Source organism: Podarcis filfolensis, assembly GCF_964270895.1.
Source record: "Podarcis filfolensis genome assembly, chromosome: 11".
Classification (NCBI taxonomy): domain Eukaryota; kingdom Metazoa; phylum Chordata; class Lepidosauria; order Squamata; family Lacertidae; genus Podarcis; species Podarcis filfolensis.
In genome coordinates this window covers 22,634,786-22,706,874 of record NC_139613.1, presented here as the reverse complement: position 1 = coordinate 22,706,874, position 72,089 = coordinate 22,634,786, and the positions used below count along the sequence as shown (strand labels likewise).

At 43.5% G+C, this 72,089-nt stretch overlaps 1 long non-coding RNA gene across 1 annotated transcript; it reads right to left on the bottom strand.

The window, feature by feature from the left end:
- Window positions 1-47,850: 47,850 nt before the first annotated feature.
- Window positions 47,851-49,616, bottom strand: LOC310745282. The gene is made up of 2 exons (XR_014540061.1): window positions 49,537-49,616; window positions 47,851-48,119 (listed from the first exon to the last, which is right to left on the bottom strand). It is a non-coding gene; the product is annotated as an uncharacterized lncRNA (long non-coding RNA).
- Window positions 49,617-72,089: the final 22,473 nt, after the last annotated feature.

Genomic DNA, 72,089 nt, shown 5'->3' with positions numbered 1-72,089 from the left:
AGGCCCTTTGGTTTACCATATAAAAGATACAACACAAAAGGAGCATAAGAATAATAGAACTGTAGAGTTGGAAGGGACCACAAAGGCCATCTAGTCCAACCCCCTGCAATGCAGGAATCTTTTGACCAACATGGAGCTCAAACACACAACCCTGAGATTAAGAGTCTCGTGCTCTACCAACTGAGCTGGGTTCGCACTCATGCTCCACATATCCTGGAACAATGCAAAGTTAAAGGATCACATACAACAGGGTTTAGTTTCGCTTTGTATCATAGAAGAGGCTTATTATTTGCAGGTATACACACTGAGCATGGAGCAAATAGATGCCCAGATAAACAGCAGTGATCTGTAGAGGAGCAGCAGTCCTCTGGAAAGCAATCTTCATCCACTGGGAGCCCCTTCAGGCCCCTCCTTCCAGCCAGCTGCAAATGTTACTTTAACCTATTTCTTCCTTGCCAGCTACTTCGCAATTTAGATGTCACACACACACACACACACACACACACACACACACACACCAGAAGTCTGGTTTCGGATCCACCCTGGGGGATAGGTGTGGCATGGCTGTTAGTAGCCTCCAAAGTTAATGGGCCATTACACATTCCAGACATTATTGTGCATTAAAGAAAGATCAACGGATCTTTAGCGAGCAATCCAGTATGTACAAAAGATAGTAATCTGGCAATCACTGCAATACTGGTACAAACAATTGAAATCACAGGGAGCGTGGACAATGTGAGCTTTGTGGGAAGAAGTGGGAAACCATATCTGAACTCAGGTGTTAACTTTTGTCCCTTCTGGGCAACCTGTTTATGGAGCAGACACCACAAAGTTTGCAACTAGAATATGGCCACATTCACACCATACTTTTAAAGCACATTTAAAGCAGGAATTGATGCCAGAGCTACAGTTTAACAATCATTCCCTCTTCACATGGAACTTTGGAAAGTGTATTTCTTTGGTAAGTTAATACAGCATTCTTGATTTAATTAACAGATTCGCCAGCGACCTGTGAACCATGTCACACCACCCAGGCCCACGAACATGTGGGAAGAAGAGCATGGTTTGCCTGAACTTAAAATGACCCTGTGGTAGGCATCATATATTGCTCTGTTACTAAAAAGCAGAGTGGAATGTTCTGCAAAATAATAATAATAATAAATTATAAGCATGGCAGCAGGCAAAAATAACATTTCATGTCTCGGTGTTCTTTCAGCTTAAGGGCGGAATGCCCTTGGAAGTACGCCAACAGGTCATCAAGGCCCAAGATCCTAAAAACACAGCTCAGTTGCTGCTTTCACCTGCGTATTTGCTGCCAATGAATGCTGGACAATAAACAGCCTTCTGAATTTTCAAGTTAGCCTGCTCAGAAAACTCATGGACTGGGTGCATTTACACAGACAGTCATCCAGTCTTCGTGCTCTGCAAATTAGTTTGGCTTATCCATTTCTTCAATTTATATCCCACTCCTCCTCCAGAAGGAACCCAAGGTCGCAAACACATATTGGCATCTGTCTGTCTTGAGAGACAATGGAGTGCGCATCTGGGGGTGAAGTCAAGCTGCTGCGTTAGCAGCACCGAAGTGAACTTCCTGGGGTACAAGCCTGGGCAATGTGTATGGGCTGCCCAGACAACAACACTGACCTCTTCACCTCGCCGATGTCATCAAAAGGAAATCAGAGCAATACATTTGGCACCAGCTTGGCTGCAGGAGTTGCCAGAAGGAGATGTACAAGGTGCCATCCAACTGTCTTAGGGACTCTACTCTGAATTTGTGTGTAGATTACTCCTAAGCCTTTTCTTCTCCTGAAGATATCCCGCAAGGCAGCAGAGAATTAGGGTCAGAGCATTCCTTCTCCTAGATGGGCTACCTACCCAGGTAGACGAGCCTCACCTGCCCCTCATTTCCCTGTACTAAGTGTGTAGCGACTGCCTTCTTGACCATTGGATCCATTATTGGTCTTGTCCACTCAATCCACTGGAGCCTAAAATTGCATGCAAGGGAAGTCCCTAACTCAGAGAGGGTTTTAGATTGAGGTAGGTAGCCGTGTTGGTCTGACACAGTCAAAATAAATTAAAAAATTGCCCAGTAGCACCTTAGAGACCAACTAAGTTTGTTTTGGGTATAAGCTTTCATGTGCATGCACACTTCTTCAGATACACACTTCTTCATAGAGGGTTTGAGACCCATCGGCTACCCTCACCTGGTTTAGCTGGCCAGTCAAAGTCGTTTCTCTGGGTGTGACTGCTGTTCCATGCTAACAGCTTCTAGGAGCCACAGATGAGAGCTGAGTGCAAGGTGGGAACCAAAAGCAGACAAACGATGCCAGAAGGATCACAATGTGTCCTCCCCCAGAGGCTCCACCCCTTCCCTAACACCCCACATCAATAATAGAAAAACTTTATTCAAAAGAATTCTAAGAACAAATAACAGTTAAACATTCTTTAAAACAGTTAAAACATTCTCTCAAACAGTGATATCAGGGTTGTCAGGAAAAGTGTTTTCCAACCATCAAATTCCTGGGCAAAGAGGAACATTTTCAAATACCTCCTGTAAGTGAATAATGCTGTGCACTTCACCAGGGAGAGCATTCCACAAATGAGGAGCTATCACTGAAAAGACCCTGCCATGGAACAATGGCAACCAGGCAGCCCCCAGTAGCATCACCAACAACAAAGCCTCCCTCTCCATTATTGAGTTTTTGTTTGTTTTTACAGCCACTTTAAATGAGATGTACACATCCAGTGTGGTCCTGTCAATGATCTGCCACATGCTCCCATTTTTTTAGAGGAATTGACTTCTGTAGTCAAACACAGGTTGACACAAGATCTGGTTCAAGGCAGCCAAAATCAAACAACAATCAGATATTACACATGATATCATCGGCATACATGTATCAATATTCCAGTCAGGATAGATTGGAATATAGGCAAGTTTCCCCCAAACACTGAGAAAACTTGTACGTATCAAGCTGCAGGAAATTTGCTCATTACTCTACATTTTATCCCAGGGGGAGCAATGCATGCATTCCTTCTCTTCCTCCTCGGAAGTTCAACTCACTTCTTTTAATATTTCCCAGTAAATTGCAAAGTCATCTTAGTCTCCTGACAAATTTGCTGAGTCAGGTTCACATAACATGGGACAATCTTATATAAAAATCAGTTGCTCTCAAAAGGTGAAAACAGATACCAAATGTGAGTAACAACTTTCTATGTTGCCTTGGAGCAGAAAAGCAGGTGATGCATTTTAAAACAAAGATTATTTTTTAAAAAGGTTGTTGGATAATGGGATTTATTGGACCTGTCTCAATTGGCCCAACAGATGTGGCTGACAACCAGTAACAGACACAGGGCCGTCTTTACCCAGGGGTGAAAGGGGTGCGGTTCACCTGGGCGCTGAATTCTGGGGGGCGCCAGCCACTGAAGCTGCCGAAGCTCTTAACCACGACCCCCAGGTGATTGCGGTCGATGGGTCATTTCCGTTCTCTTTTGCCGAAGAGCTGCAGAATCAACGTATCCGGCGCCATACCCTAGTGGTATCTTTCATTTTCGCATGATCGCAAAGACGGAGTTATCGCTGTCGCTTTTTTTTTCATGTTAGCGGTTTTCGCTGTTCCCCTCCTTAAAAGTTCAAAAACCTTGACCTGCCTCCCCCCCAAAATTGGGGGCACTGGGTGGGTTTTTGCACCCTGGCGCTGCATATGCTAAAGACATCCCTGAGCAGACAGCAGGGTCAGTCGGTCAGTTGTCCCCGCTGCGTATCAGGATGTAAAAGGGGAGGAGTGAATGGCAAGATTGACATGGTCTTCGCACCACACCAACTTTCCTGCCCCCTCTCCGCTTCTTCTCCTATAAAATACCTACACCGAGCAATCAACAATGAATAGACTTTGACTGGACTTAACCGTCAAGGGGTCCTTTACTTTTTACCTTACTTTGCAAATGCCTGAGAGAACGCCTCTTCCCTCATCAAACTGTCTTGTCTGTAGAATCAGCTAACGAGCTTCTCCTGGTGGTCCCTGTCAGGGATGAGGTCAGCAATGAGGGGACTTGAAGTTGGGCTTTCTCAGTGGCTGGTCCAAAAATCTCCCCACTCAGATCTTGTCATATCTCAGCCTTATGCTCTTTTAAAGGAAATCGAAGACCTACCATCAGGCTTCTAGAGGTCAAATTTGTGGAGTTCAGTTTGTATTGTACTGCTATCATAGGCTATTTTTGTTGTTGTTCTATTTGTGCTGAGTTTATTTTGTATTGATGTTTTAATTGGTTTTAGAAATATGCACAGATGTGTTTTAATCTGCTGTACACTGCCCTGTGACCATGCAATGAAGGGAAATATAGGGATATCTAAATGAATATTTGAAGGCACTTTTCCATCCATAAGTCCTGATGTAGAGAAGGGAGGGTTTATTTAAAAAATTACATTGTCTCCCGTTTTTTTTGATGCCTGATTTTTTGTGTCATCTTTGCTAATTCTATTTCTATAAATTCAAATAACTTGGTTATTTGAAAAACGTAAAATTTATTAATGATTGGAATAAATTCATAACATACATAGAAACAAATTTAGGAAACAATAAAATTACAGTAGGTGTAACATAAAACCTGCGATGTATAGATAGAGGTTGTAAAAAAGATACCGCAGAAAGATATTGTGGTGATATAGCCCAAAACTGAGATGGAGGGAAGTCAATCAATGTTATGTTATAATTTGATGTTTGGCTTGTTTTGTGTTGGCTTTTTTTTTTCATGGGATGTAATGTCTTTTTCTTTTCGTTTATAAGCTTTTGTTCCTTTACTTTGTATGTTTTTGGCTATGTTGCTTTCCGTTTAAAAAAAAAAAGAACTCAATAAAAAGAAATTAAAAAAAAAATTACATTGTCTCCCAAGTTACAGTCACCATCTTCCACAGTGTTTATGTTTCTAAAAATGCATGAGGTACATATCTTTGAGATGCATACTGACATGCATTCTTACGGAAATTCCTGACGTGTTCCTCTCCCTCCCCTCCTGAAAAAGCATTGTAGGAACAAACAAACAAAAGCCCACCAGCTTCCCAGATTGCATTAGGAACCAGCTTCTTGAGTTGAAAGAGCAATTCTGGAAACCTCAGATGTCATCATGGGGTCAGTTCAACTTAGCAACTCTATCCCTCTGTGGAGCATGGAGCTGCTTTGAATATCTGAAATAACCTTCACATGATTATTCACATGACCATTTTTAGGGGATGCGTGATGTTCACCGAGGGGAGGTGGCTTGAGTTTCCTTTGGCTGGGTGCATTGGAAAGAGGCCATGTGACTCCTTCATCAAGAGTCCACACATTCTGATTCATGATCTCACCGCACAACTCTAAAGTGGGTTTGAACAGTTGAATGGCAACAGAGGAATTAGTGCTGGGGCAGGGAAGGGGAACCCAACATGGAATCTGGACTCTGAAGTCTCTGCTGCTCCTTTGCTAATGTTCAGATGCCTTCAAACATCATTATACTCGTTTAACAAGTTCCATGTTAAGCAAGAAGAAGCAAACGTGTGTATGGGCAGACCGAACATTGTACATTTAAAGCACATTCAATGCATGTTTACAGTACACAACTCCCCTCCCCCCAAAAATCACATGAACTATAGGTTTATTTAGGTTGCTGGAAACTGAAGTTCTGTGAGGGGGAAACAGGATTCTTTGGGGAAGTAATGTGCTTCAAATATGTGTTAAATGTGCCTTCAGTGTTTGGTGTAGATCTGACCCACATTTTCTTTTGCATTTGAGAGCTGTTTCTCCTTAAAGCAGACTTGAACTGGACAGGCCTTTAGAGAGAAGATTGTCCTCTGTAAAGTGACATACTTGCAAAGCAGGGCAACCTGGCAACCTTAATATCTGTGAGAAAATAATATGAGAGAAATTGTGGGGAAAGGGGTGGGAATCTTTATTTATTTTTATTTATTAAGAATATGATAAGTTGAAGGAAAAGAATACATAAAACATTTTCAAGGCAGAGGAAAACAACAATAACAATAAGACAATAAAATATATTTAAGATTACAGAACTGTGTAACGAACCTACTGCTTTCCTTAAATATACATTGTTTCATGGGCAACTATAGCATCAGTAAATACATTCATTAAATTTGTCCAAACACAATCTTTGTCTGAAACCGATCCGTTCATGGGTTCATGTCATTTCTTCATTGATCGAAAGAGGCCATATTTTTTGTCCTTCCAATGTATCAATATCCATCTTTTTGCAAATGTAAGGGCACAGAGAATCCATTTACATTAACCGATTGTCAAGCCCCATATATTAGGTATATCTAGGGGTGGGAATCTTGATGGTGTGGCTGTTTCCTGGTCTACACATTAGGAGGCTGGAGAGCAAAAGCTAGGGAGGGAGAAGAATGTGCCGCAGTCTAGCAGGGTCTCTGCTGATGTCGTGCCCTCCAACACATGCGAACACCTTATCGAGTCCAGCCGGCTCTCCTTTCAAGGCAGCTGCCACCCACGATGGCTCCTTGCTTATGTGCTGTAGCATTCCAAACACTCGCACCTCACTTAATACAGTAACAAAGCCAGCTTGGCTGCCTCACAGACCAGAATGTGCTGTTACAGCTGTGAAATAGCTAACTTTGGCAGCCATATATCATTAAGGCTTTGTTTAAGAAACTCTCAGAATAGCTTTTTTTTGGGCCATGAGGCCATTTAGCCTCCATGCTCGCAGAGTGGCGACAGCAAGCAGAATATCCTGGCAAAGGTTCAATATATAACACTGCAATTTAAAAACCAGACTGAGGGTGGGGAATAGGACAGCTCCAAGGATTACTGGGCGAAGGTACCGTATTTTTCGCTCTATAAGACGCACCAGACCACAAGACGCACCTAGTTTTTGGAGGAGGAAAACAAGGAAAAAAATATTCTGAATCTCAGAAGCCAGAACAGCAAGAGGGATCGCTGTGCAGTGAAAGCAGCAATCCCTCTTGCTGTTCTGGCTTCTGTGATAGCTGCGCAGCCTGCATTCGCTCCATAAGACGCACACACATTTCCCCTTACTTTTTAGGAGGGAAAAAGTGAGTCTTATAGAGCAAAAAATACGGTACTTCGTTCATCTGGGGGCAATTGGATATTTAGCCAGGCTCGAACCTAGTCAGCCTGAAAACGATAGATGGCAAAAAGAAGGGAATGAGACGGGCCTTTTAATGTTCAATTTGTAAATGAGGAACTGGGCAAAAGCAGAATAACTTGTAGTCTCCGCACTATTGAAAATGACTAGGCTGAAGGGGAAACGTTAGGAAACAGGCGAAAGGCACTGCATGCTGAAAGCTGGCCTCCCCATCTACGCTTGGAAAGTTGCATTCCTCTGGGGGCATAAAAGAAAATTGAAGGAAAAGTGGGCAAGGAGTGGGTGGAAGATATTGGCAGAAAAAGGTGTTTTTTTAAGCTGAGCAAGCTGCTGTTTGCAGGGGACACCCTCTGCGCCATGACAATGACTGGCTTCCTTGCCAGTGTTTCCTGCGGTAGATTTGTTTCACGTGGCTATGCCATGTCAACAGGAGCAAAGGAGGCTTTCTTCATGGGGATCTCTTTCTTACATAATGCATCAGGGACTCTGAAGCTGCTCCTCAGAGGATAGCACCTGCCTGGCAGAGTTAGAAAACATGCAGGTCACAGTTCTCCCACAACAGCGAGATAGATTCATCATTTCTAAATCTGCATCTGTGCAAATGCGTAAGCATATGCAGATCTGTGTCTTCTTTATGTGACGCCTTTTCTCTCTCTCTCTCTCTCTCTCTCTCTCTCTCTCTCTCTCTCTCTCTCTCTCTTTGACAAGTTACAGATAGGTAGCCGTGTTGGTCTGCCATAGTCAAAACAACAACAACAAAAAAATTTCCTTCCAGTAGCACCTTAGCATCTTAGTTGGTCTTTAAGGTGCTACTGGAAGGGGGGAAAAATTTTTTTTTCTCTTTGACAAGTGTGAGTGGCCACACAAACAACACAGATCCCTTTTGCCCCTCCCATCCTACAATCTGGTTTTTATTTCAGGTGTGCAAACAAACTTTCCCCAGAGAGAGTGGAGTTTACAAGAGTCGTCGGGCAGTGAAGTGGGTAGGAGTCGCCATCAATAAACTCTGCTTTGTAACATGAGGCAGGTCGTTGGAGCTGAGACGTTTATGCATTCAAATACGTTGATATTTCTCTCTCTCTAGGTGAAGTGAATTGACCTAGCTGAGAACACAAATCCCCTATTTGCTCTAATCCACCAATCTTTTGTAATCTTTTGGGCTTGGCAGGAGGTAATCCACTTGAAGTAATAAGGTTTTCTTTTCTTTTTTCCTTTCTTGAAAATGAGGTGCTCACTACCTCCTGTTACTGGTATGTGGTAGGGAGACATGCTATGTACAGTGGTACCTCTGGTTGCAAACGGGATCCGTTCCAGAGGCCTGTTCACAACATGAAAGGAATGCAACCTGCAGCAGCGCATCTGCGCACACGCAGGTTGCGATTCACCACTTCTGCACATGCACGTGACATCATTTTGGCGTCTGCGCATGCGCGAGTGCTGAAACCCGTAAGTAAACCTTTCCAGTACTTCTGGGTCGCCGCGGGACACAACCTGAAAAAAACGTAACATGAAGCAAACATAACATGAGGTATGACTGTATTGGGGGGTGGGGAGCAGATGTTTATATCGTAAACACAGAATCCATCCTTGATGCTTCTTCAGTCTGTCATGCCAACTTACCCTTCAACATTCCACATGAAAATAGGGACATTCAATTTACAGTGTGGTATGTGCATTGAAACTAATGGACCTAACTTAGTCATGTTCACTAATTTCAGTGGGTCTACTATAAGTAAAACTTAGTTGAATACTACCTATAGACTGATTTGCATGTTCCTGTAGTGCTAAGGTCTGATCTGCACTATATGAACTTCAATGGCATTATTATTGGCACTTTCTCATTAGCTGGAAAACAACCACAGTACAAAGCATCATAATGAATTGTAGGGATGAGTAAACTCCCCTGAGCTGGACTTAGCTTGGAGGGCTCTCAGAAACCAGCTTCCTGTTTTTCCTGAGAATTCCCTTTTGGCTCACTAATGGCACTACATTCATGGACCTTATTATACAGGCCTTGTGTAAATTGCAGTGCTCAAGTGCCCCTGCCCATCTCTAACCACCATGTTAGGAAAAATAATAGGGACACGTTTTTCTCCCTCATAATCCTAGAGCCTGGGACCATTAAATGAAACTGAACTTTAGAAGATTCTGTGCAGATGGTAGGAAGTACTTCTTGAAGGAGCACACAGTTAAACTATGGAGTCACTCCTACATTAACTTCTACCCTGAGCAATTTATCTCATCTAAAAAGTTGCTCGCTTCTCTGCAATATTTTCCAAAGATTCCCAGAAATCAGGGGGTAGATTTAAGGGGGTGTGTATCATATTTGTGTGTGTGTGTGTGTGTGTGTGTGTAGAAAGCCTTCATCTAGTTAAGGGAAGAATGTCAGCAAACTCATCCATCTTTTGAAGGTTGGCAGCTTAATTAACTTTGCTTTAAAGTATTTTATGTTGGTGTTTGAATTATAATAAGTGTGACAGGGCAAAGACCAGTTGGATGGAACAGGGGTGGGGTGGGAGTCTGGTAAGGAAAATTAGGCTGGTTCACTTGGGCTAAAGTTAATGTTTATAGAGTTCCTTTGTTTCTTAAAACATGATTACTCTTACGACCAAGAAGCAACTGGTTGTGTTTTGCCAAAATTTAAAAACTTGATGTGAAGTAACCAGGAGTTTCCCAATGTCACTAGAAACATTTTCATCGTCTTTTTCTCCCATCCTACTGTGGGTGGTGGTATATTCCGCTCCATAGCCCAGCCTTCTCCACACTGGTGTTGTTGGACTACCAGTCCCATCATCCCTGACCATTGGCCATGCTGGCTGGGGCTGATGAGAATCCAACATCCAGAGAATGCCCAGTTGGGGAGTGTTATTATAGCCCAGAACACTTGATCTGTTCCATCAAGGACTCAGGTCAACCAGAGGTCAGCAGAGTGTCCAAACCCATTTTTCAGTGCAAGGTTTCAGCTCAGCATCATTTGAGGCCATCAGAACATAGAGAATTCCTTTGTATATATACTGTGTTCCGTCCTATTTGGCCTTTCTTCGCGTATTCAAGCTCATCTTCCTCTTCATTCTTAAAACTGTGCGGTGGGGTGGGGCTGGAGGAGGAGTTTTAAAGGGAGAGATTTTGCATGGGTGAGTTGCAGAGAGCAAGAGAGAGTGTTTGCATGGGCCTGGTCCTTCTGGTGGAGAGGGAGATTTTTTTTGTGTGGGCAGAGGTGGGGGGGTGTCAAAGAGCAAGAGAGGGGAGGTTTACACTTTGCACAGGCCTGGTCCATCCAGTCTGGCCTGGTCTGGTTGAAAGTTTGCATGGGCAGTGAGGACGAAGGGCAGACAGGCAAAGAGCGAGATCAGCAGATAAAGAAATCACTGGTTACAGCATAGCAGCTAAAATGTGAAGGCACTTGCCCTGAAAAGCCCTTCCTTGCAGAGGTGGTAGTGAGTCGGCTCAAATTCTTGCTCTCTGATTGTATTTATGATATCTGTTTTGGAAAATGAGATTTGTGTAGGGTGTAATAGTTTCATTTCCAAGATGGCGGTGCTTTTAAATATCCAGTGGTACCTCGGGTTACAAACACCTCGGATTACAAACACTTCGGGTTACAAACTCCACTAACCCAGAAGTAGTACCTCGGATTACAAACTTTGCCCCAGGATGAGAATGAAAATCATGTGGCGGCAGCAGTGGGAGGCCCCATTAGCGAAAGCGTGCCTCAGGTTAAGAACGGTTTCGGGTTAAAAACGGACCTCTGGAATGAATTAAGTTTGTAACCCGAGGTACCACTGTACTCTCAGAGCATGCCTAGCCCGCTTTTTCTTTCTTATACTGTAAACCATGTGTGCCATTGTAATGGATTACTTTGAAGTCATTTATGCACTGGGTAAAGCAATTTTTAGCCCCCCAATTCCTTCCCCAACCTTTCCTTTATTTTGCCCAACCAAAGGTGGCAACCCCACTTGACACTCAAGTGAGCATTACTGTGCCAGCCAGAGCAGGCACCTTTAATAGTTGTGTAGAAGGTAGAATTTCAGTAGCGTGGATGCTCCATGCTATGCAAGCTAAGCCAGCTCAAATCCCCTCTTCTTCATGACTACTACAGTTGCAGAAGTCCTGTCCTCTTTGGCCATCTTAGTGCTGCCAAGCTATATACCAGAATTGTTCTAATTATTATTAGAGAGACTGTAATAAGCTCCCATTGGTGTTCTGGATTTAAACAAAACTCAGAGATTTAATCTGGATGAGTTTCAGCATTCTTGATACAGAATCAGGATGGTTTCCCCAAACCCCGTAGTTTAATAGGTTTTGCTCCAAAACTGTGACTGACAAGGAGAATTAGGTACCCAAAATGTGCCAGCTTTGAGAGAACAGTTGCATGTCTGTTTTTCAGGCAGTGCCGCACCCTGTCTGCCTCCGAGCTTTTGCGTAACTTTTGCCATTTGCTTCTATACTTCAAGGTCAGTTCTGCAGTTAGAGAGTAACTAGCCCGGAGGGAAACAGATAACCACACTGGTTCGATACCAGAAATGAGAGCTGGGCAAATAATATAGAACAACTGTGTCTTTGTTTGCCCAGGAACGGTTGGTGAATAGATAGCACTTCTAGTGCCTGAAATCCATTGAATAACTTTTGCAAACAATTATTAATCCATTGTGTGTGTTTTCAGAGCATTTTAGTAAGATCACAGGATGCTCAGCCTTTTACAGTCTAGTTATTTTTTAAAGCTAGAAATCATATATGCAATTTTGTTCTTCACTGGGCTGCATGGGAGATCATTAATGAGATCTCAACAAAATCTTATTAAACAAAAATAATAATATTTTAATGAGATATTGATATAAGCTCCTATAGTTGTAATTAGAGTTGAAATGCCTGATTAGGGTGTGTTTGCATCAGCAGTATTTTCTACAGCTTATTTTCAGCCTTCGCTGAATAGGCACACTTCATAACATATCACCCTATCATAATTTGCACTTCCATCCTGATTTATGCATACAGTATCAAGTCTCTTTGTTTTCTAAGTCCCTCCTGTCCAGCTAGCAAGAGTAGACAACACAAGGCTGAGAAGATGACTCTGAGGAGGTTGGAGGAAGCTGGAATCTAATGACACAAAATCCCTATTCAGGGTTAATGTGGAAATTGCACATGTATGTGTATGGGAACAGGCATACTAGTTCTGCCATGCTATCACCTCCTCCAGCTGAAACAGTGTGTTGGGAGTCTGCACACTTCAAAGTTGCCCTTCGAGTCACAGAGGGGTATGTTCATCCCACCACCCCTTAGTCCTAAATAGATGGGAACACACATTCCCCACTTCCACCCTCCATGGTCTCTCAGTACAATTGGGGGCCCTATATTTCTGAACAGGACAAGGCTACCAATAGTTATCAGCCATGATGGTTAAGTTCTGCTTCCACTATCAGAGGCAATACACCTCTGGGAATCACAGCTGGACAGAGTGCTCAGACCCTGCTTGCAGACTTCCCTCAGGTATTTGGCTGGCCACTATGAGAACAGGATGCTGGGCTTGAGGGGCCATTGGCCTGATCCAGCAGGCTCTTCTTATGTTCTTGTGTATGATTCTGGTTAGGACCATAGTCCTCCCTAATCCATGAAGATTGTTCTCATATCAATAGGTGGGAGGCAGGAGCTCCTCACCCCAGCCTAAACAACTGAGAGGGACATTTTTACCATAGCAATGATTTTGGATTGGTATTGGCTAAGCTAAGCAGAGAGCTGATTGGCCAGAGAAGAGGAGATTGACAGAAATGCCTCCACAAGCCTCTGTAAATGAATGGAAGAAAATTGGGGGGGGGGGAGGCAGAAAAGATCGCTTGACTTTGAGATTTTTTGGGAGGAGGCGCAATTGTTTGACATTCTCATAGGGTGGCTGAGCCAGCAGACCATAGCTGTCAACTTTCAGCTTTGAAAATAAGGGATCAGCAGCCTCACCTGTCCCGGGGACAGTCTACGGGATATCTAACAATCCAGGATAGCAGCGGGAAGCAGCGGGAAACGGCGCTGGAATAACGGAATTTCCCGCAAAAAAAGAGAAGGTTGACAGCTATGCAGCAGACCCAGGGGAATAGCTTCCACCCTACCAACCTGTTATGTACTGAGGTTCTCACCCTGGCCAACAGGGGTATTGTGTATATAGTTTTCACTCAGGTCCACGTCAGTTAATTTAGGTGGGAAACCCTGGGCTGTTGTTGTTACAATGTTGACAGCCGGCTGCCTATAAAAGCAGGCCAGCTGAGCTGTTCAATTCAGTTCAGTTCCAGTTTACTTATAAAAAACTACTTGGAAAAATCTCTGTGTCGTCTGCTATGTCCACCCACTACATAATACTGGTGACGAGGATGGGATCGGATGGACATCAGACCTCAGATCAGACGTGGACCTGAGTGAAAACTATACAGTGGTACCTTGGGTTAAGTACTTAATTTGATCCGGAGGTCCGTTCTTAACCTGAAACTGTTCTTAACCTGAAGCACCACTTTAGCTAATGGGGCCTCCTGCTGCTGCCGTGCCGCCGGAGCCCGATTTCTGTTCTTATCCTGAAGCAAAGTATTTAACCTGAAGCAGTATTTCTGGGTTAGCGGAGTCTGCAGCCTGAAGCGTAAGTAACCTGAGGCGTATGTAACCCGAGGTACCACTGTATACACAATACCCCTGGTCGCCAGGGTGAGAACTTCAATACATAGCACCCCTCCCCACCGAGATAAGGCATTAGTTACAATCATATTGCTTCCATTACATACAGCAAAATCAGAAATGCCTCCACAAGCCTCTGTAAATGAATGGAAGAAAATTGGGGGGTGGGGGAGGCAGAAAAGATTGCTTGGCTTTGAGATTTTTTTGGGAGGAGGCACAACTGTTTGACATTCTCATAGGGTGGCTGAGCCAGCAGACCCAGAGGAATAGCTTCCACCCTACCAACCGATGTCTATCTCTTAACGTACGCATCCGAAACTGAACAAATCGATTTGGAAAATAGTCCAGGGGCTGCCAATCTATTTACATTTCAACTACTACTACTTCTAAATTAATTAGCATTGCCTCCAGCTAATTAAATAGGTCCCCTGTGTGTTTATAATACATTGCTTACAACTAAAATGAAGCAGATTATTCAACGGGTTTGTGTAAGCTATGCTTGACATACTGCCTAAGCATGTACATATAGCAGTGTGAGGGGTAGAGGACAAGTTCATCAAAAATGGTTAAAGACTAGTAAACAAGTACACACCCTCTTCTGCCTGACTATACACATGGTGGTTCCCAAGTGATTCTGTTAAAGGTGTAAAGCAGGGATGGAGACCCTTTTTCAGCCTGAGGACCATATTCTGGGGCCACAGGCAAATGTGGGCAAAGCAACAAATGGAAATGGCTACTAGCAATGATGTCTATGCTCTGCCCTCCATGATCTGAGGCAGTATGTTTCTGAATACCAGTTGCTGGAAAATGCAGGAGGGGAGCGTGCTCTTGCACTCAAGTCCTGTCTGTGGGTTTCCCACAGGCATCTGGCTTGCCACTGTGAGAACATGATGCTGAACTAGATGGACCACTGGCTTGATACAGCTGGCTGTTCTTATGGCTGTGCTCAACGGAAATAGGATGCAGGCATCTACTTAAAAAAAAAAAATGCAAACGGATGTGGAACTGTGCAGAACTGAAGTGGACAAACGAGAGACTGGGAGAAAACAAAATTGACATATTTGCTTATATTTGCATTGTTTTTACCATCCCTTCTCCTGCAGAAGCATTCCCCAGCACGTGGAACCCCATGTCAGGAAAAAAAATTCTCCCCTAAGATTTCCGTAAGTTTTTAGAGTCACATAGGAGGAGAGAAAGAAATGAACAGCTTTAGTGTTGAGGCTGGTTTAAACCAAAATGGCCTAGAGAAGGCAATTAAGGAAAGGTCAGACCCGTCTGGAACCAGCCAGGTGAGAACCCAAGAGACAGAGAGTAATGAGTGAGATTAAAAAGAGAAAGAAAGCAAAGAATACCATCAAGCCAAAAGGTAAACAATGGTTGAATTGTTCTTCCTGGTTTCAGCGGAGGCTTCCTATGTGATCCAAGTCAAGCCGGACTGTTTCTTCATAGTCTTGATTCCAGTTCTTATCCCTTGCATGTGACTTGCTTTGATTAGCTGACCACAACCAGCACACAGTCTCTGCAGGAGGCTGTGCCTACTCAGCATGTTAGATGTTCAGGAGCTGGTGGCTTATTTTATCTATGCATTTCATAAAATTTACACACCACTTGGTTGTAAAACAAAAGCTAAAACCCTCAAAGGGGTTTCCTAAAAGATAAAACCATAAAATTGAGAAATAATACAATGCATTTGAAATACTGAAACAGACAAAAATTCACATCAGCATTTCTAAGCATTGGGGTAAAAAAAAGGTAAAGGACCCCTGACAGTTAAGTCCAGTCGTGAACGACTCTGGGGTTGTGGCACTCATCTCACTTTACTGGCTGAGGGAGCCGACGTTTGTCCGCAGACAGTTTTTCCAGGTTATGTGGCCAGCATGACTAAGCCGCTTCTGGCGAACCAGAGCAGTGCACGGAAACGCCGTTTACCTTCCCACCGGAGCAGTACCTATTTATCTACTTGCACTTTGATGTGCTTTTGAACTGCTAGATTGGCAGGAACAGGGACCAAGCAATGGGAGCTCACCCTGTCTTGGGGATTCGAACTGCCGACCTTCTGATCAGCAAGCCCTAGGCTCAGTGGTTTAGACTACAGCGCCACCCAAGTCCCATCTTGGACTGCATCTGGGTAGCCTGGCCTAAACAGGAACATTTTTAGCAGGCATGCTGCGATATGGGGTGGGGAACCATTTTTAGCCTGAGTGCTGCATTGCCTTCACGGTGACCTTCTGAAGGTCACGTGTCAGTGGTGGGTGGGGCCAGATGCAGAAGTGGGCAGAGCAAAGTAATGTTACCTTGGTATAGTTTTCTACACACTTGCATGCATCCCTCTGCAAGAAGAGTTATCAGAGTTCAAGGACATATTCCTGCCAGGCAGAAGCACTTGGGGCTGTGGTCTGGGGAGGTCTCCAAGGGCTAAATACAGACGCCTGGAGGGCCATGTTCATTCCCGTCTCAACACACCTCAAGTCTTCCACTCCTCCTGTGAAATGAGTCCCCTTCGTTCCTCTTACCTCCTCCCCTGCTCAACTTGGCTTCTTGGACGCTGTTGCTGGGCTTGGATTTCTGACACACCAAAACAACTGACTCTCAAGTCAAACAGGAACTGGATCTAGGGACTCTGAGCCAAATTACACATAGAGAAATACAAGCTGGGACAAAACTTCTAAGACTGCATAATTTCAGAACACAGGTCGAGGATTCTATATTTGAATGCCCCTGTGTTTTTTGTGATTTTTTAAAAAAACTCCCATCTTTAAAAGCAATAGAATATCTATAAAAATTACAATCAAACTAGCATAATACTGTTAAAACCAGGTATAATACCATTTCAACAGCACTTCATGTCAATAGGGCCATTTCTTTTGGGGGGAAAGCTACTCAAAATAGGTAGGGCTTGAAGGCCAGCTTGAAGGCCGCACCACAAATAGAATTCCACAGCTATCAGGCCACCACCCAAAAGGCCCTGCTCCTCATGTCTGATTGACCCCACTGGCATGCATATGAGAAGGGCCTCTGAAGCTGATCTTAAAACAGGGAGGGGCAGGTTTCTGTGGGTGCAGATAATCCTTCACAAACTCTTTGACATACCAGAAGGATAGGAAGGAGGAGTGATGCCACCAGGATAAGATTCCCCTACCAATTTTTCACTTAGCATGATTGGACACCAAAGTCTGATGCAACTGTGAGCTGTAATATTATTGAGGAGGGTAAACACAGAAGCAGCTGGTTATGATTTAGATGCAAGGGGTAAAACACAAATTATCCTCTGCCAGAGTGAGGGGCAGTGCAACTACAGTTGATGAGAGATGCCCATGTAAAGCAGTCTTTAATTATGAGGGAAACTGAATGCCTTCTGGAAGCAGGAGCTATTGCCATAACTAAATAAAAACAGTGAAGGAGTATCCCAGTGGAGTTGTTTCAAGCTTAAAGTAGCTTCTCCCATCTTTCAAAGCATGCATGTGTCCTTAGTTAATGCGCCTCTCCATCAAACAGGGAGATGTCAGAGGGGTGACATTTTTTTGCCGTCCTAGACTAGCCAAGGTCGCATTCTTCCGCAGACTGATTGCCTTCCACTGCATGCCATTCCTCGGGGCAGACAAATAATGAGTTAATGTTTACAAACTGTGCGAGTGCAGCAGAGTATAACCTAAAATAGTCTCCATTTTTTTTTGTTATTATTCTTTTGCATTGATTTCATGAAAATGACCGTCAAGGGAAAGAAAAATGCCTGTTTGCATTTTCCACAGCAGCTGTGTGCAACTTAAGCAAGATTCAAATTGTGACCCTTCAATGTAATTGGCTTTTGCTTTTGGAATCCATGCAACTTCTTCCCATGGAAGCTCTAGAAATAAGAGGTTGTGCAACATTAACACTGGAGACAGATACAACCTTTGCAGAGATTTTTATGCTGCTGCTCACTCCTCCTATATTAGTCTACAATAAATAGGCTTGGTGGGATTTTGTTCCTGTTTAAAAAAACAAAAAGAAAATATGGGGGGGACAAAAAGAAAATGCCCCCCCCAAAAAACATGGCAACCCTAAATCAGGGGACCCCAGGGATGAGGTTGGGGTGCTTTAAAAGGAAGGCTACACCCGGAGGACCCTTCTTACGGTTTTTTCTCGGTAAACTGGGCTTGGACCAGACAGTCCTTCAAATAGAAAAGTCCTGCAAACAGAGGACTGTCCTCCGATATCCTTTCAAATAGAGGAGTGTCTTCTGAAATGCAGGATGTACAGCTGCCCTAATTAGACCTGGATGTGTTTAGCCACAGGTAAGGGAAAACTTGTTCATTGTTAAGAGGCATTATTACTCCGCATGTTTGAGGGATTGCCTGCAAATATAAATAGATGCTGCACCTGATCCTTGATACTGGGGGTTTGTTGTTGAGGCCACCCAGATCTCAGACCTTTCCATCCTTCACCCAAACCTGGATCAGGCAATATTAATCATACAGTTTTGTATCTCACTAATTCGATTTTTAAAAAGGATATGGCTCTGTCCTTTGTGGGATTCCGCCCCTCTCAGTTTTTGATCTCTAGTTGTTTATGTCAGTTTATTTTTCTTAAGCAAAATTAAAATTCAGGCAAATCTCCACCCCCTGCCAATAAAATAAAATAAAAATGGGTTAATTAGCCGAGTGCTCAGAGTGGTTTGCCAAGGCTTGCAACAATCAGGAGTGTATGAAAAGGGACAAGTTGCAACTCATACACTAACTGCCACCGCTGGTATGTGCAGAGCAGTTAACCTTTCCATGGCATCCCTCCAGGAGGAAATATTTTGCAAAGCAGCCTCTGTTCTTCTTAATGGGAATGTACCAAGTCCAGCAATGCATACTTTTTAATCCACTTTAGAAGTTCATGGCTTTTGTACACAAGGGATTTCATGGCATTCCTCTTTTTCCATCCACCCTAAAAATCTCAAGGGTATGATATGAGGGCAAATATAAACACTTTTAAGCCTCCTTGATGTCCATGGAAAGCTGCATTGTGAGTCTGACAGTTCAATCATATATATATACTGTACACACACACACATTCAGAAGAAAGTCTCACTGTTTTCGATGTGGCTTACTCATCCATAGGAGTAAATAGGGTTGCAGCCTTAATATCTCCAGTAGAAATCAACAGGATTTAATACTTGGAGGTTTCAAATCAGAGATTGGATAGCCCTCTCTCATGGGTGCCTTAGTTGGGATTTGTGCATTACAGAGGGGTTGGAATAGATGCAGCGGCAGAGCAAGCCGATCAGGCGCCTGGGGCGGCGCGCATTCCCTGCGCCCAGAGGAGGTGCCAGCCACCCATGGGGGCGGGGCCAGCTGGGGCAGGATGCTCTGTGGGGCCTCCGAGGAGTCTGCCTGCCTCCTCCCACTCAGCTGCCCTACAGCTGAGAGGGAGGCAGCGGGCAGACTGTTTGGGGCAGCACAGAGCCTGCGGGCACCCAAGCCATCTACTCCCAGGAGAGATGTGTGGCTCGGGCGTGCTGAAGGCCCCGCCATGAGTGCCACCTGGCATTTTGTCACCCCCCTCAGAGGTGACACCCAGGGCGACCCGCCCCACCATACACCCCTTCCTCTGCCCCATACTAGATGACCCTTTTGGTACCTTCCAACTCTACCGTTCTATGATTCTATGGCTGGATATACCTGTTGCCGGATGGCGGCCAAAATAAAAGAAACTGCTACCTGGTACATCACGCAAAGCCAAACCATGGTTTAGTGTGAACATGTGAGTGTGTAAGCTACTGGAGAGAAGATCATGGCTGCTTCACTCCTTCCTGGCTGTTTTGCTGCTGCGCCACACTACAATGAGCTAATCCATCATGTCATCCCACAAACTAGAAAGTGAGCATCAGCCACAAAAGCATAGGTAAGCAACAGAACATGGAAAGCACATTCACTGCAGGCAGCGTGACTCCAACTGTGCAAATAAAAGCTGAAAAGTCTGGCAGGAAAGACATTGCTTTGCACAATTAATGAATAATTTTTTACTTTGGCAGCACAAAATTCTTGATGGAGCCAGGAAGAAGCCTTAATTATAGAAGAGGTTTGACAAACTTGAGTTTCGCACAAGGAAAAGGCGAAAAGAAGGCACGGCTCGATAAGAGTACCATGAAAATGATTTACTCGTATAGTATCAGAGAATGGCAATTTCTATAGAGCAGCCATAGAAAGATTCTCTCTGAGTGGAATGCAAGAACCTTCACAAGTCATTGATTACAATGAATACATAGTTGACATTACTGGAGACAGTGAAATGGAACAGAAAAGTTAGAAGAGCACAACGAGGTCTTTTTAACAATGCACAAGGAAAAAGAGACAATGAAAATAGGACATGCCTGGTGAATTCATGCCAGAAATGAAGCACGACTTGTATTTCAGTAAAGCGGGGGTGTCTCTGTTTTCTAAGCTTTACTATAAAGCAGGAAAATGGGTAAAAGATAATAATATGTTGACAATAGCACAATCCTACTCTTCATTCATGTGCCTTGCAACTGACCTTCTGATAAACATTTCAAAGTTAAATACTGGTTACTTTCAACTTTAAAGTGTGGTAGCAAGTATCCTCTTACAAGAGGTATTCTTTGCCATGTGAGAGAAAATGTGGAATGCCTCCTTAGTCACTTTCAGGCAACTTGTTTATTGAGAAATCATTCTGATTTGTGTGGGAAGATTAGGCATCAAAAGCCATGCGCTGAGCATTCACTCTGATTCGTTTGTGGGGAAGTTAGACAATGTTGTGCCAAGCAAGGGTTGTCTTGCACATTTCCAGTGCATTATCCTGTCACATTCTTTATAACCAAAAGTCCAGTCTTATAGGGAAGACCAGTTTTGTTGGGCAAGATCTCCAAGTCAACTTTAATTGTGCCATCTGAATTTCCTGGGATGTGACCGAATCCCACCTGAAAACAGTGATGTTCTAGAAGCGCCCTTTGAGGTTGGTGCTTGCAATTGGCTGTCCCCTCCCCCTAAATTACAGCCACCTCTATAATTCAATGTGGATGGTATTGGTTACCAGTTGGTTACTTGTAATGTGGAATGGTAGTTTCAGATGTACGATAACCACAGTTGCCTCGACTCCATGTGTCTATTCCAGTAATAATAATAATAATAATAATAATAATAATAATAATAATAATAAAAAATTTATAACCCACCCAACTGGCTGGGTTTCCCCAGCCACTCTGGGTGGCTCCCAACAGAATATTAAAAACATGATAAATCCACTGGAGCCTGACTTCACATGCAGGGGATAGACAAGTCCCTAACTCACCAAGGGTTTAAGACCCATCTGCTACCCTCACCTGGTTTTGCTGGCCAGTTGGAGCACTTACCTGGGGTGTGGCCACTGTTGCATGCTGACAGCTTCTAGGAGAAACAGGTGAATGCCGAGTGCAGGGTGAGGACCAAAGGTGGACAAACTACCCAGAAGGAACATGACATGTCACCCATCTGATATACTGTCCCTCCCCTAACACTCCATACACCCCACATGTTGAGTGAACACAACATGTTAAACTGAAATGGTTTTTGTTGTTGTTGATTATGATGAGTTTTTATATATGTGTGTGCTGCTCACTGACTCAAGAAGACACCTTTCTACTTCCTCGCCATTTGATGAATCACACTGCAGCTCTTATTCAAATAATAAACCTTTGTGAGTCATGCGATTGGGGAATATGAACCACCTAGCACCAGACTGCCAACCTGCTTTTAAAGCCACTGAAGGATTAGAACTATAAACATACCTTCTGTCTAAAAATCAGGAAACCTTTGTCAGACTGCAAACACTCTGTAGTCTGTATGTGTCCAGGTGAGCAAGCAATCAATCTCTCGAAGGTATTTGCTTTTCTGTCTTGCTGGGAAGAAGGAGAAGAAGAAGGGGGAAAGCTACTGGGAAAGTAGCCACCAAGTTCCTATTGTCTATATACGCCATTGTGAAAAAGTACACACCATCTTTATTTTTAATCCACACACATTTCCTGTGAAAATTGGGTGCAAGAGCCAATATGGCATAATGGGAAGAGCAGCAGGTTTGGATGATGACAGAGACTAAGGTTCAAATGCCTGTGTGATGGGGCAGGTGAAACCTTTATTTACAGGTGTGAAACGGAGCTGCCTTTCTAAACATTCGGTGGATACATGCCAGAGAAATGTGGCCAGTTTTTGTTTCCTCCAGTTTGTCTAGGAAGGTCACCTTGAAGTGATGGCGAAGGTCACATCCACACCATGCTTTTAAAGTACATTTAATGCATATGGCTCCCCCCGCAAGCTACAGTTCCAAACACCCTTAACAAACTACAGCTCCTGGGATTCTTTGAGGGAAGCCTGGTGCTTTAAATGTGCTTTAATGGCCGCTCACCCAATCCATTGGTTGCCGACATTTGTGACCCAGTGTGGGGTTCCTCCATCCTCCCAAAGCCACACCATTTTCTTTGGCCGTTGCTTCATTCCCGAGGCTGATGCAGTGGCTTCTGGGTTCCCACTAAACCCAGATTCAAACCACCCTATCTGCAGCGGCCTGGGGGGTGGAGCAACAGGGTCAGACCGTGTTTAGGGGATTCTCCACTCCATTCCTAGAGTTCAAAAGGGGGCTGAAACAGCCGACAGAAGTGCAGTCAGACCCGGAACTAAGTTAGTGTCTCTAACCTAATTTTGGGTTATTGTCAGGCAGACACTATGTTCCTATCACTAGCTTAAAGCACAGCTATGTCGTTCTTTTTCTGAATTTGGATTGAAACTGGTTTTTTGGGGGGCGGGGGACACATACAGTATTTTATGAAAAGTGTTAGATATAGGACAGATATGGATTGTGGCTAATGTTGCGTGTACACCGCTTCCAAAGCCAGTGGAGGGAGCACACTGTATGCAGTGTAAATGGGAGTTGTGTTGACGTGGGATTTTGTTGTCAGGGAGGCCGGAGTCATACACACAAGATTATGACCTGACCAGAAAACTGGTGAGGACAAGTTTTTGAGTAATTAACAGCTGACTGCTACAGTGGAAAAGCAACTCCAGATAAGGTACAAGGAGGGTTCTACCACATACAGTTTCCGAGGACTGTTGTTGGATGAGAGGTGGTGAGGTGATGGGATGGCAGAAGGGGGTGTTAAAACTTCAAACATGATTCTAAAAGTGCTGCCAACATTGGGTACAGGGAGTGTGTTAGTTGCAATGAGCACTATCTAGTTGGTTGGTTGGCATCCATCTGTCTCAGAAAACAATGGAAGAGTGTACCTTTCAGGGATGAAGTCAAACCATTGCAGAGTTACAGCACCTGCTGTGGCTGTAGAGATTGATATGGGAGAGACATGTTTTGTTGCAGCTGGGGCAGATGAAGTGTTTCTTTTTTCTGTCTCCTTCCAGTGGTCATTCCTCTCCTGGTCACTGCTGTGGATGCACAACCTTACTGTCTGCTTCCAGGCACTGTGGTCATCTGCAAGGGATTCCCACATGGCAGGGTTGAGGTGGCCAGCCTTTATGTCACATTTGCAGACATCTTTGTGGCACAGAGTTGGTCTGCCAGTGGGCCTGGTGTCTGAAGTCAGCTCCCTGTAGAGCACATCCTTGGGGACCCTGCCATCTTCCATTCTGTAGACATGACCAAACTAGCTTAGATTTTGCCAACACCACTAGCCAATACTGTGACCCCCCCCTCTACATCTTTGAAAAGCTATGGCCTATACACAGCCTAAAGATTTTACAGTGCCGGATGACTCACATGACTGAATATTTCTGTGGAAACAAATAACAGGTTCCGTGGAAACAAAGAACTGGTTTCCCGCCCACCCCCCAAATACTATCCACCCACGACACGCCTGCAGGCAAAATTCACCCAGAGCAACATCACCTGATTGTTGTGTTTTAACAACAAGCCACTTGCTCAATAACAGGCTATAATAAAATTTGGCTAATTTGTAAAACCTGTGTTCACTAAAAGGTGATTTGCCCTGGAATGAGAACCAACCATGGAATTATTTCACATCCTGTTTCTCTCTCCTGTAGTGCATTTGGCTGGGAAATGGATAGCCAGGATTTATGAACTGTAAACATTTGTGTGGGAGGTCAACACACAAGTTTATGTTTCTATATTATAGGTGACCTTTTGTACTGCCCCCTTCCTTGAGCCAAATGCTTCACTGGATGCCCCTCAAGGAGAAGTGACACAGAGGGACTTGTAGTTGTTTCACATTACAGAGTTGACATGGGCAGCTTCAGCCTAAATCAACCCAACAAATACTGATTCGCAGGACTATTCCTAAGCTGTGCGTCCACTGTGCTTGGGGCAAACATGTCAAGAGAGGAACTGGGTTGTATGTTAATGTATGGAGTTGTTTCAGATTTTGGAAGCGCTATCACCATCCAATAGGGATAGACAAATCCGTCAGTTTTGGTTTCTCTTGGGTTCGCATTCTCCGGATCTTAAACCCAGCTCACCACATTTCCGCATGAATTTGTGTATTTTGTTTTAAAGGGCAAATTTCTCGTACCATGCAGTTTTGCCTGATCTAGGCGTTATTGCAAGCAGTTTTGCCTATTCTTTGTTTCTTTGTTTATATACCAGCTTGATAGCCAAAATGACAAATGCACTTTTGTATTTTTTCCCCTAAAAATATGCATTTTGATGCACACTTTCCCCCAATATACCTGTGTATGCACACTTTTGTTGTTGCTGTTGTTGAACATTTGAAAATTCAGAGAAGTGTGAATTTCAAAAAAAGACAGCTGTGTTTCACTTTGCGTGTTGCTCGTTTAGGTAGATGCACATGAAAATGTTACCCCTACCATCCAGACCACTTCCTGACTATCATGCTGATACTTGTTTAGAATAATAGTGTGGAAGTGACCTCCTAGATAAAGAAAGGACCGTGAGACAGGTGAAGACATCTACTTTTCACATTCACTTCCCTGGGGCATATTAGCATCCTGCGGTGACTAATAGCTACCATCCTTAGGGGGAAATTGAGCAGTTTTATTAGGGAAAGCACCTCAAGATAGCCTTGAGAACCTTAATAGAGTGGGCTAAGTGGAGATGGTGACAGCAGCCACGAAATTAAAAGACGCCTACTTCTTGGGAGAAAAGCAATGACAAACCCTAGACAGCATTTTAAAAAGTAGAGACATCACCTTGCCAACAAAGGTCCGTATAGTAAAAGCAATGTTTTTCCCAGTAGTGATGTATGGAAGTGAGAGCTGGACCATAAAGAAGGCTGATCACTGAAGAATTGATGCTTTTGAATTATGGTGCTGGAGGAGACTTGACCAAACTGCGGGAGGCAGTGGTAGACAGGAGTGCCTGGCGTGCTCTGGTCCATGGGGTCACGAAGAGTTGGACACGACTAAACGACTAAACGACTAAACAACAAACAACAAAAAGTGGACTTTAAACCCTGGGTTTAAATCTTTGCTAGGCTATAAAGGACATGAGACAGTTGGGACAAAATCACAATCAGCGGGCCACATTTATTTGTTGAAAACCAAAGATCACAATAATACCATATATGTCCAATATACAAAGCAGACAAGAACTGGGTAATCTGAAAGCAACAACAACAGGGACATATTTAGATTAAACTGAAGTGATATCAAGAGTTGCTGTTCTATTAAATGGTCTATGTAGGAGGGAACATCAACCAGCTGTACACATTTTATGGGACAAAGATAAGGTATAATATATTGATGTGAGTTTGCGGGGAGCAGCCTGCAGGGTGCCTTCCAATTCTTAGGGTCCTGTACCCAGTAAGGATTAAAAGCTGATGGAGCATTCGATTGCTAGCTACACAATCTTAATATAATGGCCTTAGCTTGCCACTTCAGTACTTTCATTAGTATAACCACAGAAGTTCCTCCAGAGGGCAAATGGGTGCATCTTCTGCTGGCAGTTAGAAGGAAAATAGCCAGGGAGTTGTATGAAAGCTGAGCTAGAAAGCAGACGGAAGTTAGAGTGGCAGAGACATATTCTCTCTGTGCTGGATTTAGTGGCTCTCCTGGGCACCTAATGGTGAAGCAAAATATATTAGGGTGTTAATCCTGTGAAACCCCTCCACCTTTGGCTCAGGTTTAATAGATGCGTAAATAAACCATATATCCCAAGGACACCACAGTCGCATACCCTTCAATATCTGGCTGAACCAAATCTGGAGCCAGCTGACTTGTGCCAGCATTCTGGACCAAAAACCAAGACATTCTGGGATCCAATCAGAAGCTGGGGTGGCTTCTGTAATTCCAGGATGTCCCACTTAAATTGGGATGGTTGAGCAGTATGCAATCTCCACTGACTCTCATTCTAAGGAAACCCCTGGGATTTTTCACTGCCCAGATATTGGGGTAGCACGTAACAGCAATTATCCAAACAATGGAGTTAAAGACAAATTCTATATGCCTTCCTCAATCTGGAGTAACTATCAAGGACATACAGTGGTACCTCAGGTTACATACGCTTCAGGTTACAGACTCTGTTAACCCAGAAATAGTGCTTCAGGTTAAGAACTTTGCTTCAGGATGAGAACAGAAATCCTGCTCCGGCGGCGCAGCAGCAGCAGGAGGCCCCATTAGCTAAAATGCTTCAGGTTAAGAACAGTTTCAGGTTAAGAACGGACCTCTGGAACGAATTAAGTACTTAACCCGAGGTACCACTGTATTTTAAATACCTGGCTCCAAGATCAGCATATAGAATTCAATATATAGTATAAATGATTTTTATGGTTATTGCTGTTTTTCCTTTTGTTATTTTTCTGAATGATGCCATGGCCTATGGCTAGGGCAATAAAAGTTGATGATGATGGTGATGATGATCTATAGTATAAGCATCTTCGCTTTTCCCTGGATATAAATACTCAATCTGTTATAGCTTTTATGGAAGCTTATCTATCTGTCTGTCGGGCACAGATGGCACCTGCTAGTGTGAAGGTGGGGAGATGACTAAGTTCTGAATCAGCCACTCAGGTTAAACATCTTCTGGCCATGCATGTGGTGTGTCTGGCAGAACCTCCTACCCAAACACGTTAGCTGGAAAATTAGTCCCATGGGTGTCAATAGAACCTATTTCCAGGCACGGGTGCTTGGGGTGTTTCATCGGCTGCACCATTGTGTCTGAATCTCAGTTTCAAGCTCCACTAAGGAAAGACCTTAGTGAATCAGTAATTCTTCAAAGGGCAGCCTAAGCAGCTGTATGTTCAGCGGGCTCTTTGTGTAGTTAATGTTTTTCTTTTAATCTGCCTCATGAATGTGTATTGCTGAAAGAAGAGATTACCACATGTAGCACAACTTGAAACTAGTTGGCATAAATATTTAAAAGAATTAACAAAATGAGCACCACTGCAGCAAAATTACCATATAAAATGGCACATTGTGTCCTTTGAACTAAATTTAGTTGTTGCCAAGAGTATTTGCACAATGTGCAAGCAATGAAAGGAGTAGTGGCTTAATTTTCCCTTGATGCCAATTCTGCCCTTTTATAGTAATGACTAACTAATACCAAACCTGACTGGCTGCTTCCTCACCTGGATCCTTGTTTGGTGACTCATACCCAAAGCCTTATTCAGGCTGTTCAGGTTGTTTGATTCTGTGCCACAGGACAAGCTCGTCTCAACCAAGAGATATGCTGCAAACCGTTGACAAACCATCAATTAATTGCTCTTTTTTATTGGCTTTATTTACATAAACTCCAAAACTACTTTAGCAACACTAAAAACATGCTTGCCCAGAGGGGAAGAGAGAGAGAGAAGTGAATGCTTTATGGCTCCATCTGCACTATATGGCTATGAGTTGGGGGGGGTGTCAGTTTAGATCAGCAGTTCTCAACCTGTGGGTCCCCAGATGTTGTTGGACTACAACTCCCATCATCCCTGAGCTCTGGCCTTGGTAGCTAGGGATGATGGGAGTTGTAGTCCAACAACATCTGGGGACCCACAGGTTGAGAACCTCTGGTCTAGATGATGCTGAGTTCCTTCCCGTTGTAAACAAAAATTGCCCTTTTCCCTTATGGGGTATCCAAGAGCCCATATAGAGTCCTTACATAGGTTCCCTATTGGTAGGAGAAAATAACAGAGGCCAACCAGAGAATACTGAGAAGCAAAGCAGCTAGTAAGCTTGATCTTTATTGATCTGTTGCAACAGGGTGCTCCCCTCACCCGCAGGAGAGAGGAGGAACCTAGAAAAATGGGGCACAAGGCCTTATAAAGACTTTTGAAATTCCCATCCTGTAGATCAAGACCACCCCCAGAAACATCATACATACATCACAGAAGGGGTGTAACCTAAGACCACCCCTCAGATACATCATACCTACATCACAGAAAAGGTGGTCTTAAAACCGAAATTTGAATGTTGTTTTTCTCCTGTCGTTGTTTATCTCCTGTCTGGCAGGTTACTTGATTGGATTGCCTGGGTAGGTAGCCTGGCCAGTCTTTTGTAATGATAAATACTTAGTTCCTGGGCCAGGTCACAGGCTCACACCCTATTCAAACACAGACATACCCTTAAGACAGGATTTGTGAAGGAAAAGACAATGGGGAGGCTTTTCCATTTTCCTTTGACTTTTCAGAGAAAACATTTGGTCAGTTTGGGACAGTTTGGGAATCAAAATGGTTCCAGGTCGGTCTTCCTGTGCTGATCTATGTATGTGCTTGGTTGGTACACTTATGAACATTTAACATATATCTAAGACCTCAAAATTCCTATCACAGCATTCTTAGGATCCTGTATCTGTGAGGGTCGGATGTATGAGAGCAAGCTTGCCCAACCAGTTTATTTATTAAGATAATGACTTTGGCTAGCTAGTTAAGCACCACAATTAACATAACCAAAAAAGTTGCTCTGTGCCATAGAACAAATGGGTGGGCCTCCTCCCCTCCTCCTGCCTGCACCTAGCTGCTAGGTAGGAGAACAACAGCCAGAGTAGTGTGGGTGAGCTGCGCTGTGAACAGGTTGGGAGCTGGAGGCACAAAGACATGCTTGTCCTATGCTGGATCCAAAGCTGCAGCTAATGAATAAGCAAGATATTTTGGGGTGTTAATGCTGTGAGCCCCTCCATCTTATGACCACAGTCTCTGCTGACCTTCGTTCCAAGGAAATAGAACCTGTTCCTGTGTCTGTGCTAGAACCCCTAGAACCTCTCACTGCTTGGAGAACAGTTCTGAAAGTTTTCATTTTCTCCACTTCTCTAGTGGAGGTTAGGTCCCCCCCCCAAAAAAATATGTTCCATCATTTATTGTGGCAACTAAAAGTCCTCTCCTTCAGATGAAAGACAAAAGGCTAGGTCAAGGAAATTGTGGAGGATGCAAAATGGTGGCCCCCGCTGTTGATACAGTTGTTGCCGTTGTCATATACAGTGGGAACATTGTGCGCACACATGGACACACCTCATTTGGGGGTGGGGAGAAAGAAGTTGTGCTACTGCCACTGCTAATGTGGAGTCCCATCCCCTCGAAACTGTTGGAGAATTTATCCTCTTCCTGGAGAAATTTGGTAAAATGGTACCTGCAGTTTCTGTGATCACAACTAGGGTGGAGACTCTCAAGAGCCCCTCTGAGCACAGCTCTGTTACAAATGTTTTTGGCAGGCAAATTAATCTGCAATGCAATTCCTGTGCAGAAACTGGAAAAGAACCAAAAACAACCCCTCTCCGAACAATATAGTTGAACCAGATTTTACATTTCATGCCCCAACAGTGACTGTGCTATATGTTTTTTCAGTGGTGCCAATCAGATTGCAACAAAAGAAGTTGTGGATGGTTGATTGTGAACAATTTCTCCACCTTTATTTATGTAAAGAGGTTGAACAAATAACAGGACAACTTGAAACATGCTCCAGTATTATTATTTTTCTGCTTCAAGGAATGGCACCTGGTTCTTCATCTTTTACCTTCAAATGTCTATTCATTCATTTATTAAATCTGTATACCACCCTTCATCCAAAGATCACAAGGTGGTTCACAACATAAAAATACAAAATGAGAACACAAAATTATCTACTTTGGGACATAATGTCAATAGTTTGAATGCACTTATCTGTGAAGGAGCAGGTGCCTTGGGGGACTGGTACTCCGTGGTACACAATATCTCAAAAACTGAGATTCATTAGGGCTATTATGTATCTGTAATTATGCACCTCACAGACTATTAGAAAAGCAACTATGGGGACTTGCCAAAACTGAAAGGTCTAAGCAACCTCCCACTACTGCACTTATATCACAGCCTTCTGAAGCTGCTTTTGAGTTTATTTTTTAAAAATTACATTCTTATGTACAGTTTCTGTACACAATATTAATTCTGCCAGTTAAGTGCTGCCTGTATTAAGGAAAGCTAAATTCTTCTCTGTGTGATAACAGTTCTTCTACAGTTCCCTTTCTATGAACCTTGGCAGCCATGGCGAAAGTGGACAGCAACGGACAGGTACAGATTGCCAGAAAAACATGGTGGGATTTCACTTAAAACATCTTATCCACATTCGTTGCAGGGCAGAGTTCCGTCAAAACATTGCAGGAATTCCAGAAAAGCATGTAATCTACTTTCATCGCTGCATGACAGTCTGGATAATGTTTCTTTTAACTAGCTTGGATTTGCATAGTGTTAAGCCTCTTTGTAGAAGGGGTAAAAAGCAAAGTTATTCTGCTTCAGAACTCTTCAGGCTCTTCCAGCTGGTAATTTTTAGGAACGCTCATCACTCAATTTCATCACAATTCTTTTGCACCAGAGAAGTACAGTCCATACCAAAAATGTAGGCCATCACTATTTGTTTTGCCTTAGCTGGGCTTCGCATGTGGTCACATTAGCTGCTGAATTTTCAACATTTTAATGAATCTGTGGACCGAGACATTTTGGACTACAGCTTCCATCTGTCCCTGTCAGAATGGCTGGTGGCTAGGAGTGATGGGACTTGCAGTCCACAACATCTTGAGGTCATCATGTTGGCTCTCCAGGCTGCAGGCACTGCTACTTAGAGATGGCATGAAAAATTGACTAAAGGTACTTGAAAAAGTCAGTTATCCCTACACAATTCTTGCAAGAAGAATCAAGGTGAGAAACACTGCCCACTCCAATTATGCTTACATGCCCCCCTATCCCATTACTCCAGGACAAAAGCATACATTGGGTACAAGCAGGTAGTTCTGACAGCACAACAGCTCCTTGGACAAGAGTGGTCCATCTCTTTGCCCTGTGCGTTGTTTAAACATGAAAAGAGGCACAGCAAGCATCTACTTCTGCTTCTGATTGTGAGGGTTGAACTACAGCTCCCATAATCCCTGGCAGAGAGTGCCGGTGGCCAGTTGGCAAGAATTGTAGTTCCACTGGCTGCTGGAGACAGTCATTTCTTTTTAACAAAAGTGTCTCTGGAAACTATGCTACGTTATGTGTTATTCCTATTTGCACATTCTGGAGGATGGAAGCAGTCGACACAAGTTCCTGCTGGCATAGTCCGGCTACTTCAAGCTGCAGCAAACACTTTTTTCAGTTTAAAAGGAAGAAACAAAAGGAAACCTTCTGTCACCTGTGTCATATAGGTAAAAGGTAAATGTAAAGGACCCCTGGACGGTTAAGTCCAGTCAAAGGCGGCTATGGAGTTGCAGCTCTCTTCTCGCTTTCAGGCCGAGGGAGCCGGCGTTTGTCCACAGATAGCTTTCTGGATCATGTGGCCGGCATGACTAAACCTCTTCTGGCACAACGGAACACCGTGACAGAAACCAGAGCACACAGGAACACCATTTACCTTCCCACCACAGTGGTACCTATTTATCTACTTGCACTGGTATGCTTTTGAACTGCTAGGTTGGCAGCAGCTGGGACAGAGCAACAGGAGCTCACTCCATCATAGGGATTCAAACCGCTGACCTGATCAGCAAGCCCAAGTGGCTCAGTGGTTTAGATCACAGTGCCACCCGCATCCCTGCATATAGGTAAAGCTCACTCCCCACACCACCAAATATATGGAAACATCCTACCACAAACACTTTTGTAGAGCACAGAGAGTGAGGAGAGATTTCTAGCCCTGTTTTATCAGGAAAGGAGGAAAGATTCGATTCAGTTTGCATTTAAAGACTAACTTATTTAATCTGCACTTTCTGATAAAGGATGTGAACCAAAGTACAGCCATCCTCCCAAATTCACACTTCTCTGAATATTGCAGTGCTGTTCTCTAGCAAACTAATGCATCCAAAACTTTTACTAGCATAACGTGTTCCTATAGCAGTGAAAATAACACAGAGAAATGCATTCTATTAGGAAGAATTGCTTGCATATTTGTGTATATTAGTCAAAATTGCATATAAAAATGTTTCTTAGGTGAAATTCACACTGAATTGCTGATGAGTTTTCGCAAAGTTAAAAAATATCAAAAATTGCTGCAGAAATGTGGAGAACTGGATTGGAAAGAATGAGAAATGCAGAGACCCAACACTGACAGATCCATCCATCTCTGTGTTCCTATTATTCTTGACCTGTTGGCTAAGGCAGGGATGAGAGACGCTGTGCTCCTCCAGATGTGCTCATGTCAGTTCCAGCCAGCATGGCCAATGGTTAAAGGAACATCTGGAGGGATACCAGCTCCCATCCCTGGGCTAAAGGATCCCCAGACCTGTGCCTTCTCCTCTCCAGAAAATATTTGAGTCGCATCCCATACTAAATACCAGCTATTACTGTTGCCCACCAAAATCTTGTATGCTTGTGACTACCGTACATTTCCTGGGGACACACCTTCACTGCATGTAGCTTAGCTTGTGACCTCAAATATTCTGTTACACAGAGATTAATCCACTCGGGGGCATCCAGAAAATTCTGGGCTTCTCGGCATTTACTTGCATAATGTTCTTGCATTGATCTCCAAAATTTTAGCATTCATCATAACATATTTACATTTCACGACACTCTGTTGTAACTTCCTTCGAGGATGGACAGCTGTCCACAATAGTTCAGTATCTACTGTCCAGTTGGCTTGATCATCATGTATATAACATAATGTGAAACAAAACACACACACACAACCAGGAGCTACTGTGCTGAACCTTTTTGTTAGTTGTTTAAATTTCCTTTAGACATCCTGGAGCATTGCAGAAGCACAAGCATTGACTTTTTGCCAGCCCTGGGAAAAAAGAGAGTGGGTTGGGGTTTTTTTTTTTTTTTCCTCTTGAGGGGGGAAAAACCCTAACCTATCAAAGCATTTCTGTTGCCAGGGGAGTGGAGAGAAAATTCAGGAAACATCCTTTTAATGTTCTTTATGGTGTTTACTCTGTTGCAGGGAAGCCAAGAGAAAGGCAAGAAAGGTCTCCCCATGTTCTAGGGATGCAAAAGCTGTGTGTGTTTAACAGGAGTGACACAAACAGTTGTGTTTCTCTTTGCCCTCTGCTGAGAGCCGCAGGAAAGGTTCCCTAAATAACGAAACGGGGAGAAAGCACACCCAGGAGATTGAACATTAGCTCTCTAAGCCTCCTTCTCCTCCCTCAGGCCCTCCAAAGACCAGTCTCAGTGCTATGACAGGAAGCACACAGCGGATGTTTGATGAAAAGGCCATAGAGCTTATCTTTCATTTGCAAGTTTTTTTTTCTCTCCAGGAGGGGGGCATTGGAACTGCTTTGTGAACATGTTTGCTCTGAGAGATACGTGGTCCAGTTCTTTTGGAATTGTTGGCTTCCTCCGCTAAGGCCAGCCACATGATTCATAGCGTTGTCTGATATATTTGCCAAGGAAAGCCTAGTCAGAATCAGATCAGCTCCTACCCCCCTCAGGGAATTAGGCTCTCAGAGAAGGCCACGACAGAGCCTCACAAGAGGAGCATGTTATTGCATTTTACAGGAAGGAAGATATGTTGTCTTGAGATCAGCTTATCAGCTGACTTTCCTGTGAATAAGAGAGAGAACTGTTTGGGACCTCGCCCCCCTCCCTTCTTTCCTTTTGGTCTTGTGGATTGCCACCCCCGTAATTCCCAACCAAAATCCTCGGAAGCTCCTTTCAGTTCAGCTGCATCCAGGACTAAACAGTCCAGCATTAAGCAAACAAATAAAAAGCCCATTGTGAGGCTGGTCTTTTTCTTTAACAAAAAATAAAAACAATATTTCATATCAAATGGACTAAACAACAAAGCAGAGCTCTCTTTCTTTGGCTACTGCCCGACATCTCAGCCTGGTTCTCCTCCTGCCCCTTCCCACCTCTAACAATGAACAATTAAAGCTGTTGTGGTGAAATAAGAGTTCTGCAATCATTGTTCAGAGAGTCACTTAAACAAAGCTTAGTAGATTTTCGTTGGGGAGATTTCAGTCGCTTTTGATACAGTGTGCAAGTGGAGATGGGTGGTGCTGTTGGAGGAGAAAGAGTCACTGTGCTCTCTTGTTATTTCTCCCTGAAGCTCCTGCTTTCATAGGGTTTTCTTCTCATAAATGGTTGCTGGTTTCCTCTTGTTCTCGCTGTAACAAATGCAATTCCGTGATCAGGAAATTGCAGAGGATTATCACATGTTTGCTAAGGCAAAGCTGATTGGCTTCCTATTCCAAATCTCTGATGGTTTGCACATACTGAAGAATGCTGTGTGTGACAGAAGGGTTAATTGCAACTGTTCTGGTTTCGAAAGTATTTTGATGACGGTATGAACTGATGTCCTTCATTTCCTCTGTGCCCATGGAAAGCGACTACTTGGCTTAAAATAATGCACGTCTTTTTAAAGAGCTGATTGATTTGGCCAGAACAAACAATTAACTGAAGAAACTCCCTGGTTTCCAAGGAACACATGTTTTATGAGACAGAAGTCCCTTTAAATCCTTGCATTGAGCTGGCCACTTTTATTTAACATCCACTGGTTTGTGTAATGATATTTCAGTAAGGTTTTTATCTAAGTTGCTTCCCTTTGCTTTCATCTATGCTGAATTCCTTTAGCTGTTAATACTTAAAGCCTTTGAATTCCATTAATAGTCAAGAGGTCACTAAGGGGTTGCAAATTGGGCCACTGGAGACTTGATTTCATTCCTAGTGAAGTCAATTGGAGTTCTGTAATAGACTGAAATGAGAGCAAGGAGGGAAGCTTTGGTAAACTTCTTGAGCAATGCACTATAAAGTGTGTCTCTCCCCTCTTCTGAAATCTGCAGTGTCGGCTGCATCCAAAAATATTTTCAGTTTGAGACTCAGTGCCCTGGGCTAATTCCTCCCAAGCAATTCATATTCGTGTAGATCAAAAGCTGAGTGACAACATTATCACAGTTTTCATTCTCATGCATCAAATGTCTGTTTGGTATAATGAATTGTGCTAGGCAAAAAGTGAGAGGGGGTGATTCTGCTAGAAATCTATAGATTCTGTTTTAAACTTCTGAGTATCAGCTGCTGAAATTGATATTAGTTAAGTAATTAATAATACCTTATGTATTCAAGATGTTGCTTATCTCCTGTCCTCCTGAAGCTCCTTGGATTACCATAAGTATTATCTAGCAAGGACCAGAGAACCAAAAATGACATCCCATTTGTACAACAGGGAAGTTTGACCCCCCCCCTCACCATTCCTGTCCCCTGAACACCCTGAAAAGGTTGTGGGCTTTGAGGGTCCTCCTGAATGGCATGAAGGAGGCTGCAGCTTCAGGAAGTAATGGCAGAAATTATAAACCCCACCAGCACTTTTAACATTCATGGCTGGCCCCCCCTCCAAGAATTCCAGGAACTGTCAAGGGTGCTGAGAGCTGTTAGGAGACCCCTATTCCCTTCCCAGAGCTACAGTTAACAAGCAATCCCTTATCCCATTGTTTGCTTGTTTGTTTTTAATGGGTGTTGCTTTGTGAGGAGTCGGCCCTAAAACAGGGATGTGGAATCTGTGGCCCTCCATATGTTGTTGGACTCCGACTCCCATCAGCTCCAGCCAGTATGACCAATGGCTGGGAGTGATGGGAACTGCAGTCCATTCGACAACATCCATAGGGCCAAAGTCTCCTCATCCCTGCTCTAAAAGGGGAACATGTAAACATTTCAAAGTAATGGTTGGCTCCTTCCCACTCACAGCTCGTTAAGTGCAAGGATACCTACAATGAAGAGCAACAAGTGCAAATTAAGAGGGGGGAAGTCAAGCAAACCAGGTCCTAGATATTTTAATGTGCTTTGTTGCTTTGTCAAAAACTGATTCCGCACTATGGTGAGAAAACTTTGATCAGGTGACCTCTGCACCTGCCCAGCTGCCAAAAAGTGTTGTTGGCCAACATCAAGGCCCATGTTGCTCTCTCTTCTTATGGCTCTGTGCCTGGCCCATAGCTTCCAATGAATATTCCAAAACTTTTCCCACCAGAAATATCCTGGTGTTTTCCCCTCTACCATTTCTGATGTACTATGGCTGGTGCACAAAGGTCCTGCTTGCTGGCTTCCCATCTGGCAGGCCAGTGTGAGCACAGTTTGCTAGATGCTTGTGCTTCCGACCTGATCCAGAAGAATTCTTCTTATGTTCTTAAGTCCCAGACATTGTGGAGGATCCCAGGCTGCAGCTCCTCCCCATGGCAGCTTTAACCTAGTTTCTGGTGAGTTAATAACAGGCTGGGGAGGAGCAAATATGTAGATAGAAAATTTGTAGTAATGAGTCATAAGGGGTGGAGAGTCATTGCAGTACAGCTACTACTTCAAGGTCCTGTGCCTAATTGTGGTACTTCTTAATAGGCACTTGCATAGCCTGTCCGGCATGCTTTTCTCTCCACAGGGCTAGAGGCTTACGTACATACACACAGAAAGACACACACACACACACATTGTTTGTAATTTTATAAATAAAATATAACATAGAAACACCATCAAGGGACATATTATATCACAGTAATACTACACATATTATGAATATCACAAATAACAAAGACTGCATAAAGAATAAAGGGGGCACCACAACTTCCAGCCTCCCAGGGGAGTATCTGGTTAAAAGATGCACTGTGAAACGATCCATCCTTCTTTGGGTCTGTCTCTCTGTAAAATAAAAAGGACAGAGAAGAGGTGAGAACAATACATCTTGCACACTCCTTATGGTGTCGGTACCTGAAGAAAAACAGCAAAAGGGAACACTTTAAGAACACCGCAGTACGGTATTCAGTTCTACAGCTGCCTCTTCGCTGAGGCTAAATCAAATACTGCTCCTCTGCAGCAGCAGTGGATCTGGCCCCGAGTTTTTCCACCGAAAGGATTTTTGTCAGCATGCCACTTGGGAATGGTTTGTAAACATGTGAACTCTTAACTTTTAAAGGGTCATTTCTTTGTAAATGAAGTGGCTTGGAATTTTCCATATATAAATCTTTCATCCCCTAAAATGATCATGAGCTGAATATAATGGAAGGGAGGGGTTTGTTTTTGTTTTGTTTTGTTCTTTCCATATTTTGGCATCCTGCAAGCTAATAATGTCTCCAGATTCTGGGAGCATATGCATCAGGGTACTGGTTTGTCTGGAATAGATGCAGGACACCAGGCTGCTCCAAGATGGCGGCTGTCAACAGGATAGCAATATATGACTAGCTATGTGGGCTTATTTGGATCACAAAGCACTTACCAGTTATTTGTGTTTGGGGCTCCTTAGGGGTATAGGGTTTAGGCAGTGCTGGATTTATGTACAGGCTAAGTAGGCTGAAGCCTAGGGCCTCTAAATCTAAGGGGTCTCCCCAGCCCTCCCACTCCCCAGTGGGCAGTCTCCCCTCTCCCAAAATTGCAAACCCAAGACTTCATGCAAGGGCAGGGCAACTCAGGCCTCTAAGTCTAGGGATGCCTCACCTTATGTCCTTTAGAGGAGAAATTGTGAATTGTAGAATTTTAAATACCCATCATCATCCTTGGCTTCACTCAATTTTGTTTATAACACTCTTCCATTTTCTTCTAGTTGGGGGATGGGAAGGGGCCTCAAAAGTGGCGTAGCCTCATCTAAATCTGGCCCTGGGTTTAGGGGGGTATTTTGTTTCATGGTGGGGAATCGAGATTTCTTAACTATTTTTCCACACAGCTACTATGGAAAGAAACATAAACATTAAGGCAATACTCGACTTTCTCAGCAAGTTGAAAAGGTTACTGTCACTGAGTTCCCTTCTCAGCCTGTCTTTCTGGAGCAAAGGTTTTCTATGCAAGCCTCAATGCCCACCCACAGCGTATGATGTGCAGCTTAAAAATAGTCATACGGTCCAAAAAAATGTGGCTGCAGATCTTATCAGCAGCTATTTTTGCACCTGACTCCATCTAGGTCAGTAATGGGCTGATTCAATCACTGACCTAATGGTCAATGTTCTAATGAATTCAACAATCCTTGTCCCTCGAAACCCAAGACGCGTGGTGGTGGCTTCCCAGGGGCCATCAGCATCACTGAGTGAGAGACTAGGGTGATGTTTGCAAACCTGTTCTTAAATCTTCACTTGTCATCTCCCTTGTGAAAATTCCACTGTGGGTTGCTTTTACTGGTTCCATGACCAGCTTTGCCATTTTGAGCAGAGACACACAGCTATCTGGGTCATCTAATCTCTGGGTGCCCTTAAAAATCTAAATAAAAACAACTTCACCCAAGTGACACAAGTGAATACTGCAAATATGAATTCTCTGACGTGGCACGAACATGTTTAGGAGGGACTTTGCTTCACTATTCCACTGGATTCTGAAAGAGGATTGTGGAGCAGAGAACACTAATCATAGAACATGATTTTAATCTTACTTTGGAAAGGTTATCCAGAACTAAAATGTCCTGAACTGAGCCAACCAAGCCAATCTCTATCAAGAAGCATGAATGCTACATAATGCAAAGTCCTCATCGAGATAAGCATATAAAACAGGACAAATCCAGCTTAAAGGATTCCCTATCACTTTATTAGATTTGGCGGATGTCGGAGCATAAAATGTTGTGCCAACTTCAACTCTCAGTTTACACCAGTGCTAATTTTTATAAACGGGCCCAATCAGGACAGAAGAGGGTAAAATTTCTCCAGATTCTAGAGCAAATGGAAACAGCCACTCCCTCCTCTGAAAACAAAGAAGAGGAAGATCAAGCCTGCTTGTGAATTTTTCGGTATCTGCTTACCAACCTTCTCCTCTTTTCCACATTACTCCTGTAAATCTAAAAACAGAAAACTTTTCCCCTGGACAATCATGTAATAAATGAGAGCATTGTAAAGTTGATGGACCCCGTTCAAAAAGTTTCCATTTACAACTCGTATATCAAGTTGTGGGTTGTGTATGGGATTTCTGTGCTCGCAAAAACTCCATGAAAAAAAACAACAATTGGCACAGAAAGCTGTCTCGGAAATAAAGATGTTCTGTATTGTACAGCTGAATAATTAATGTCTCAAGAACAAGAACGTTAAGTCACGTATTTAGCTTGAATCAGTGTAAAGGGGGGGAGATGCAAGTTTAAGTAGGCAACGATTTGCAACAGGAATTGCTTTCTTCTTATAACAAATGAACTCTGGGAAAGTGCAAAAGTTGAAAGATTTTTTTTTTTTAAAAAAGAAAATGATCAAAGGTCCCAACAGCCAAAATTTGAGATCTCTGAAGGCTGAAACTGGATCTTAGTTTGCTTCTTTCGACCATAGTACTATCCATGGGCCTTGTGCCAGTAGTTTAAAGCCATTGATAAGCACAGTTAATTTCTCCTTCATCTCACTCCCAGCTGGCCAGCACCACACACTCTTGATTCGTCTGTAATACTTGTTCCTCTTTGTCAGAAGAAGGGGAACCAGTTCCAGCTATGGAGGTAAGTGTCCCAGAGAACCCCCTCTGCTCTCATGTTGCAAACCCATCACTCTTCCTAATTACTATACACAAAACCAGCTGGGAGTTTTTGTACAACAATGATCAACCGCAAATGAGTCAAAATAGGCCCGACAACAGGGAGGTTGGGTGGGAGATCTGACAACCAAGGTGCCGGATGAGAGACTAGAACATGGGTAGGCAAATTAAGACCCGGGGGCTGGATCCGGCCCAATCGTCTTCTAAATCCGGCCTGCAGACGGTCCGGGAATCAGTGTGTTTTTATATGAGTAGAATGTGTGTTTTATATGAGTAGAAAGCAGAGACATCACCTTGCCAACAAAGGCCCATATAGTTAAAGCTATGGTTTTCCCAGTAGTGATGTATGGAAGTGAGAGCTGGACCATAAAGAAGGCTGATTGCCGAAAAATTGATGCTTTTGAATTATGGTGCTGGAGGAGACTCTTGAGAGTCCCATGGACTGCAAGAAGATAAAACCTATCCATTCTTAAGGAAATCAGCCCTGAGTGCTCACTGGAAGGACAGATCATGAAGCTGAGGCTCCAATACTTTGGGCACCTCATGAGAAGAGAAGACTCCCTGGAAAAGACCCTGATGTTGGGAAAGATGGAGGGCACAAGGACAACAGAGGACAAGATGGTTGGACAGTGTTCTCGAAGCTACCAGCCTGAGTTTGACCAAACTGCGGGAGGCAGTGGAAGACAGGAGTGCCTGGTGTGCTCTGGTCGATGGGGTCACGAAGAGTTGGACACGACTAAATGACTAAACAACAACAACAATGTATCCTTTTATTTAAAATCCATCTCTGGGTTATTTGTGGGGCATAGGAATTTGTTTACCCACCTAAAAAAAATATAGTCTGGCCCCCCACAAGTTCTGAGGGACAGTGGACCAGCCCCCTGCTGAAAAAGTTTGCTGACCCCTGGGCTAGAATTTCTATATATATTCAAGTATTGGACCCGAGTGATGTCATCAAGGGACCCAGTCAGCTCTGCACCCCAAATGTCCCAGCCTCTATGTCTGCATGCCATTGGTCAATCTGCAGGCAGACCAAATTCAAAGTTCCCCAGCCAGCAGGTTGTTGCATTTCCTGGATGTTGGGTCCGCAGGGGGCGGCAGGGTGCTGCCATGACGCAATGCTGAGTTGCGATTAAAGGTAAGTGCATGGTTAAACTAAGGAACTCACTCCTGCATGTGGTGGCAAAGATGAAAGATTAAAAATACATCAAAATGTCACACATTAAAAACTTCCCTGAACAGGGCTGCCTTCAGTTGTTTTCTAAATGTCAGGTAGTTGTTTATCTCTTTGACATTTGATGGGAGGGCGTTCCACAGGGTGGGCGCCACTACCGAGAAGGCCCTCTGCCTGGTTCCCTGTAGCTTTGCTTCTCGCAGTGAGGGAACCGCCGGAAGGCCCTTGGCACTGGACCTCAGTGTCCTGGCAGAATGATGGGAGTGGAGATGCTCCTTCAGGTATTCTGGGCCAAGGCCATTTAGGGCTTTAAAGGTCAACACTTTGAATTGTGCTCGGAAACGTACTGGGAGCCAATTAGAATTAAAAGAGAATTAGGCAAATTCATGGAGAAGGCTTTCACTGGCTACTAGCCATGGTGGCTGTGCCCTGCCTCCACTGTCAGACAGGCAGTCTCCTTCTGGGTACTAGTTGCTGGAATTTGCAGGAGGGGAAAGTGCAGTAGCACTCAGATTCTGCTTGCAGGCTTCCCAAAGGCACAGGATGCAAGACCAGGTGAGCCAGGTGATGCAGCAAGCTCTTCTTATGTTATTATAGTCATTTATGAGAAAAGTGTAAGCAAAGTTTTGCTTTTCGGACAACTGCTTTGGTATTTCCCCCCAGAGAAAGGTTCTTTGTTAAATGACTAAAGATTCCGTTTCTCCCACCCACCCTCCACTTTCTCTCTTAATAGCTTGTACAAATTAGACATTTACATGATGCTTTTATTTTATTTTAGGGAAAGTACTCGGCTGGATAAGTTATATGCAATGTGGCAGTTTCCTAGGTAACTACTTGCTTTTAATTGAACAGTAGGGAAAATATTTGTGCAACTTATTGGCACATAAATTAAAGTTGCCCTCTAACAGCCTTAAATTCACACAATCTGCTGTTAAAACCCAATTGTCCTTGTTTTCTAGATTTTCCTTGAATGACCAAACATCACCAGGTGCTGAAGGATTCCACAGCCATTTCCATGGCCGTGCTCAGTAATGGTGTGGGCAAGCTTGGTGTTTGGTTGGTAACCTCCACTATTTTATCACAAGGCCTTGAATATCTGACATTTTCTTGAAAGGCATTGCTGTCGGAGTCATGCCCAGCATCAGAACATCAGTTCTTAATTTAAAGCAAGTTTCTAGTCCTTGGGGCGGGCTGTGCGTGTGTGGAGCAGCACAATAAACAACACAAAAGCAAGAAGGCAAATGACACGAACTTCACATTTATATATGCGAACATATAAAAATCTATTAAAACCATACAAATAAGTACAATTTTAAAAAGAATGGCACCAGCCCTTTCATTAAAAGAAGTTAGTCAGAGAAAGCCTTCTCTCACATTCCTACCAAGCCTCTGAGGGTGGTGGGATTGAGAGAAGGTCATCTCCTAAAGATCTCAAAACCTGGGCAGGTTCATATGAGGGAGTACAGTCTTTCAGATTGCTTGAAAATAATTGCTCACTAAGATTGCTCACTAAGCCCTGCTACCTCTTCAGCGTCTGACACCACCTCCTCCTCCCAGTCTCCTCCCTTTCATCCCTCTGACCACTCATTGTCACCCCACCACCAATCCCCTGGCTTCAATTGGGGTGTCCCTTGGGGTTTCCCCAACTGTTGCCTCCTCCCACTACTCCTCTGCATCCAGCCAGTCCATGACAATGGCTATGTTTTGGTTCACAGATTGCTTTGGAAATAATAATAATAATAATAATAATAATAATAATAATACCCTGCCCATCTGGCTGGGTTTCCACAGCCACTCTGGGCGGCTGCCAACAAAATATTAAAAATACAAGAAAACATCAAACATTAAAAACTTCCCTTCAGATGTCTTCTAAAAGTCAGATAGTTGTTTATTTCCTTGACATCTGATGGGAGGGTGTTCCACAGGGTGGGCGCCACTACCGAGAAGGCTCTCTGGCTGGTTCTAGCCACACAGGGCAATTCTGCTCAAGGAGTTTCAGAAACAGTAGCATCAGTCAGTTGTGTTTTCTTTTGTATCCCAGCCCCAGTGCACATCTGGATTCTCTTATATTTTGCGTAAGTAGGTTCTGGACAGTAAAGTCTCTGAGATACTGTGTTAAAACCAAATGTATCCTCCCAAGGAGAACGTGCTGATAAAGTAAGTCAGAGTCAAATGAAAAGTCAGTTTTATAGAGTTAACATGGAATGAAACTACTCTTCGAATAAGTTGGAAAGCTTTACTGGGCCTCTCTGGTAATTTACTTTTTTTAGGAGGTAATGATGAATGAAAATGATTGGCTTGTCTCAGGGTATTGCTAGGGAGTGATCCCAACATGACAGCGGCCCTTTGAATGGCAGCGTTTGGCAGAGCATTAAAGGAGAATAAATGAAGATATACGTGGAAATTAGAGCAGTACCAGCGTTGCATCTAGTGCAGGATTTTACAAACTAGGAAGGGCAACCTGCCCAGCCAGCAGGGTCCTCCAGGTTAACTGGAGAACCTGTTTAAAAGAAAGCATTTATAATTGTCATTCATTTTATTAAGAAACTCAAAGTGCCCTTTTCACTTAATAAAAAAAGCCCAGCTTCGTACAAGGTACCCTTTGAGAACTTCATCAAAAGAAATATTGTTTGGTTAATGGCTAAGGCCAGGTGTCCTCCACTACAGAGAGGCATCTTGTTGATATTAAAGTGAAGTCTGAAAGCGAGAGTTGGGTCAAGATGCCCTTTTGCAGGCAGTATAAATATGATGCAGTAATTCTCTAATAAGGATCGCAAGGCAGTAGGCTTCCAGAGTGCTGAAATGTGCTCTTGTGACATCTACCTGTATCACCCACCATTCTTTATTCAGCCTCCACAGGCCTTTTTTTTAACAGCATGAGACAATCTGCAGGTCATAATCTTATTTTATTTTTTGTTTATGTCATTAATTTCCTTTCTTCCTTGACAGAACCCAGGGCAGCATGCATAAGGCTCCCTGGTGGTCTGTGGAAAATGGCCATAGCTCAAGGGCAGAGCATATGTTTTGCATGCCAAAGATTCTAGGGTCAATCCCTTGCGTCCACAGGTAAGGCTTCGAGAAGGATGTAGGAGAGCTCTAGGACCCTGCCATATTACCAAGGTCTGCCTCTGTTCATATGACCCCAGACCATTTGTCATACTAGCTGGGGCTGATGGGAGTTGGAGTACAGTGACATCTGATAAGCCACAGATTCCTCATCCCTGGCCCAGTTGACAGAACTAAATATGAAATAATAATGGGTCTCTGTCAGATACACTGATATTTTGGCATTGCGTTTAGTTGTTTTCAGCAGGGGTTGGCCAAACGAAAGGAATGCCATCATTTCTCTACTGCTTTACTCTGGTAGGGACCATGGTTCTTGCTCATCAGCAGTAAAAGATGAGTTTATAAATAGACAATTTCTGAGAGGCAATGGGGAAGAGGAGGGGTTTTCTTCCTGGATGGTTTCTGGCACAGGCAAGTGTTATTTCTGACAAATGCACGGCTTCCTGTCATTTCTATCTCTTGAGAGCAGCTCCACACTCAACATGGAAAATGTGCTTCAAACATGTAGACAAATGTTTCCTGAAGCAAATACGTAACAGTGTGGATGCCATAGAAATGTATACATGTTCCTGCTTGCATGCAAATGAAGCCCCTGAACTAAATGGGGCACTTGGATGCAAACACATGGGTGTTTAAAGAGTCATGCAGGCATGGGCTGGTGATCCACATTTGATGTATTTCCTGGAAGCACCTGAGAATGGGCACCAAGAAAAGGGTGAAGCTTTACTTACTTTTATCAAAGAACAATTTCAGATAAAAAGCACAGAGATAGGCAACTTCTTCCAGGTTTGAATGGAAGTAAGCAAACAGCTTGCAAATGTTGGAAATAGCCAGGGTTATTTTCTGAGCTAATCCAATTTTGGAAGATGACCATCAGTGATACAGAAGCAGTGTTTTGGGTTGTATTTCCCAGTAACCACTGAGGTGTTTTTTTTATCCTGGTGTGCACTGGAGCACCAAAGCCAGAGAAGAAACTTCCCTTACTCTCTCTCTCCTGCTAACACTGACCTGGCCAGGAAGAGGGAAGGATTGCGGGGGGGTTTAAGGTACTCCATGGATGAGAAAAGGTAAATCAAGAATTATTCCCTGGTATGGGTTTTAATCTGTCAGAGAATTCAGGGGCCTTGAATTTTCTTTGTAGAGAGCATAGGATGGCACACATTTCACATGTTTTCAAAGGAATCCTTCTGGTTAGGATGTGATGGTGTATGTTACTAGCAGATGTGCCAATCCACAGCTGACAGCATATGCTGTCAACAGTTAAAGCAGTATCATATGGGAGACAAATGGAAAAGAGTCGAGGAATATTTGAAAATTCTGAGGTAACCCCCTTACTTTGAGACTTTCCCCATCATCTTCTTCTTCTTTGGCGACCACTCATAGTCAAGTAAGAACACAGTCTTAACAGTGAGTCTGTAAGTGACTGTAGAGGCCAGTTCTGGATCCACACATCCTTCCACAGTGGGGACATTGGTTTCCAGGCAGGAGTTGATCACAGCGAGGGTTTGCTAAATGTGCCTTCCACTTAGCACGTTTCTCCCTTTCGTCCTGAGTTTGAGCATCTTCAAAGATGCTCGAAGATGCTTTCCCCGATGTAACCTTGTGCCATTGGCATGGAGATGTTCTGATTTCCTTATGATAGGATAATGGGTTGCTCTCCCCCACCCCATATATCTGAAAAGCATCTTGCAAGAGCACTCACAAAGGGCTGACCTCACGATCTGATTCCTTCCCCACTCCCCTAAAAAAAGAAATCTAACGACTTTTTCAAATCCAGCTATGCTATTTCAGATGTAGAGGATGGCCCTTGTTTGTGAAAAGCAGAGCAAGGAGGAAGTTTTAAGCTTGAGTGAGTTTCTTATGCAATCTTTCTCCCTGAGTTTGGCATGGTCATTGAAGGGGGATAATGGCCAGCTGGCTGTTCCAGGAATTTGAAATGTGAATTATACCCACCTGCCAAAGTGGAGGCTGAAACCTGTTTTGCCCAACCTTGTGGATAATTTATACTGGTATTTGAGGCAACAAGAGTTATGAGAATTTCAGCCAATGCCTAGCATGTGTTTACTAAGGTCACATCCACACCATATGTTTAAAGCACTACTGTAACACTTGAACAGTCATGGAGAATCCTGGGGATTATAGTGCTGACCTCACAGAACTACAATTCCTAGCACCCTTAACAAACTGCTGTTCCCAGGATTCCAGAGGAAACCCGAGTTGCCATTTGCTCCAATTGAGCTAAAGAGCAGTTTTCACCAGGGAAAAGCAGTGCGACAAGAGGAAGTGTGGATGAGCCCTGATTTGCCATAAATGATAACAGGCTCAAATTTCCAGATGAATGAGCCACAATAACTGACCAGAAACTGGAGGAGACAGTTTGCATCTGTCTGGGCAGCTCTGGTTAGGAATTGAGGAAACTAAGCACAAGTTGCTGTGAATCTGGTTCTGCCTGTGTAATTGCTTTTGTGATCCAATAATACCCCTTCCATTTCTTTACATGTAAATAAGCATATTATTTTGAAGACATAATAAGTTCCCTGCATGCTCTTCGCCAAAGTAACTAAAGTCTCCTCCAGCGGACGTATTTGTTGAGCATCCATTATGATTTACTTGCACAAAGCTTATGCCAAGGTTAGACTATGACTGGTCTTTACTGAGCTTTCATTCCAATTTGTTTGCAGGGCAGTTATACAACAAATGAGCATTCATCCTGATTTGCTTGCAGGATGCTTACATGCCTTTCTGGCAATCATCCCACACTTTTCAGTGGAGTTCCTCATCATTTGTTGTTGTTTAGTCGTTTAGTCGTGTCTGACTCTTCGTGACCCCATGGACCAGAGCACGCCAGGCACTTCTGTCTTCCACTGCCTCCCACAGTTTGGTCAAACTCATGCTGGTAGCTTCGAGAACACTATCCAACCATCTCGTCCTCTGTCGTCCCCTTCTCCTTGTGCCCTCCATCTTTCCCAGCATCAGGGTCTTTCCCAGGGAGTCTTCTCTTCTCATGAGGTGGCCAAAGTATTGGAGCCTCAGCTTCACGATTTGTCCTTCCAGTGAGCACTCAGGGCTGATTTCCTTAAGAATGGATAGGTTTGATCTTCTTGCAGTCCATGGGACTCTCAAGAGTCTCCTCATCATTTACCTAACTGCAAAAAGTCAAGCGTTTTTCTTTAAAAGTGGATTTGTTGTGCTAGGGCAGGAGTCAGCAAACTTTCTCAGCAGGGGACCAGTCCACTGTCCCTCAGACCTTGGGGGGCAGGGGCAGACTATACTGTATTTTGGGGGAAAATATATGAACGAATATATGAAAAAATATATGAACAAAAAAAAAATATATGAACGAATATGAACGAAATAACCCAGAGATGCAATTTAAATAAAAGCACACATTCTACTCATGTAAAAACAAACTGATTCCCGGACCATCTGCAGGCCGGATTTAGAAGGCGATTGGGCCGGATCCAGACTCCGGGCCTTAGTTTGCCTACTCATGTGCTAGGCCAGGACAGAGACTTTGATTCACTTTACTTGTTCAAATTTAAATTTTTGGTATGCACTTAAATCCCTTCCGCAAAATAGTGACCGTCTGGAGGCACCCTGGACTGTCCTGAATGTCTCATCGGCCAGAGAAGGAGTTATACAGAACATTGTATTTTCACTGAATAAACAATGCTTGAAGTTAATCTTCAGCTGACTGTCCTTCCCTAAGTGGTTTCTGGATTCTTGCCTGAGTGCATTAAGAGATGAAAGGATGCTGCATATCAGTTTGTCTTATTATTTTGTCCTATAGCAGTAAAGGAACTTGAGATGATAAAATAGCAAATAGCAATTATTTTCAACCATTAGTGGGTACATATTTGGCCACAGAGTAATGTTCCATCTATTATTATTACTATTATTCAGCATCTTTTACTGTTTTCTTCCAGGAAACTACAAGTTTTGCATTCTTTGTTGCAGAATGAAGATTTACCCTGGACTTTTTAAAACTACAGTATTTAACCCACAATACTTAGGAATGTAAGTGCCTTGTGTCCTTGTTCCATGTTCTCAGATGCTCTGGGTGTTCAAACTCTGTTCACATGATAGTAACTATATGCACATCAAGGTATTCTAAATATAACATCAGACGTGGGCATTGATTACATTTTGGCTCACAGGGTGTCTTCCACAGTAGTGGAACATCTTTAATAAGTTCAAAGATATAAGAATAGATGGGAAGGGGGAGCAGAATTGCAGTGCCAGATCCAAACTGCCCATAATCTATTGGTACATTTTAAAGCTGTGGTCACCTCAGCATAAACTGACTCCCCACAAACGAATGGTCAATAAAACAGACCCTCCGGAAGCAACCTTGGTGGTCTTGTACACAACTCTTCCACAAGCCCAGCTGTTAACATGAGAAGCACAGAAACCTTGATCACAGGGCTGCTGCAAAGATAAAGAAAATAAGATTATAAAACATAAATGATAATAGAGTTTAACCGCAGATCTCCGTGGCAATCCTTTGACTGCTCACTTGGGAATGTGGCCCATTGAACTCGCTGAGGGTAACTTCTAAGGACACAGGCAAAGGAAACCCTGCACATATGCTTGTATCAGAGAAAAGTGTTTGATCTGGGGAAAGAGGATTCAAAAATCTGTGAAGCTCAGTAGCCAGTTGAACAAAAAAGCCTAACCTTTATATTGTCTAGTGTACATGAAATTGGTGCTCTAAAAACAACCCAAACGAGATACTTGCACAAGCAAGTTTTTAAACTTTGTTCACTGTCTCTGATAGAGACGCTGAGTTCCACCCAAAAATTGGGGGGGGGGCTCATCACATGCACGTGATGTCATGTGTGTGATGCACACGTGTGACATCATGTGCATCGGGAGGAAGCCACAAGGCTTGGCAAGGCCCACTGCCGCCACGTAGAGGCCCAGCAAGGCCCACCGCCATCGCAGGGAGGCCCAACAATGCCCAGCCCCTCAAGATTGGGGGGGGGGCTTAGCCCCATCCCAACATACTTTGGGGAAACTGAGGTGTCTTCAGCCCCATAGAGTTGGTGCCTATGGTCTCTGATCATTTCCTTTCTGTTTGTTATATTTTTTCTTCTGTGTTTATATTCCCAAGCTCCTTTAAGCATCTGTTTAATACCTTGCCCTGCCTAATTGTTCTTTTTTGTTTTGTTATGGTGGAGACTTTCTTCTCCCTCATACGTTTCTTATTTATGCTCCATGTTATTGCATTTGCAACACTCTTTCATTTCCATGCAAATGTCCAGAGGTGCAAATGAAGTTTTGCAGTGTTCAGCTTCATCCCACTCTCCCCACACTCACAAAAAAAAATTAAACATCTGGCTCAACATGTAAGTGAAAGAAGACCCTATTTCCCCAATTTTTTCTCCTTCAGCAGCCACCCCTTGCAAAATACCTTTCTAATTATTGTTGTTTTTCTGTTTTATGCCTATTTATTGATTGTAATATTTTACTTCTGGTTTCTGTTTGTTTTAAATACTGTTTTATTTTGAGTGCTGGGTTGTGTTACTGACGGTTGTGCAAACTGCTTTGTGACCATCTATGGTGAAAAGCTGTCTATAAATATTGGAAGGAAAAACAAATAAATTTACAGGGATTTCCTACATATGCTTAACCAGGAGTAAGGTCTACTGTGTTCAGTGAGATTTAATGCCTTGCAACTGGGCTTAGGATCACAACCTTCATTACTGCACAATCCTAACAGATTTCACCGCAGAGCTGTCTGACGTGGCATTTGTTAAGCAACAATGCCCCAGAGGTTTTCCCCAGTCTGTGTCTTGCTCATGCCGCTTCCCCAAATGCTTTAGGGTTGCAAAACAATACTCACAGGCTGCAAATAGAACTGAGAAAACGGCAAGTTCGACACTTTCAAAGAAACACAAATACAATGTTTGTCATGTGGCCCTGTTGAGGGGAAGAGACCGGAAACCTGCACAGGAAATCCTCACTTGAAATATTATTTAACTTCTTCTCTGCTTGCAAATTTCTTATAGCAGCTGATGCCAGTCGACCCCTCTGAAAACTGAAGGCTTATAAGCTAGCAGGAACCTATTACGTAATCATCACATCGTTTCCAAAAAGGACTTCAGTTCTATGCAATTGACTGTGGCAAGCCATTATTTGGCACGGGGTTGAGCCAAAATCTGAACACATTTACACCAGCTAATCTTTGGTATGCTCCTTTACAGTTGTAGCTTGTGTAAGGCAAAGGGACCCCTGACCATTAGGTCCAGTCGTGACCGACTCTGGGGTTGCGGCGCTCATCTTGCTTTATTGGACAAGGGAGCGTACAGGTCATGTGGCCAGCATAACTAAGCCGCTTCTGGCGAACCAGAGCAGTGCACGGAAACGCCGTTTACCTTCCCACTGGAGTGGTATCTATTTATCTACTTGCACTTTGACGTGCTTTCAAACTGCTAGGTTGGCAGGAGCAGGGATCGAGCAACGGGAGCTCACCCCGTTGCAGGGATTCGAACCATGACCTTCTGATCGGCAAGTCCTAGGCTCTGTGGTTTAACCCACAGCGCCACCCGCGTCCCTTTTTGTAGCTTGTGTAGTTTGTTCCTAATATTATCTCCAATCCCAATATGCATCTTTGCCATGTGGTGCCCAGTTGGCATTGACCTGTGACAGGCCCTTCCTGCTAGTGGTTCCCCATTGGTAAAATGCCCTCCCTGGTGAAGTGTGTTTTCCTCCCTCATTACTGAGTTTGAGGAGGAATTTTAAAACATTCTTGTTTACCCAGGCATTTGATGGCTGAAAGATACTGTTCCTGTCAGTTTCCTGGTTGAAAGATATAGTTCGTTGACATCTGTGCTTTTTTTTCCAAAAAAAAATGTTTAGGAGTACTCTCATTTTCTTACTCATATTGAAATACTGCCCATCAATGAGGCCAAACATAGATTCACAAAATGTTGCATACACCCAGAAAAAAAGCACTGGTTGACATTCTTAACCATAAGAGTACTGTATGTGATTCTTTCACATGTTTTAAGAGTTTTAAAATATTTTAAACATGTTTTGTTTTTAATTGTATTGTTTTATCACTTTTGTGTTTGCTGTCCTGGTATCCTTTAGGAAAAAGGGTGGGGTATAAATTTTAATAATGATGATGATGAATAATAATACTTCATAAAACAGTTTCAAAACTACTATAACGTACCTTAACAGCATCTTCAATTGTTTTAAATTATTGTTTTTTCTGTTTTTAGCGATTCAGTATCAGGCAAGGCAATAACCCTCCCAAAAAAATGACTGAAAGGAGTACACTTTTAATCCTGACAGGTATCAGGGACAGTGTCTCATCCATGCCCCTATCCTGCATCTTGGCTGAGCCCTAAAGTCTGTAAAATTTCCAATGAGGCTATCCCTCTTCTTTCATTTAATGCAAAATGAATTTTGAGATGTCCTGAGGGCTTTTTTAAAAAGCCTTTCCCAAGGAACAATTAAAGGCCATACCAGTTAACATTTCCTCCTAAGGCCAAGTGGAGCTATGGTTCCATGTGCTTCCAAATGACTCTACGTATTGCTATGATTTCTGTAAAGCATACCAGCCATTAAATGTGACTGGAAAACCTCAGCTTCAGCTCTCTTGCTTTGAAGTACTATACTCAGACTAACCCGAGGACACCAGAACTGCCTAGAGCCAGGGGAAAGGCAAGGCAGCATTTCAGTGAGGTCATTTGCTTCAGTAACAGTTTGAACATGGGCGGGGGGGTTGGGGCTAGGTGAGGGAAAATAATTACTGGTAGGTTACAAAAATCCACTATCAAGGATGATGGGTATTTTCACTTGAAAAAAAATAATAAGTGAAGCTTTTAACCTACTTTCAAATAAGCAAACGACATTTTCCCCATTCCAAACAAGCAGTACAAAAATGTTTGCAAATTTGTCGATTTCAGCTTTTCTCCGTTTCTCATTTTTCCAGTCTCAAGTTCAATTCCCCACATTCCTACACCAGTGTGCAATTTGTATGTTTTTTAAAAAAAATATGTTTTATTAATTTTCAATTATTTAAGTCCAATAACAGCCACATTTTATCAGGCAATTTCTATGTTTTTAAAAGTCCTCGTGAAAATATGTCAGTGTTTTAGTGAGGATTTTTCCTAACATACAGGTCTTTGTATGCAATTTTGCCTACTATGAACATTCTTGCAAATCACTTTTACCTCACATAATGCATTTTGTATGCTATTTTCACTAAAATACACATTTTTATGCACACCTTATTGTAGAATGCACATTTTTGTGTAGGTTACTTGGCTGGCGAACTGCATTGCAAAATTTAGAGAAGTGTGAATTTCAAAGAATGGCTGCATTTTGTTTGGTATTTTGTTTTGTGAAGTGTGAATTAGGTAGGTTCACCTTTCAAGTGTGAACGTGACTGAATTTCTCTCACCCATTCCTACTCGGGTTTTCTGTCCATTTCTTAAAACTGCTTGGATATGGCATCATTCTGGAAAAATATGGGAGGAGAATAACGCCATCAGCAAGGGGGCTGGGGCATGCTGGGAAAAGAAAATGGCCATTGCCAAGAAGAAGCTAACACGAGACTCTCTTTTGCAACTGTAGAATGTAGCCACACATACTCCCCAAATGAGTAATGGATGGGTACAAGTGGGTAATGAAAACAAAGCCCTGTTTTTTATCCTTGGCATTCATTTTGTAAAATAAATGAAAATCCAACTGAGTGTGCCTCGTTCAGTTTAATTTTTTCATTCATTATTAAACTGATTGCTTATTCCCTATAAAGCACCTGTCAGGCCACAATGTATTGTGCGTGGGGTTGTGTCTGCAGGCCTAACCTAATACTGCTTGTTACAAACACCTTCATTATCCCATTCATCTGTTAATTTCCATTTAAAGGTACATTTACATTCTATGTTTGACATGGCCACGCAAAGTGAAAGTTATAGATGGGTGATTTTTACACAAGCTGACCTGGTTTCTCTGCTGCTGAGGGAGTGTTGTTTTTAACTGGTTGATTTATTAATCTGATGTGTTTTCTCTCTACTTGCTTTATATACTGTTATAGTTTACAAGATGGTTTGATGTTGCATTTTATCTTGTTCATTGTTAGGCTACATGGGTGCCCTAAGCTATCAACTGAAATGATAAACAACGGCAAATAATAAGCACACATGCAAGGTGTAAAGTACAATGCACCGCAAAACATGGATTCAGTGTTCAGGATCAGATCTTGCAAGTTAATTTTGCTCAGGGAGGTACCAGGAATCTGTAATGTACAGTCTTAAAGCTAAATATCCTTTTGATTATCATGCCCCAACTGACTTTTTATTTTATTTTATGGCATGTCATTTCACCAGGGACATTGCTTTGTTTCACAGATGGTTTCCCCACAGATAATGATTGTTGGTTGGCCAAGTTGGAACCTGACAGGATTAAGGAAATCTAAACTGACAGCTGGTTTTGTGCAAGGAGGCATAATGTGGCTGTTGTTGCAAGAAGCAATGTGGCGTGTCAGTTCACAAGCGCAGAACAGGAAGGCCTCCTCTTTGCAGGATATGTAAGCACAGTTGAGAAGTTAAAAGAGCACATCGGGGTTAGTTTTCCAGTGTACAAATGCAGTCTAACTATTTTGTAATGACATGGGGCAGGCTACACAGGCGGGGTGCCTAGATGCAGTGGTCTCCTGCGTCTAGAAAAGGGAATGTGGTTCAGTACAGCTTCTCTCACAAGGGTCAGGAAAGCTGCACCTTCTGAAAATCCCTTTCCTAAATCAACAAAAATGTTGTTGTTGCTGCTGTTGTTCTCTATTATCATTTGTATAACACCCTATACCCATCGATCGCTGGGTGGTTCACAACATTGAATTACAAAATTTAAAACACAAAACACATAATAAAAATAAGAACAAGACAACCCAATAATCCCCCATTCCACAACTCATTTAAAAGGGCATCGGATGTCAATCAGCCAAAGGCCTGGTTAAAGAGGAAGATTTTTGCCTGGTGCCTAAAGGTTTATATTGAAGGCGTCAGCTGAGCCTCCCTGGAGAGAGCATTTCACAAACAGGGAGCAGCTGCAAGAAAGGCTCGTTCTTGCGCTGCCACCCTTCGGACCTCTCACAAGAACGGTCACAAAAAGGGCCTCAGAAGATGATCTCAGGGTCTGGGCTCATATGGAGAGAGGAAATCCTGGAGATATGGTGGTCCTGAGCCATTTAAGGCTTTATAGGTCAAAACCATCACTCTGAATAGAGCATGGAAGAGAATTGGCAGCCTGTGCAGTTGGACCAGAATCGGTGTAATATGCTCAAACAGTCATGCCCCGGTGAGCAACCTGGCAGCTGAATTCTACACTAGCTGAAGTTTATGAACTGTCTCCAGAGGCCGCACCATGTATAACACGTTGCAGTAATCTGACCTAGAGACAGTGGCCTCCTTTGCATCTGGTCACCTTTATACTGGGTCTGTGCACTGGATTCAGTCAAAGCCCAGATACCGAACCAAATTTTCTGGCAAACCCCAGATACTGAACTGGGCTTTTGCTGGATGGGATTGAGATACACACACCTTAGATCATTCCAGGACAGCTCAGCCCACCCACCCACCCAGAACAATTCAGGGCTGTCAAATGGTGGGAAAGTTGGGTAGTGGGCAGTGAGAAAAGGAGAGGAAGTTAGCCTTTGCAGGCTAACAAAGCAGCAACCAGCAAGATTGAACTCTCAGCGCATCACCTGGTTAGGAGAAGGTTCAATCCTGCTCTCTGCATTGCTGCTGAAGCAGCACTGAGAAGGATTTAACACAGCAGCTCCTCATTTTATTGCTTCCTATTGATCTTGGCAGTGAGATTTGTGATGAATAGCTCTGGGTAGAGCTATAGAGAGAGTCCTATCAGTTTTTGTTCTGGGGAAGGGGGGCTTAATTACTGATTTCTGTTCTTTGTTTATTATTTTTCCATTTGCTTGTTATGAAATAGCATTCTATAGCTTTTAAAATGTTGGGAAATGCAAGAAAATCTGTAAATGAAGCCTTCCTACCCCTGTGGGAACAGAAACTGACTATTCAACAGTAATCCCCCAGTTGCAGTCAACAGGAAGCAGTAAACAAGTAACCTTTTAATTAACTGTAGAAAGGGCTTTGCTTAATGGAACTTACTTATGGGTAAACATTTTAGATGGATGTTGGCCAAAGGAAAAGGACATTGCTGGAAGCTGTAGAGCACTATTGTGGGTATAATTTGGAACCTCCAGAGCAAATTATACTTTCAGCTAATTACAGAAAAGCAATGTCTCAGGAGTGCTAGAGGAAGTAAGTAATTCTAGTAGTAAGACGCATAATAAAAAGCAACAAATCATTTTTGTTTTTCTTTTGAAAAATACAATCGAGACTTAAGGGAATGTTACAGATCTGAACGAGACATTCATATCAACATTGTAATTAAAGCTCTAGTACTCCACAAAATGCCGTCAAACTTTCCCCACATGTTTCTACTTCTACGTGTGGATAGCTCAGTTGGGTTACAGCATGGTGCTGATAACACCAAGGTCGCAGGTTCGATTCCCTTACGGGACAACTGCATATTCCTACATTGCAGGGGGTTGGACTCCATGATCCTCAGGTCCTTTCCAACTCTACAATTCTATGATTCTATGATTCTACTGTGGCCTTCCCAGAAGCTGTTAAACTCCGGCTCCCATCAGCCGCAGCCAACATGGCCAACGGTCAGGGATGGTGAGGGTTGAAGTCCAACGGCATTTGGAGGGACACAGGTTCTCCAGGCCTGGACTAAGTTGAAATGAAAGGAGAGGTGGCTGCATATTTCATTCCCTGGTGCCTACAGATGCAGTGTGGAGGTGGGGCAAACACAGTGGCATGTTTGACAAACTCCTTTGTAGAGTTGTAACCTAATTAAGTGAAGTAAAGTGCTGGGCTCATAGAAACTCTGACAACAAAGTTTTAACAGACCTGAAATGCTGTGTTGCTATGGCAATGAAGGGAAAAGTCCAAAGAGCTGAAATCTGGAAAATTCTGGGGTGGAACCAGAAATTAATTAAGGAACCTGTCAGAAAGGAGAGACTCGTTTTTCTCCCTTGCTCTGTTTTTTTTCTGAGGTTTCTAGTTTTAAACTTTTTATTATTAGGCAGTTCTAGCGGATTCACCTGGTGCGTTGCCCAACCTGTGAGGACTGCCAGTAAATTAGGACTCTCTAATTATTTTAATTCAGACCACGATGTGACTAAAAAAAAATGGGTCATTATTAACCATAAGCACAGCTGAACAAATAAACAAGACACAAAGACTGCAATGGAGACGAGAGGTTATTACTGCAAGATATAAAGATGTTTGGGGAGGACAGGATGCTATTTTGACCTGCATCCATTTCTGCCCCTTCCCATGACTGCAACTGAGAAAATGAGAAAACTGAGAAAACTGGGGGGGGGGGTATAATTTATTTATCACACAAAATTATGCTTTTTGTTGGCATGAAACTGATATTTATGTTTATCTTTAATGTAGTATCATCACAGCTCATGCTTCTTGATCTGGTGTCATTATACAGTGGTACCTCGGGTTAAGAACTTAATTCGTTCTGGAGGTCCGTACTTAACCTGAAACTGTTCTTAACCTGAAGCACCACTTTAGCTAATGGGGCCTCCTGCTGCCGCCCCACGATTTCTATTCTCATCCTGAAGCAAAGTTCTTAACCCAAGGTACTATTTCTGGGTTAGCGGAGTCTGTAACCTGAAGCATCTGTAACCTGAAGCGTCTGTAACCCGAGGTACCACTGTACAGTATAATTCATCACCTCCAGAACACATTGCTCGTTCCTAATAGCTGTGTATAGGGAAAAGTACATAGCAATGCTACTGGGACATGAGATAAGGGAGTGGGGCAGCCATTTTGGTGTCAGCCTCCTTTCAGCGACACCCCCTTCAACCAGATCACCATTTTCATCCCCTCTAGCTTGCCCACCAGCAACTGTTTTGTAGCATCAAGATGTTTCACACTTGCAAGATCTAGTTTCCTTTTTTGTTAGGATCCCAAGGCCCACAAATCAGAGCAGGGCTGCCCCAAAACATTTTGCTGCCTTCAACGAGAGACAAAATGGTAGCCTCCAGTACAAGATAGTACAGAGGCAAACTGGCAAACTGAATGTAGAGTTTTAGCCCTGATTTTCTTCTTGGATTTGATTCAGACTTGGCCAGGCCCTGTCCCTGGAGAACGTTTCAGTCTTGAGATGGCTAGGGAAGAAATGCCTGGGAAATATATCCAACATTATAATTTTATCTGGGGAAACCCTTCTGTAGAAGGATGCAAGTCACTTCTGTAGAACACTATGGGGTAGGGAAGGGTTTGGCTGAAACATTCCATTTTCCACAGTCTATGCAAAAATTTACCCACTCACTTGCATGGCACAAGATGTAGACTATGCCCACCCACAATTCATTCCATTGTGGTTCCCCCTCTTCATGGGATTCTCAGGGGAAAGACTATGCAAAACAGCAAATCAACACCAAGTAATCATTCAATAAAGGCATTTCATGCTTAGAATTAGCATAAATTCATGAATTCCAGTGAAAGTCACCCAAGGACTCAATGAATAATGGAACAAAAAATAGGTTTTGTACTATGATTTTTTAAAATTCTTTTTACAGTGATGGAACCAGCTGCAATTTTGAAATACTCTTACGCGTAATTTTATAATTGCTTTGTTTTGACAGTTGCGCTGCTTTTGTATAATAATTTCCCTGTTCACACAGTTTTGCTTTATTTGAATGTATATTCCCACAGCAGCATAGAAAGTGCTAATAATTAAAATGTTTATGTCTTCTTACAGTAGAAAAAACCTTTAAAAGGGTGGGGAACCTGAGGCCCTCCAGATATTATTGGACTACAACTCACATCACCCCTGACCATTGACTATGCTGGGTGGGAGTTAAAAGATAATGAAAATGGTAACTGAAAGATAGTGAAAAGCGTGTTCGGTTGGTAGAGCATGAGACTCTTATTGTCAGAGTTGTTGGACCAAGTCCCACATTGGACAAAAAGATTCCTGCATTACAGGGAGTTGGACTAGATGATCTTTGTGGTCCTTTCCAACTCTACAATTCTATGTTTCTTTGAATTCACACTGTATGGACAGCTGTAAGAACCTAGCACTATTCAGGGGCAATAGGAGTACCCTTGGGCCGTACGATCATGCCTTTAGCCTTGCCCCCATTCACTGCGCATTTATTGACAGCTTCAAACACGCTCATGTGCAACTTGTTCAGCAGTAGACCTTTTCTACTTCTGTAAACTCTTTGCAGTTTAGAACTGTGGGGTTCCACCAAACAGAAATATTACAACCAGGCATTTTGATGCTCAGTGTCAGGCTTTGGGGAATCAGCTTCCTCCCCCGTGACCATAAATGAGCAGATCAAACGAAAGGAATTCTTACCAGTTAGTATCTTTAATAAACACAGCAAAGGACAAAAGAAAGAATCTACCCAGAATGGTGGTGCTCCCAACTAAGCCTTAACCCCCCTCCATTCCTATTAATCTATATCACTCCTATGTTTTGTAATCTGAGCTTGTACCTTCTGCGCTTTCTGTTCTGAGACTTTCTGAGATCTTCTTGACCTTGGGTTGAGTGGAGGAATGCTGTCCAATGACCGTGAATCTGTTAACCCTCTCTCTTCCAGTGTTTCTTCTTCTAGCTGTTCCCCATCCAGTATTTCCCAGCTTTTGCCTTCTGAACTATGCCCCTCTGCAAACCACTGTTCCAAATCTATACTGTCCTCCTGCTCCTGGGAAGATGCAGGAGCAGGGGGAGGGGTGGCTCCCACCATTCCTCCTCAGTGCAACCCTCCACAGCACGGTCCCTGAAACTCAGTTTTTTCCTACCCTGTCTTGTTAAAGGTAAAGGGACCCCTGACAGTTAGGTCCAGTCGCGGACGACTCTGGGCTTGCAGCGCTCATCTCGCTTTACTGGCCAAGGGAGCCGGCGTACAGTTTCTGGGTCATGTGGCCAGCATGACTAAACCGCTTCTGGTGAACCAGAGCAGTGCACGGAAACGCCGTTTACCTTCCCGCCGGAGCGGTACCTATTTATCTACTTGCACTTTGACGTGCTTTCGAACTGCTAGGTTGGCAGGAGCAGGGACCGAGCAACGGGAGCTCACCCCATCGCGGGGATTCGAACCGCCGACCTTCTGATCAGCAAGCCCTAGGCTCAGTGGTTTAGACCACAGTGCCACCCACGTCTCTGTCTTTTACTTCCAGGCAATTTGTTAGTTGAGCATTAAGCAAATGTTACCCTACACTTTCCAGTACATTTCGCCGTAATTTTCCTTATCGGAAAACACTCAGTTTGGAAGAAACTGGGTTTGTTGCAGAAAAGTGCTAAATCAAGTTTAATGGTGCAACATGAATTTGTCGGCTTGTGATTGAATCCACCCAAAAATAGGGTCTGAAAGTGCCATCTGAGGTACTTTGCCCTTGCCTCATCAATGGCAGCTGCAAATATAAGGGTCCTGGTGGGTATTTCTGTCCAGAGACATAAACTGGGGTACCTGTGAGACTCTGAGGACTTGAGTATACATTTATATACTGCCCAGGCTGGCACAGTGGGGAACTAATTGTGGTGCTGCTAATGCAGCAGTTTGACTTCACCCCTGGAGGTGGACTCCATTGTCTCTCGAGACAGAGGCCAATGGCAGCATTTATCTCCCACCTTTCTTCCAAGGAGCTCAAGGTAACATACAGAGTTCTCCCCCCACTCATTATATCCTCACAACAATCCTGTGTGTGGTAGGTTAGCTTGAGAGACAGTAGGCTATATTCAACTAAGTTGTTGCGCTAACGGAAGATAGAGTAGCCATTCCCATGAACAAAATGAGACACCCCCCTCCCCACCTGTGAAAATATAAATTAATAGGAGGGAACATGCAAATTCTTCTCTAAAAATGTTGTAATAATCCCAGTTAAAGTCTGGCTTTGGTTGTGTTGCTTTGTGTTGCTCCCAGAAGGACAGCTTAGAAATTTGCAGAAGCTTTGCCTGATGTAGACTTTGGAAGTGCATATAATTTCACTGGGCCAATCTCTGTGGCTGTCAATCTATTAAAGTGCTTAATAATGAAATCTGCCAGATCATCCACATCTGGCACAATAATACACACAGATTAGTTGAGTAAAATGCAGGGTTATTTGGCAAAATTTCCAGAAAACCACTACATGGCACTGTGTTTTGTTTTTTTGTTATTTATTTATTATTTTAATAGGTCAGGATCTTTGGTCCAGTCTACCTCAAGTACTGCTTGGTTCATTCTATGCCATGCCCAATCACTGAAGTCTTCAGCGGGGTCCCTGTTAGTGGTCGCCTTTGGCTTGGTTGCATGACACATACGTATCCACCAGGAACTGTGCATTTCATATTGCAGGCCAAAGTTTATGGAATTCTCTTCCAGTTGAGGTCAGACAGGCCAGGTCATCTGGGGAGTCACCCCTAACATGCACCAGGTGCTACGATCCCACTCAGGCTACCATTGGGAGAAGAGCTATGGCCCATCAGCCCCCATGTGGACTCCCAGACAGATTCGCCCCTCCTGGACCTCTTCAACAGCGTACCTAATCAGCGAAGGATCCAACCCAATGTCAAGTTGTGACTGTTGCTATGAGGTAGGCGAAAACCCACAGGCCAGCCAACTGCTGGAAAAATTCCTCCCTGGCCCCAAATACAGCAACCAAATAAACCATAGCAAGGTCCTCACACTGGCCTGCCTGCTCACCTCCAGGCAGAACACTTACAGCCCGGGTGGACACGGAGTGAATCCAATGGCAATTTCCCAAGAGGGTGGCTACATGAGGCCAACCCTCTTATATACCCCAGGGGTGGGCCTAGCTCAGTCCCTGCCACACTCTGATTGGCTCATTCATTGAGTCCTCCTCAGAAGACCAGTGAGGCCAGAGGTGGAGGCACTGGGTGTCCCCTCTCATGACCATGCAGGAAGAAGACAACCCCTGGGGCCAGGCCATGACTGCCCCACATGGCAAACAATACTCTGCCAGAGCCCCAGATGAGCGGAGATTGTAAGCCGCTTTGAGATATTATATATACAATTTCAAATAGAAATAGAAAAGTTTATTTGGGGACCTGTAAACATCCCCTACCAAAAAAAAAAACAAAAAACAATTTCAGAAAACTTGTGAACTTGTGAGACACAATGGCAAATCCGTCCTATGTTAGAAGGTGCATTTGAACCCAAGACAAAAGTTAACCCCACAATTCTTCAGCTATGCAGGCAAAGAACACAGACTTAAACCCACACATTTTTACCCTCCCAACACCAAGAAAGCACATGAACTCCCTCCCCACCCTGTCCCTCCCCTCCCAAGCTGCAAGTAGACATCTGCGTTTGGTCCTCCCCACTCAGTTGGAAGCAAGAGTTTGTTTGCTTGTTTTGAAGGGGTTGGGGGGATGGAAGAGAAAGACAACACACCATCAAACCATCATCAGCTTGGTTTCAAGGGGGGAAAATGGGCCTAAAAGCATGCAGGAGGCTCAAGACGATATTATATATAGTAAGTGATGAATAAATGTAAATAATAATAATTTTTAAAATATGAGTTTGCAGCTTTATTTCATTGCTGATAATACTGAACAGATACAGGTCATCTCATGCTTGATGCAGAAAGTGCACCATTAGAGGAGAGAGAGAGAGAAGGACACATTAAACCTTCCAGACCAAACAGCTTATTTTCCAACCCAAACACTGCTTCTCTTTAATTGCTTGCCTATTAAAGAGCACAGTGGCACAAAGGAACGCTGCAACGTAGCTACGTGCCAAATATGTTCATAAGGCTCCAGGGTAAAGTTGGGCTACATGAATCACAGCACTTCCTTGGCGTTCTTGGCACTTCCGCACGATTCCTTTCATTACTCCACCCACAGCCTCCTGAATCCTGATGGCGGCCCAGGCCAGGAGGAAGAACTGAGTGCGATTGTAGACCTGCCTCCTGAAATGAATGGATCGGAAGGAGAATCTGCTTTGCGCGGTCAGGAACAGTGCCGGTTTCCAAAAGCCTGCGGAGAAGCCATTGACGATTGTTCCTTCTCCGCAGGCATTGGTTGTACGATCCTGACATTCGATCGGAGCAGCGTTCAAGCTTTGTGTCACCTTCCTTTGCCATTTGTGCGACAAAGGGGCTTCTATTAATCAGTGGAAAGGAGGGAGGCAACAGGACTGGGTACTTATCAGGGAATGGGCACAATGACAACATGGACTCTGTGCCAAACGGCAGAAAGGAAGAAGAGCAAATGCTCACTTTGGCACACTCCTTGTTCCTCTAGCGCTGAGGGGTCATTTTCACCCCTTTTCCCTTTGCTGTTTCTTTCACACTCATCTCTCTCTGTCTCTCTGTCTCTCTCTCTTTAACCTCAGGGATTTAACTTTTAAAAAACAAAAAACAAAACAAAACACCAATACTCGTGATCTTTCAACACTTTAAAAATAGGATTGGAAGCAGAGAGAGGAGAGCCGTACAATAAAATTCAAGCAGAAATGATATTCCTCTGTTACACAGTACCCAGAAAACCCAGCATGAAGAAGTTGAGAATGATGCTTGCATATTGTAATGCCAGACCAGTGTGTCTGCGCACATGCATGCAGAAGGGGTGAGTGAGAGATCCATGCATTTCACTCACTCATTCATTCATTCATTCATTCATTGACTAAGCTGGAATATTTCTATTCCGCTTTATATATCTGAGGCATGGGAGGAAAACTGAGCAGCTGGATCTCACTCAGCCCATGATGAAGGCAAGTCTTCCTTTGTTGACAGTTGGTGCTGTTTTGTTCTCTTCCTAATACCCACCTTGATGTACTTCATTGTGAAATTTAGAGCCTTCCCAGATCTATTCCTCCCAACGGCACCATAATAAAGACACTGTGCTTATCTATTGCACAAGACTCATCAAAACACCTTCTCATAAGGTGGTACCTTTCACAGAACATTTTGTTATTGGGAAAATTCCCTTCTTCCTGCTGTCTAGCAGAACCATTTGGAATTACGCGTGCTTTCTGACATTATCATTATTATTGAACACATGGGAGTAAGTGGTACCTTGGTTCTTGAACTTAATCCATTCCGCGAGTCCGTTTGACTCCTGAAACCGTTCAAAAACTAAGGAGTGGCTTCTAATTGGCTGCAGAAGCTTCCTGCACTCAAGTGGAAGCCGCATTGGACGTTCGGCTTCCGAAAAACGTTCCCAAATTGGAACACTTACTTCCAGGCTTGCGGTTTTCGGGAGCCAAGCCATTCGAGTACCAAGGTACCACTGTACTTATTTTACTTTATTTACTTGTAAAGTGCCGATGTCGAAGTTGCTTCTCCACCAGAGGCAGAAGCGGCACAGAAGCCATGTTGATGCAGGGCATGGCGGCAGTGGCACTGGAAGTGGGTGGTGCTGCGGTGCCAGTGGTGGAAGCAGCAGAGAAGGCAGTGCAGCAGAGTGGGGCGGGACTTCCTGTTTTGCCTTGAGCAGTGAAGTGGGACACACAACCCCAATCATCAGTCCTAACTCACGAGGGATGTAGAAGCCAGAGGGCATGTTCATAACCCTTGGCCACCAGATAATTAAATCTAAGACCACGGCACCTCCCAAAAGTTCTGAGAATTTTCCCACAAACGTATATTAATTCCATCTTTGAAGGCAGTTCCCCCGCACTCACCCCGAAACTTGCAAAAATTGCTGGGTCAAATCTTTCTGCCCAGTGTTAGTGAGAGCTAGTCCTGCTGACAGGATTTACAGGCCATGGAACATATATGAGGGAAGAGGTAATGACAGTATCTGCCAAGGACAAGAAACTGTATCTAAAACACAATCGTCTCTGAATTCCTCATTTAACATTGACATATATCTGCCATTCCGCTGCATAAATGCCAAAAAAGTAAGCCAGGAACAGGAATCATTCATGTTCTTTTTGATCTATTTGTTTAAGGGATATTAACCAAAGCTTCAATTTTTCAAAGCTGACAAGGGGTTGTGCAGAGGGGGGCATGTTACAAGTTTGTACCAGACCAGAGAAATTATGGTTGGGCAATGACAATACTTCTTTATTAAGACAGTTTGACCTGATTGAGCTTTATGCCTAAAATATAGTGGGATAGCTAAAGGATTCTCAGCTGGAAAGGAAACCTTAAAAGGAATTGTTTTGCCTTTAGGCTCTGTTAAAGCTGCACATTCCACAGTTTATAAAGTCACCTGGTTGAAAACATTAATGGAGGAAGCATAACTTGCGCTCCAATCTCCAAACTGAACCCCTGTGTCAATTTGCAGTGTGTGCAAAATTTCAATTGTTTATCTGGAATCAGGGGGGAAATTGTATCTGGCATTATGCAAAGTTCCCAATTTTAAAAGATTCCCATTCTTTATTTGGCAACAGGGGGGGCGTGCTGGGGTTTGGGGGGGGGGTTGTCTCCTTCTAACCAAACATTTAAAACAATTAAACATACATATAAACAAACAAACAAATTCCATACCTGAAACCTTCAGAGGGTCTAAAAACTAGTCGGTGAGTCTTAAAAATAGCTGAAAGTTCCACATTTAATAGTATGAGTTTATTAATCTTTTCCCACAATAAATTAAATTAATGTAAAGCACTGCTCTACATTATAATCCTTATAATGGGAATTATAGCACAAATTTCCTGAGAAGAAGAGATAGATAGGTTTATCAATTTTGGTTTTTCTCCATTTCTCATTCATCCAGTTTTAAGTTCAGTTTGCCATATTTCTGCATCTGTTTGTGATTTTAAAAAATGTCCTTGTAAAAATTCATCAGCGTTTTACTGCTTTTTCCTCCCAATACACCTTTTTCTGTGCATAATTTTACCTAATCTACAGACACATATACACATTTTTACCTAATTACCATATATTATCCTGCCTAATATACTCACCTTTATATAATGCATTCATGTATGTTATTCTCACTGATATATGCAGTTTTGTATTCATTCCCCCAATATATATATTTGCATATACATTTTGTATCACAAAATTCAGATAAGTGAGGATTTCAAAGGATAGCTGTGTTTTGCTTCATTCATTGTTTGTGAAAGTAAGAATTTGGTAGTTTCACATTAAAATTATTCAAAACAAAACTGAATTTCTTCCCCTTTCTTACTTCGAAGTAAACCCTGCTATGTTCTGTGAAGCTTACTCCCTAATAAGAAAGAAAACATCATTAGATCCCTTAGATCCATCCAATTACCGCCCGGTTTCGAATCTTCCATTCCTGGGTAAGGTGATTGAGAGAGCGGTTGCTGAACAGCTTGGTAGGTTTCTGGATGAAACATCGGCTCTGGATCCATTCCAGTCCGGCTTCCGCGCTGGTCATGGGACCGAGACGGCTCTGGTCACCCTAACAGATTATCTCCGCAGGCAGCTGGATCGAGGCGGGTCGGGGCTGCTGATTCTTCTAGACCTGTCAGCAGCCTTCGACATGGTCGATCACGAACTCCTGGACCACCGCCTTGCCGACGTGGGGATCCAGGGCACAGTCCTTCAATGGCTGCGCTCGTTTCTCTCTGGTCGGGGACAGAGGGTGGTGCTTGGGGGGGAATTGTCATCCCGCCACTCCTTGGTGTGTGGAGTGCCCCAGGGTGCGATACTCTCCCCGATGCTTTTTAACATCTTTATGCGCCCCCTCGCCCAGCTTGTCTGGAGTTTTGGGCTGGGCTGCCATCAGTATGCTGATGACACCCAACTCTATCTGTTGATGGATGGCCATCCTGACTCGGCCCCAGACACACTGATCAGATGCTTGGAAGCTGTGGCTGGATGGTTACGTGGAAGCCAGTTGAAGTTAAATCCTTCGAAGACAGAGGTCCTCTGGCTGGGACGGGACGATATGGGATTGAGGGGGCAACTCCCATCTCTTGCGGGGGTGCAATTAGTGCCAGCACCGTCCGTTAAGAGTTTGGGTGTAATCTTCGATACCTCCCTCTCCATGGAGGCGCAGATTGCAGCTATAACAAAGGCGGCATTTTTTCATCTCCGCCAAGCTAAGCAGTTGGCTCCTTACCTCTCTCGCCCTGACCTAGCCACTGTGATCCACGCGACGGTCACCTCCAGACTGGATTATTGTAACTCGCTCTACGTGGGGCTGCCCTTGAGACTGACCCAGAAACTCTAGCGGGTGCAGAATGCTGCAGCGAGACTCCTTACGGGGTCTTCGCTGCGAGATCACATTCATCCGGTGCTATACCAGCTGCACTGGCTCCCGGTGGAGTACAGGATCAGGTTTAAGGTGCTGGTTTTAACCTTCAAAGCCCTATACGGCCTAGGACCCTCGTACCTATGGGACCACCTCTCCTGGTATGCCCCACAGAGGAACTTACGGTTTTCAAATAAAAACACCTTGAAGGTCCCAGGCCACAGAGAGGTTAGGCTGGCCTCAACTAGAGCCAGGGCTTTTTCGGCTGCGGCTCCAACCTGGTGGAACACTCTGTCACAAGAGACAAGGGCCCTGCAGGACTTGACATCTTTCTGCAGGGCCTGCAAGACAGAGCTGTTCCACCAGGCCTTTGGTCAGGGCGCAGCCTGACTCCCTCCTTTGGCAATCTTTACAAAACTTTAGTTTATGGTTGCCATCAATTTTGATTTTAATTAATTTTTATAATGTTTTTATAATGTTGCACTATTTTAGTGTTGTTAGCCGCCCTGAGCCCGGCTTCGGCTGGGGAGGGTGGGATATAAATATTTTTTATTATTATTATTATTAATAAGTGTTTAGGATTGCAATCTGAAAATAAAAACTAAAATTAGAGCTGTCACATGGCTGGCAAGTTTTCCTTCGCCACCCTTTCTTAAGCTTGTTCCACGGAGCAATCTTCTGCCCTCAAAATCATGAATCTTTGCCTTTGTTTCCGTCTCTGCGTTTATAAATCAAAGCAGCCAACCTATTTCTAGACATGTCTTCAATTAGTTCCTCAGCAACTTGCAACTGTATTAACACAGCTGTCTGAAGAGGGTAGTTCAATAAAATGTAGCCTTTGTCAAGGGAGAAGAAAAGGAAATTTTATTAGTAGGCCAGCCAGGATGTTCCCACAAGCTGAATCTTCTTCTCTGCTTTCTATCATTGCTCAGATCTCTGCCTGTCCACCCAATTCCATCGCAGTCAGCACTGCGTTCCCGTTTTGTTTAGCCATTTTCAGTGTTGCAATCTAAAGCAATTATGTAGATGGACGGAAGGCTACATTAAAGATCTTGCTAAGCTCTATTCTTTCATTACGAAAAACAGATGTGGCCCTTCCATAAAAAGATCATGTTGTGATTCCACAGCTCTGGTTTTCTGTATTCACAAACCAGCTGATTGTGAGATTTCCCTTCTTTCATGTTCCTTATAAAGAGAGATGAACCCACCCACCCCCGCCTAGCCTAATTCTCTGCTGAAAAATAAAGATGCCAAACTCTGTCAACTCCTACATGCCTGTGAGTTTGCTCACTGGGTCTTGCGTTGATCTTCTGGGTATGCCTTTCCCCAACCTGATGCCTCCAGATGTTTTGGATCACAGCTCCCATCAGCCCCAGCCAGCAGGGCCAGGGGTCAGGGATGATTGGCGTTGTTGTCCAAAAACATATGGAGGACAACCAGGTTGGGGAATGCTGGCTGATGTAGGCACCTGGATGCAGCTGTAGCCTTTGGTGGACAGTAGACAAGCTCAAGCTGACCAGATGCTTCATCCTAGTAGGATGGAAGTCCTTGGCATTTAAGTCCATTGAATGTGCTGCTAGCTGTTTCCTGCAGCAGTGCGTGGAGCTACAAAGCAGGCAACGTGGAAGAAGGTGGAAGACCAGAAGTGAGATCATTTTATAGTAGGTCACTGCATTTGGCTGTTCACCAGAAGGTTAGTGGTTTGAGCCCATCCAGGGATGGTTGTGAGCAGGATTCCTGCATTGCAAGGGGTTGGACTAGATGACCCTTGAAATCCCTTCCAACTCTACAATTCTATGATTCAGGGATCAGAGAACAGGCAACTGTCAATCCTTTAACTATATCAGCAGTCCACTCCAGTGTTACACCATGTTAAGGGTCTAGGAAAGTGTCTTAATAGTGAAATTAAAAGGATATAAAATAATTGCACTTTTATTGCAGACCTCTTTGGGAGGGGAATTAATATTCTTCCCAAGCTAACTAAGGCTACAATCCTTAACCCCTCTTACCTGGAAATGAGCTCCAATGAATTCAATATGGATTACTTCTGAGTAGACATAGTTAGGGTTGGGCTGCAAGACCACAGTCCAATGCATCCTCTCACCTGGGCGCAAACCCCATTGAACTTCATTGGGCATGCATAGGATAACATGTTTACAAGCCGCATCTATATTTGCAACTCCTGTGTTCCAAATTCATTTTCTTTTTCAAATGAAAGCTGAAAGGGTAAACCCCATTAACTGTTTGTTTGGTTGTTGTTTTTTAACTTTGCCCGCCTGTATGAGTCATGGAGAAAGTAAAAACTCTGCTACAGATTCCACACACGAATATCTCATTTTCAGCTCTGCCCCCTTTCCTTACATATTGCCCTTGCGCTGAGACAACTGACAGTGCTAATTACTGTACTTGTAGACATTAACTTAATTATCCTAATCAGCCCACCACGGAGCTGACAGGTATGGTTTTTATGTCACAGTTAGTTCATAACATGTAATCCACTGTGAATAGGAGCTCTCTACGCACTTCCCTTGCAATGTTCACAAATCGCCGGCTTGCCTCTCTCCTCTGGACAGCAGCTCACTGTGACCTTGTTGTTCGCAAGGAAGGACTATGAGGCGGGAGTGTAGGTCAGAGAGTCAGTCTGCTCTGACCTACTTTTTCAGACACAGCGTGAAAGATGAAGTCCTAGGGAGGAAAAGAAGTTGTAACCGGACTAGCTGTAGCAGCAGCAGCAGTAGCTGCCATCTTAGTAGAGCTGTATATCATACAATTAAAACACCCATCCACCCCCAAAAAAGAATCATGGGAAATGTAGTTTGTTAAGGGTGCTAGGAATTGCAGCTTTGTGAGGAGTAGACTATGGTTCCCAGGTTTCTTAGCAGGGGTGCTCTGAATATGCTTTAAAGCCCAGTGTATTTGCAGCCTCTGAGTTTTCAAACCACGAACTGGCTGGGCTAGTTGGGCCACTGGCCAGAACAGCCTATCTTTCAAGAGATTCTTTGTGGCACTAAAGGTATGAATTAGAGAGGAGATGCAAATGCAAAGAACTACTCTTGGGGGGGGGGGAGTGCCAAAACTGCAGCAATGCAAGGGAAATGCATGCACATGTAAAGGGCTGCTGTTATACTCAGCACAATTCAGCCAATGGCATCATGCTGCCATAGATCATGCTGCCACCATTGCTCCTCCTTTGTGAGGCAACAGCACAATCAATCCCCATCCCTACTTTAGTTTTTAGCATTGTTTGCTACTACTAACAATATTAGTAGTAGCACTGACCACATCCCTTAGCACCTGGGAGCTGAGAAAGAGCCAAAGGGCTCCCTTGCAGCTTGGGTGAATTAGATTGGAATAATCATGTATAGTTTCTGGTGTTCAAAGGCTTTATTCATGCAGGAACTGTTTACAGCATGAATGGAGATGACAGAGAGAATATAGCAGACATTTTCTCAACAAGTTGGGAGAGAACAAACAAACAAAATGACTCAACTTTTAGGGGCAAACTTCTCTTAGACACAGGAGCAAAAACAAGTATTTGCTAGATTGATAAACAAACAGTACTGTCATGTGGTTTGAAGTAATGCATGCATTAACCAGAATTTCAGAAGAAGGAAGTGTATTTGCTTTTTTTTTTAACAGGTCCTTCTTCTCAGAGCCAGGCATTATGGGAGAGCAAGCCAAGAAAATGTCTGTGCCACCACAGCATTTTGCTGCAGTGGCTAGAAAGAAGTGTGTGTGGTTTTTTTATTACTTTATTTTTTAGTTTAAAAAGTCTTTCTAGCTACCACAACAAAATGCAACAGAAGGGCAGGCAATGCCTGTGCACCTCACCCATAATGCCAGGCTCTAAAAAGCACACCCATGGCCTTTTCTCAGTGCCCAGGTAGGGCAGGGGCGTAGAAGGCAAGTAACTAATCAGCTATTGTGGAAAGCTGGGCCTGGTGGTGAGTGAGTGTGGCAGGTCAGGCCAGTGATAGGCCCTTCTAAGACCTAGGGCCCTCAGCCAGTGCCCAACCTGGCTAACTGCTGACACCAGACCTGCATAAATCCCACAAGCTGCCCAGAATGTCTGCAGCAACCTTTCTCTGACATACGGCTTTTCTGTGTGCAGAGGGGACATAGCTGTCAACATTTCCCTTTTTTTAAGGGAACTTCCCTTATTCCGAATAGGATTCCTCGCAAGAAAAGGGAAAAGTTGACAGCTATGCAGAGGGGAGCATTTAAACATGGGAAATCTCTCCCCACTTCATCCCCAGCTGAAATGGTACAGTCTTATCAAAGCTTTAACGCTTTTTTTCTGCTGAAACTATGAGCTAGTCTCATAACCTTCCAGAAGCATGGCAGGAAACACACCAGGCTGTGTGTGATCAGCCCTGTGATTTGCGGACAGTTTAGACCAGCAAGGCCTGGTATAAATGCAAGCGCAAATTACAAAGCAGGACATGCTGCTCACTACATGTTGAGGCTCCCGCCTTTTTGTCTTAAGCCACTGACTTGAGGGGCTCAGGACACATTCCTCATGTCTCAATACAGGTCCAGTCGCCCATAGCACCCACTTAGCCCTAACAGGTCCAGCTTAAAATTCACATGCTGGGAATCCTGGATTTCTTTTCCACTCAACTGATCTCTGGATTGTCCATTTCAGTCTTTCCAACTGATGGTCGGGGGAGGAGCTGTGAGGAACATGAAAAGTCCTCCTTGAAAGCAATGCCTGATGAAATTAAGCACCTAGATTCCTCAGAGTGAAGCCCTAAGGGCCTGGGAGTGGGCAACTTTCACAATCATTGTGGAAGCTTCTCAGGCGATGTGGATGCATGCAAACCTTCGATCTTCAGCATAATCTGATAGCTCAGTGTGGCTCCTCGTGAGAGAAATGCCCTGAGGGTTTAGCTAGGCTGAATATGGCAACAGGGGTATGGGAACAGCTTGTAAACATTTTTTTTTTTACGGGGGGAAGTAATAAAAAGGTACAAATGCAAGAAGGCAGGCATGTGATTCATTAACTGAAACTCGACTATCAGCGATTGAAAATCTAACAAAACAAGACATCTGTCAGTGAGGCTGTGGTTTATGAGAACAAGCCCCCAAGTTCTGTGCGTCAACAAAATGGTAATTTTGACATGGCTTTCCCAATAAGCAGTGCTAAAGATTTACAGTCTTACAGGTACCAGTATGCAAAGGGAGCCGAGAAGCCTGCCAAATGGAAGATCAGCCACTAACATCTGTGTTGCACAGGCAACACACCCTCCAGCCTATTTATTTTTTTAAAATGATATTTATTAGAAGTTTAAAGATTACAAAGAAAAGAAAAAGAGAAAACAACAAAAAATTTAACAAAACATACATTACAATACATAAAAAATACATAAAGAAAAATAAAAAAATATGTCTAAATTGGCCTATGATTACATCCGCACCATACTTTTAAAGCAGATTTATACCACTTTAAGGGTTAAACCACAGAGCCTAGGGCTTGCCGATCAGAAGGTCGGCGGTTCAAATCCCCGCAACGGGGTGACCTACCATTGCTCAGTCCCTGCTCCTGCCAACCTAGCATTTCGAAAGCACGTCAAAGTGCAAGTAGATAAATATGTACCACTCTGGTGGGAAGGTAAACGGCGTTTCCGTGCACTGCTCTGGTTCGCCAGAAGCAGCTTAGTCATGCTGGCCACATGACCTGGAAGCTGTACGCCGGCTCCCTCAGCCAATAAAGCGAGATGAGCGCCGCAACCCCAGAGTCGGCCACGACTGGACCTAATGGTCAGGGGTCCCTTTACCCTTTACCTTTATACCACTTTAACAGTCATGGGATCTCTGAAAATTGTAGGAACTGTAGCTTACCCCTCACAGAACTACAATTCCCAGTCATATGCTCTAAATATATAGTACAGATGTGATCTATAATCCAAGCGAAAACTTTTCTTGGGTCAGAAGAACATTCAATGATCACATCCATCCCACACATTTAAAGTACGGTATATGACTTCCACTCACACACCAAAGAAACACCCTGGGAACTGTAGTTTGATGAGAAGGTTGGAAAGTGTGGACATGACCAGTTTCTCTGGCATATTTTCTTACTTTAATCGTTTTTCACGCATGAGTAAAAATGGTGCAAGAGAGACACAGAGGTGCTTGTTTGTCTCGCATATGGATGCTGTCTGAACCTAATGAGAAATGGAAATATTGTAATATTGGCACTGGAAAAACAGA